Source organism: Acipenser ruthenus, chromosome 8 (assembly GCF_902713425.1).
Source record: "Acipenser ruthenus chromosome 8, fAciRut3.2 maternal haplotype, whole genome shotgun sequence".
NCBI classification, from domain to species: domain Eukaryota; kingdom Metazoa; phylum Chordata; class Actinopteri; order Acipenseriformes; family Acipenseridae; genus Acipenser; species Acipenser ruthenus.
Window position 1 is genome coordinate 1,011,591 of NC_081196.1, and position 63,741 is coordinate 1,075,331.

At 43.1% G+C, this 63,741-nt stretch overlaps 2 protein-coding genes across 2 annotated transcripts; one reads left to right on the forward strand and one right to left on the reverse strand.

The window, feature by feature from the left end:
• Positions 1-21,009: 21,009 nt before the first annotated feature.
• LOC117406839 (52 kDa repressor of the inhibitor of the protein kinase-like) lies at positions 21,010-27,290 on the reverse strand. Its single transcript, XM_034011180.3, has 5 exons — positions 26,965-27,290; positions 25,407-25,527; positions 24,261-24,368; positions 23,822-23,855; positions 21,010-23,678 (listed from the first exon to the last, which is right to left on the reverse strand). Exons 1-5 carry the CDS (start codon positions 27,051-27,053, stop codon positions 21,799-21,801), a joined length of 2,232 nt encoding a protein of 743 aa, XP_033867071.3. The 5' UTR covers positions 27,054-27,290; the 3' UTR covers positions 21,010-21,798.
• A 504-nt stretch (positions 27,291-27,794) lies between these two features.
• LOC117407219 (BRCA2-interacting transcriptional repressor EMSY-like) lies at positions 27,795-45,580 on the forward strand. The gene is made up of 20 exons (XM_059027955.1): positions 27,795-28,043; positions 29,240-29,348; positions 30,349-30,448; positions 31,000-31,074; positions 31,635-31,810; positions 32,354-32,506; positions 33,194-33,453; positions 34,057-34,324; positions 34,820-35,074; positions 35,424-35,579; positions 35,780-35,953; positions 36,188-36,324; positions 37,983-38,150; positions 38,433-38,637; positions 38,940-39,104; positions 39,847-40,002; positions 40,839-41,029; positions 41,697-42,191; positions 42,405-42,851; positions 43,434-45,580. The coding sequence occupies exons 1-20, from the start codon at positions 28,041-28,043 to the stop codon at positions 43,629-43,631; spliced, it is 3,891 nt and encodes a 1,296-aa protein (XP_058883938.1). The 5' UTR covers positions 27,795-28,040; the 3' UTR covers positions 43,632-45,580.
• Positions 45,581-63,741: the final 18,161 nt, after the last annotated feature.

Here is a 63,741-nt window from a genome sequence, read left to right on the forward strand (position 1 = left end):
CTCCTTAAAATTGAATTTTCTGAAGTGAGGTTGTTTTAACAAATGACCACTGGCTGTGTGCAACCATCTTCTCTGCAACTTGGGCAACTATGAGTTTGTAAATGGAAAGCTCTATACAAAATCACAGTTACAGGGCAGACAGAAATGACATCTACAATACACACCCCTAGTGGTCATAGTGATCTAAAGCAGAAACACCAAACGAGAATGAGAGGGAACCCAGCTCTCTATCCGGGTCAATGGCTATGGATAACAAAATACAATAATTCTATCTGCCTTCATGCATACTGCCCCTGTGAGTGTTGTGACGTGCCAGTAAAAAAGCAATCAAACCCACATCCAGAAAAGTGACTCTGTGTGGCATTAGCTGGCCGGCACAGTTGCAAAGTGCAGCTCAGTGTGTTTCTTTGCTGAGAAGGGGTGTGTTTTTCACACTCTCACCTGTATTGTACAGTCTGTCAGGTGGTATTAACTACAAGCCTAGGGGTTAATGACCCTGGAGGGAAGCGTTACTCACAACAATGACTCCAGTGTCACAACATTGAACTCTCTGCGGAGTGGCTCCCATTCTCCATCGCGCCTCAGCTTCTTCACAAAGGCACCCCTTTGATGTTGCTGATTTGCCTTTGTACGCAGGAACTATTGCAAACAGGAAATACTGACCTGCAGCATGGTTTGAACAAGGGAATTGCGAATTCTTCTGCATGAAAATACAACGTGCGTGACAATATTATTCGATAGAAATATGCATGCTTTAAATACCTGCTGGCTGTGCCATTGTATAGAACAGATAAGGTGTCTGCCATGCATTCTGGATTCTATACAACATAACACACTTAATCAATACAAGATATACACTTCTGTGTGTACATTAGTGTGCACATCTATTAGAACACCTCAATGTCATTTATATCCTTTATATACCTATCTGCATGAAAACCTTGGTCAGTAATCAGTGATATAGAAACAACACATGCACACGCACACACATGCACAAACACACACACACGCACAAATCACTTTGCATTGAATTGCCACTTGATGAAGTCCCGTAGTGACACAGCGGCTCTGTTTCAATGATCTAAGCAGCGTTGTATGTAAATATAGCTCCTTTTTAACTCCACATTATTGGAGTCTGGTGTTTACCACCAGGCTTGATATATTGTCCCTCTTATCACTTAATACAACAAACACAGGGCTGCAATGAGGCCCACAGCACGAGAGGAGCAGGGGTATTCCCCGTGCTCGGAATGCGCCCGTGCATGCGATTCTAGAATTAGAGGGTTCCTTTGTACAGGAAGGGCATGAACAGGGCATGTATGAGGAAGACTGGCTGCTGCTTTTGATGACAGTAGTTGCCCGGTTTAATGGCCTTCTTCAGAAGTAATGTTCTTACTCCAGGGCAGGACATACAGTTTAGTCAACTCAAAAGAGAATTATTAACAGATGATAATCTACCGAATGATGGGGCTAACAGGGGATGAAGCCTCTTGATCCAGGGTCACACAAACAGACGGTGGCTTAGACAGGATTTCAATCAAATCCTCCTTGTCACACAAGGCTATACAGGCACCTACAGCAGCTAGTATGCATATGTGTTTGCGTGTGTGTGTGTGCCTGTGTGTGTGCATGTGTGTGATTGCAAGAGTGTGTGTGTGTGTGTGTGTGCTGTAACAATCAAAGTGTGTGATGCAAGCAGGACATGGTTGGGGGATTTGAAGTTCTTAATTCAGAGTTTTCTCACGATTGTTCAAAGCCCGATCCAAGCCCAGCATATTGCAAGAATCTTTGTGGAGGTAGCATTAGTTAAACATATTTATTTATTGATTGATTTATTTTAGTTTTGAGGGTGGGATATCAGGCACTGAGACAGCAATGCTATTGGCTAATTCATTTCATGTGTGTGTTCCTGTTTTGGTGCAGTCCAGCTTGAGGGTGGATATGATAAGTGCTCCGATGGACGGGCCAACTGGTCTTGTTTAAGATCTTGTTATTGAAATAAGGTCTGAATCTGTTTTTATTTAGTCTCATTTAGGAATAAAGAGGGAAATGTTTTGGACGGCATGGAGACTAAACAATAGTCTGTATTTATTAATGACTTGTTTAATGGGTTTGGGCCTGTGTTGGAAAGTTGCATTTCTGAATATACAGTAATGAAAATAATTTGTATCTCTTGTAAATTAAAAGAATTTGAATCCCAGCTGCACACAGATTATTATTTTCCATTCATCTTGTAGTCCTAATTAATAAGAGAGGCTGCATTCCTGGTAACCCTGCTTGTGTTTGTCTTCCTCTACAATGAGTAGTTTGTTCTTCAGAGACGATGGGTCCTATAGCCTAACACCTAATAGTCAATGTCGATTTAAACAAGCTTCAAAATAAAAACCAGGATTGTCGGGCTGGAGAAGGGAACTCTTTTCCTTTAAATAGTCAAGCCACCTTCATAATTGCAAGCTTCCAGTAACCCAGAACACACTCTGACAGTGTTCTGGTTTTAAGAAAATGATGATAAGATCAGCAATTACACAGTTTTCTTAAAAAGTATGAACTCATACCCAAAGGATTAACAGCATGCTCCCGTGCTGCTTGGCACCGCGTTCTGTCGAAACCGTTCAGACAGGCGGCGCTGTCATCAGACTCCCCACTCAGGAGAGCAGGCTGCCCTTTGTATGGCTCCGAACAGCAGGGCTGGTGGAACATCACAAAACGGAAACTGAAATGGGGGTGGAATCCTTAAGGGGCTACTAAAGGAAAGCCTGCATCGAGGTATTCCCAGCAGAACTCTTATCAATCACACGTAGGCTTTAAAAACCTTCACAACAGTGTTGGAATGGTCTTTGAAAGTGATCACACCATTGCTTGCAGTACAGTCAGTACTGTGTGTGAATTATTCCTGGGATGAATGCGGCGATATTAAAATCGTCAGGCTGAGGAGCGAGAGATAAGGGCGCTCTCCTTCTACCCCCCCCCCCCCCCCCCCCAGGGATTGTGTGTTTAAATTCAACCCTGGTCACAGTGCCTGAAAGGCAATGCTCCCTGGCACCCAGTCAAAGCTTAAGTGAAATGAGTTCTTTCATCCCAGCCTGTATTCCTTATTGGCTGGGGTCCATGTCCAGAGCACCCCCACCCCCAACCATCCTGTAGAGCGAGAATGCTGAGTGAGGCCGGTAAGCTGGCTGAGAGAGTTAACTCATTCTCCCTGGAGCGGCTTGGCATCTCAGCCCACTGAACTGAACAGAGAAGCTGTAACCGCTAACCTTGAGGTTCAAAGACCAGCGCCTTACCATTCAACTCAAGAGCATGCTCTGCAGTGGAGAGGTCAGTACGGGTCTGATGCTGCTGATGTCAGTATTATTAACTCACCAGCCTCCTGGAGGAGATCCATTCCAGCCCTCACGGTGGAGGAGTCTTGAGGTATATGCAGATCAGTTTTGAAACTTTGTTTCTGGTCCAGGTGAAGAGACGTATGAGTCACTCATATACCTTCCTCTTGTCTGGACTTCCTCTACCCCTTGGTCTTAGTGTAAATTCTCAACCACACATGGCGTTTCCAATGGTTCACTTTGGTTCAGGCTACCTGCAAAATCAATTCAATAAATTCACTTCAGGACTGTAATATTGTCCTGATTTGTCATTTAAACCAGGAAAGTATTGTAGTCTCTGCTTTCTGAATATGAATTGGAAAAGTCCATTCCAAAGGCAGCTGCCCATTCCAAAGACACCACTCTATTCCAAAGAGAGTAATAATGAATTGAGTGAAACTCAATGAAGCTTTATTGAAAGTGTACAATGCTAAATATGCCCGCCTGTGTACCTTACCCTGCCTTCACTGCGCTTTACTACACCTTGTGAAGGCAAGCCATCACAAAGCAAGCATGAGAAGTGCATTAGCATGGCTTTGAAAATGAAAGGGATATGTGATCTTTGTAATGTAGTCAGTGATTTATGTGAGGTAATTGAAAAAGAAATGTGGCTTGTTTTCATTTCAAAGCGTTTTATTATAAAGACTCCGCTGGAGTGAAACTAATTGTCCAGGGCCTGTAATTACCTGCCGACTTACGAATAATAAAACAGAACAACGCAGAGAACAAAGGAAACAACACAGAACAACATCCGAAGCCTGGAGAGTACATTCGACTGTGCACTCCCAGTGCTAGGAACGCTTCTCTCTAGCCTGGAGAGTACATTTGACTGTGCACTCCCAGTGCTAGGAATGCTTCGCTCTAGCCTGGGGAGTACATTCGACTGTGCACTCCCAGTGCTAGGAATGCTTCTCTCTAGCCTGGAGAGTACATTTGACTGTGCACTCCCAGTGCTAGGAATGCTTCGCTCTAGCCTGGAGAGTACATTCGACTGTGCACTCCCAGTGCTAGGAATGCTTCGCTCTAGCCTGGAGAGTACATTCTACTGTGCACTCCCAGTGCTAGGAACGCTTCTCTCTAGCCTGGAGAGTACATTCGACTGTGCACTCCCAGTGCTAGGAACGCTTCTCTCTAGCCTGGAGAGTACATTCGACTGTGCACTCCCAGTGCTAGGAATGCTTCTCGCTAGCCTGGAGAGTACATTCTACTGCGCACTCCCAGTGCTAGGAATGCTTCTCTCTAGCCTGGAGAGTATATTCGACTGTGCACTCCCAGTGCTAGGAATGCTTCGCTCTAGCCTGGAGATTGCATTCTACTGTGCAGCGCTCTGCTGCGGTGTGGATTCATGTAAATCATTAGCTGGGATTGTGTGGGCTCCACTTCACTGTATGAGGCGCCCTGCCTTCACTATGTTAGGGGTTTCAGCAGAACACACATGACATCATCAGTTCTCTTTCATCTTACTTTGTTTTTTTTCTTTGTAATTTTTTTAATGGAATTCCACTTTTAGAGACAAGGAAAATGGATTATCTTTATATCCGACCTTCTGAAAAGACTTTTGAACATTTCTGTGGAAAAGGTATTGAAAAGACTTTCTAGATAGCTGCAGTAGCTGAGGGAGGGGGAGGTTTGTGTTCCTGCCTGGTGCAGAAGACAGATCTCATATCTGATCCTGCATTTGGGTTCCGCAGAAATTGATAGGGGTTGTAATAAGACCAGCCTGGGAACAAAAACGAGTCCGATGGAAGCTTGAAAGCAGCGTAGGGCACCTTTGGGAAGGTGCAATGAAGAGAAGCTGGGTTATGACTGCTGGTGATAAAACAAGCCGGCACGGAATAAGATCACACTGTATCGGGTGCAAGTAGAGTACCTGATGAGGACCAGAGAATACTCACTTCATACAGTGGTTTTATCAGCATGACACAGGCACAGAGAATACTCACTTCATACGATACAGTGGTTTTTTCAGCATTGACACAGGCACAGAGAATACTCACTTCATACGATACAGTGGTTTTTTCAGCATTGACACAGGAACAGAGAATACTCACTTCCCCCTCATTTGCTGGAATCTCCCCCACCCCCTTTTCTGGACTCCTCCTCTTGTTTTTGATAATATTGAAGTTGTGAATTCCATTACAAACTTATCTGCTGGAAATACAAGGGGTGCTGTTAGGAGCAAAGATGAAAGACACCAAATTCTCCAAAGCAAAGGAAACATTCTATTGCAATTTGCAATTTGTCACTTCTCCCATCCATGTTTAGTTCTTGCTTTATTCTTGCATTGTGGGGTGTTGCATGTCTTGCTGTCTGCTTTATGGTAAGGTAATGTAGATGATTTATATATAGAGAGACTGAGCTATCGAGAAGCAGTGCTGTACAGGATGAAGACTGAGCCATCGAGAAGCAGTGCTGTACAGGATGAAGACTGAGCCATCCAGAAGCAGTGCTGTACAGGATGAAGACTGAGCCATCGAGAAGCAGTGCTGTACAGGATGAAGACTGAGCCATCGAGAAGCAGTGCTGTACAGGATGAAGACTGAGCCATCCAGAAGCAGTGCTGTACAGGATGAAGACTGAGCCATCAAGAAGCAGTGCTGTACAGGATGAAGACTGAGCCATCGAGAAGCAGTGCTGTACAGGATGAAGACTGAGCCATCGAGAAGCAGTGCTGTACAGGATGAAGACTGAGCCATCCAAAAGCAGTGCTGTACAGGATGAAGACTGAGCCATCGAGAAGCAGTGCTGTACAGGATGAAGACTGAGCTATCGAGAAGCAGTGCTGTACAGGATGAAGACTGAGCTATCGAGAAGCAGTGCTGTACAGGATGAAGACTGAGCTATCGAGAAGCAGTGCTGTACAGGATGAAGACTGAGCTATCGAGAAGCAGTGCTGTACAGGATGAAGACTGAGCTATCGAGAAGCAGTGCTGTACAGGATGAAGACTGAGCCATCGAGAAGCAGTGCTGTACAGGATGAAGACTGAGCCATCGAGAAGCAGTGCTGTACAGGATGAAGACTGAGCCATTGAGAAGCAGTGCTGTACAGCAAGACATGCAACACCATACTATCCAAAAGTAAAGCAGGAACTATTATTATTATTATTATTATTATTATTATTATTATTAGTAGTAGCAGTAGTAGTAGTAGTAGTCCAGTATAGTGGAGAGTGGTGAGGCTTACAGATGCTGTCTGAACAGGTGTGTCTTGAGGAGGCAGCAGCAGGTGGTCAGGGACTGAGCAGTCCTGATATCCGTGGGTAGGTCGTTCCAGCACTGAGGGAGAGGGTGGAGACGAAGCTATGCAGGAGGCTGTGTGGTCCAGTGGTTAAAGAAAAGGGCTTGTAACCAGGAGGTCCCCGGTTCAAATGCCACCTCAGCCACTGACTCATTGTATGACCCTGAGCAAGTCACTTAACCTCCTTGTGCTCCGTCTTTCGGGTGAGACGTAATTGTAAGTGACTCTGCAGCTGATGCATAGTTCACACACCCTAGTCTCTGTAAGTCGCCTTGGATAAAGGCATCTGCTAAATAAATGATACAAGGGTTAGAAGGATTTCATGCATGCACTGCCCAAAACATGCACAATCCTTGCGGCCATTTTGTGTTTTTTAATCTTTGAGTGTTGGTTAGATATATTACATTTTTTGAGAGGCAGCTTTGAAGGCATATATTATACTGTTAACTGAAGTTTAGTTTATTTATTTTTTACCGATGTAAAGCTGAGGAAACTCAAAGACACTTCACCAGGAACAGTGTCTTGAAACCTGGTTCCAGGAGACCGGAAGACCTAGTCTGAGGTTGCTGTATCAAACCCCAAGTCTCCCCTGGTGTGCCATGCGGTGGCCTGAAACCAAGTCTCCTGAAACCAAGTTCCAAGCCACAAAGTGACTTTGTATTCCCTCAGCTTAAGTCAGACTAAAGAGCAGATAATTCCACTTTGTGTTGCAAAGAAAGGTCTATTTTCCTGGGTGGAAAAGGCGGAGGAAGGTTTTAAAAATGTTAAAAAACATTTACTGAAAGCTCTTTGATTTCAGCGTTGGTAACCAGCCCATTCTGGAAGTGTTTAACTTTGATGTTTATATTTTGTTTAATATAAGGTTACATACAGTAGGCTTATGTAACTTTAAAAACATGATGTTTTGAAAACAGCACCTAATGTCATATGGCTTCAGTTATTCTGCGGATCTTCTAAAATTATTGCATTTCCCATTTCGAATATGCTGATGCTAAAACAATATCCCTAATACCATGAATCAACTTGGCTTTCATAGAAAGAGCACCATAAAGGTTCTCCTGTCTGCCTTTTATTTTTTATTTTGTATTCTTTCTTTCTCAGCTCGATCCAGCAAGCTCAGGAGTCCCCTGACCTTCCTCGGTGCATTCAGGAGCCCCCTGACCCTCCTCAGTGCATTCAGGAGCCCCCTGACCCTCCTCGGTGCATTCATGAGTCCCCTGACCCTACCTGATGCATTCAGGAGTCCCCTGACCCTCCCTGATGCATTCAGGAGTCCCCTGACCCTCCTCGGTGCATTCAGGAGCCCCCTGACCCTCCCTGATGCATTCAGGAGTCCCCTGACCCTTCTTGGTGCATTCACAAGTCCCCTGACCCTTCTTGGAGCATTCTCAACACACAGGTTTTACACCCTCCTGACGCTGGTTTAACGCTAATCTGTTTGGACTGCTGTTTCTGCACAAGAGAATAAGTGAAACAGACAGAGGCAACAAGGGAAAGAAAGGTGGATTATCCAGTGGAACCCTGTGTGAAAACACCATCAAGCTATAAGAAGCTGGGGACAGCACAGAATGCAACCTATGCCGGGGGTTTTAAAAGCTTGTTTTCATTAAATCAATCTACTTTGAAAACCGCAATGCACTGTTTTAACCGAAGAGAATGTTAATAAGAAACAGTTTCAAGTTTTTTGAATAGGGCCCCGTTGTTTTCCTATGAGAAGAAACTACACCAGATTGGACCTGTTTGGATCAAGGTCTAAGGCTGGATTTCATGATTTTCCAAAAGGGAGAAATTTAGAACAAAATAAGTTTGCAACCCGATTCTGATTCCAATCGCTGTCTGTGCAGAGAGACTGGGCACATCTGGATGTCGTGTTTGCAGGGCTTAAGAAGAGCCGGCTCTGACACACTCTGCTAACACTTCTCCAGGCAGATCCAATAAGAAAAGAGTTATGACACAAAGCAATGATGTCACAATAGATCAACTGTGCTGAAACATCTGTTTTTCGCAGTTTCTCGAGCATGTATTGGTAAAGACAGAACTCTGGAACAGCCAGTGACCCCTGAGGAATGAGTGACACCTAATGAAGCTGTGGAAGCCCTGCTAATGCTCTTAGCCAGTTACCATTGGAACAGCGTGCAGTAGTTGAGTGAGGAGCATGCCTATTGTGAAGACCCCTCAAAGGGGTCCGAGCCCTAGCTAGCCTAGCTTGCTTATGAGGGAAAGTAAGTGTATCGTTCTGCAAAGACTGAATTTGTGAGATTTTCCTTTTACTCACAGTTTACAGTTGCACACCCCCCTTGTGGTCATATCTATAAATCCCACAATTCCGCCTTCAGGAGTCTTTTCAGAAGCAGGACAGTAGTTAGAAAACCTGGTAAGAAGTGGTCTAAGCATATACAGCACTAGAGCATTAGCTAAAACACACATATTAGGATACTAAACATTCTGAGAAAGTTGAGGACTTTAAGCGTTGATTGAATTGCATAGTTATCAAGCAAAGCATGTGTTATGCACTCCATTGCAAGCAGTCCCTTTTGCTTATATATATATAACACTGTGTGAAATGACAGTTGTCTAAACCACGGTATTTGACATTGCTCCAAACAAAAGCCGACGGGGTTGGTGGCTCTGATTCCAGGCTGTGGTTCCCTCGGCTGGGTTGGGAGTCTGAAATAAATCATCCAGGCTTCCTGCTTCCCTTGGGAGGATTGTTACATCCAACAAAAAGAAGACCGCAGGGTGTCATAGGTCCTGCTGGATTGGAAACAGCCACAGAAACCTCACCGGGGAGGCTGAGGAGTGTGAGTGTGATGTGCAGAGAGAGAGAGAGATACACAGAGACACAGGACTTACTGTGTAATCAATGCTTTTTGTGTGTTCAAGAATAGGGAACACTGGATACGGTTTCATAAAATATTGCGTACGGCTCCGTCTGTGAATATTTTCCTTTTTTTACATTTTAAAATCACTTCATAAAACGTGATGGAAATCTTTTTTTGCTTGCTTGCTGTTATTATCACACACCTCCCCATATGAATTCACTTGACACACAGCGAGGTCAAGGGAACAAACTGCTGAGCTTATAGTAGCTGGTGAAGGTATAGTCAGTGAAGACGAAAAATCAATAAAAGGGAAAGGGATACATGTTACCAGTCTAGACAGCCGCCCCGGTTTAGCCTGCAGTGTAGCCAAAGTGCATTGCAAAGACTGCAGATACTACAGAGAAATGAAATGCTAAAGGTGCTGCAAATACTTCACATGGAAACATAGGAGAGTAGCGTCTATATGGATACATCCCAACACGTATTTACAATAAAGAAACTGTGCAGGGGCTTGATTTTATAAAATGAAGATTTACTAAACTTCAGATGTATGCTTTATACACTGGCGAAAGCACTGCAGAAACGTGTGTATACTTCGTTCAGTTTGACCTTCGCTTCTCTACAAACCTCAGCTAATGCACCTCATTAACTGCGGAGGAAGCTGGGACAACTAATCAAGGTTCACTTGTGACCACCCAGACTTCTAGAAGAAAAGAAATATAGCATTAGCAGTCCCTTTTAATTTTGCAAACTGTTCTCTTAAAGAAACTAGAGCGCTCCCCTTGTGCCCTTGCTGTGCAGACTGCTCATGACTTCACCCTTATTACTTCTTTTAAAATCAGGTAACAAGTTGCTTCCTTTCTCGGGGAAGCCCTGTTCCTCTAGTGTTGCATGAGGGATCATTCTGAGCAAACACAAAGGAGTAAACGTCATGACCTCCCTGACTTTGAGTGGATGAAAATCAGCTTGTTAAACAGCACCTCCTAACATCATTTATAATAATAATAATAATAATAATAATAATAATAATAATAATAATAATAATAATGATTAAGTAGTATCGCTCATTTTAACATGACATCATTTCCATCTCATGATACAAAGAAATTCCAGATGGCTGGATCACATCAATATCAGGGTCTATTATATCTGCTTAACTCACCATTTTTTATTAACATTTTTAGAGACTTTGAAACAGTTTTTGTGAACTCTACTCAAGGAGGCTTGGTGGTTCAGTGGCTTGTTATCAGGACATTCCCAGTTGAATCCCGGTTCAGCCACTGACTCACTGTGTGTGACCCTGAGCAAGTCACTTAACCTCCTTGTGCTCTGTCCTTCGGATGAGATGTAAAACCGAGGTCCTATTGAAGTGACTCTGCAGCAGCACTTGTGATTCATAGTTCACCCCCTAGTCTCTGCTAAATGGATAAAAGCGACTGCTAAATGACTAATTCATTAATAATAACTCTATGGAGTTCGAGAAGTTGCCCTGCAATAACTTTGAAAAAAAAAAATATATAAAATAGATGCAGAGACAGGAAAGTTAACATGGTACCATTATGCACACGGTGACTGAAGAGGGCATAACAGAATGAATGACAAGTGGAATCCCCATTCACGATCATTGCAATAACAGGAAACGGTGCAGCTTCAATAAACACATTTCACAAAGGTTCCCATTCACAGCACAGCCTGACACTGACTACAACTGACTTTTGTCATTAAAATCCAGGATCTTAAAGGACACTCTGAAAACTCTTAATATATTTAACTTAAGGATGCATCAAGCGAGAGAGAGAGAGAGAGAGAGAGAGAGAGAGAGAGAGAGAGAGAGAGAGAGAGAGAGAGAGAGAGAGAGAGAGAGAGAGAGAGAGAGAGGTTTGCTGAATGTTTAAGAAGCAAAGCAAGAACAAGCAGCAGCAAAGACCTTCACTGAAAGCATGACCCCTAATCCACACCGCCTCCCCTTCTCCATGCCAGTAACAATACAAGATGCCCGCAGAGGGAGCTGCTGGTAATCCTATCCACAAACAAGATGCCCGCAGAGGGAGCTGCTGGTAATCCTATCCACAAACAAGGCTGCGCTGCTGGGCACTCACGCTGGAAGCAGGTCTGCTCAGCAGCTGTGAGGAAACGGAGAGGCTCTTTTCACATGGCTTAAGGCTTTAACAATCGCCCGTTGTTGGTAGCGTCTAGCTCCAGAGCACACAAACGTTTTGGGGTAGGTGGTGAGAAGGTGGAAAAATCAGTGAACACTTAAAAATGACACTTGTAGTCGACACCTCACAGGGTCAAGATACAAAGGCCTTAGGTCCGTACATTGGTTACCAGTGGCCTATCGAATTGATTTTGAAGTTGCTGAAATAACTTATAAGGTCCTTCATAGATTAAGGCCATCCTATCTCCAATAACTACTAACTCTGTATATTCCTAGTCGTTCTTTGAGATCAGAACATGCAAAACTTTTAATTGTTCCAATAAGTCCTCTTCAAACAGCTGGAGCCGGAGACTTTTGCTGTTGTGCTCCTCGGTTGTGGAATTCGATTCCGGTTAGGCAGGCTGAAACACTGGATTCTTTTAAATCGAAATTGAAAACATACCTTTTTGAATGTGCTTTTAAATAACTGGTTGTAACTGGAGTGTATTGTACACATGAGCTATTTTGTTTTGTTTTTAACTTTGTACAGCGCTGTGGGATGCCTTGGCGTGAAGGGAGCGCACTATTAAAAATACATTGGTATTGTATTTAATTGTATTGAATAGCAGACATCAGAGTGCGTATGGAGGTCAATGCAATGGACGTGCAAAAGGGACAAGGCAGCTGCCATAGGCTGACATGTTGTCATGGAGTCCATAACAGCCAGTGAAGATACCCTTTGCCCTGAGAAACAAAGAAGCTCCCTTTGAAATAACAGCTGCTTCCAGTTACACTGCAGCTAAGAGCTGTGAAAGCAGCCGCCATGCTTGTGGGGTTTCTTTGGTACAGCTTTCAGGTGTCCGGACGCTGCGAGCTGATTTGAGGGATAAGTTGTTCCTTGAACACTTCCTGGCGATGTCATGCGATATCTCCACTGACTCGGGCCCAGGGTCAGTTGTGCCGTGAGTGCGAGCTGGTTAGAGAGGGATATTATTTTCTATTTCTGTCAGTGTCAGAATATATGTAATGTGGAAAGTGTTAGTCTGGGCGTGTCATGGATCCCTGGCAGCTCGGGTCCTACAATAGCTGAGGCAGGTCCACTTCAGCTGGGCATCAAAACAAAATAGTATGCACACATGCTGAGCGTCCCACAATGTGCCCATAACTCTCCCTTATACAAAATTACACAAAGCTCAAAAAACCTGCTTCACTGGCTACAAGAACGGAAGTGCTGTATTTTACTGATCAGGGTTGGGGGCAAGCCGCTTTGCACATAAGCCAAATCGATTCATAAAGTAAGAGTACATTGCAACACATGTTTCTACTGTACCACCCCACTGTGTTCTTGGAGAAGGATGTTCTTTTCTTCCAGCTTGACACAAGCCGAAATGTTTTCCTGTCCTTTTTCTTTTTTTAAACAGGAACTTCAAAGGCAAGGACTGAAAGACATCTGGGGGATGTAGACCAGATGACAGTGCCATTTGCACAGTGGCTGCCTCACATGCATGAAATGGCGATACATCAAACACAACAATGTGACTCGGGGATGGTTCACGCACCCTGACTGGCACTCATTTTGCAGGTAAAGTTGTCCAAAAAGTGTGCTAATCTCTGAGAAACCAGTCATTACAAATAACACCAGCAAAATAAAAGCAGACTCATTCAGACAGTCTTGAGTCCAGGCTGGATCCTTCTGGCCCAAACAAAGCAGTAAAACACAGTGCATCCAAACAAGCCTGTAAACACTACAGCTGTGTAGCACACATCAGTGACTCGGCTGGCAGTGGAGCCACTCATACTGCATTGTGCATCTGCCTTTTAGTTTCCTATTTACATGGTTACAAATTTTAAGATCTTTTTACGGGTAAAAAAACCTCCTGGAGGCATCTTCTTGTTTATACAGGTTTCCTGTTGGTAATTGAAGTCCCAAACTGTGTTTAGATATCAACACACTCTACATGTATTTGCAATAACACAATGTCATTGCTGAGTATACAAGGAGATTCATCACACAAGACCGCAGGACATCTAGGTTACCGCTAAACCATGTCTGTACTCTGCACCACAAAGAGGGGACAAGTTTGCATCCTTTGGCTTTCATTGACGAATGATCTGGACCGAGCACAAAGTGCATGGAAATATTGCTTGATGCTATTGTAACACTACACAGAATCACCAGATACCTTCTCTTTATTATAGACATTTTCAAACACAACAGCAACCATCCACAACTTCTTCAGTGCACTGAATACACTGCAGAAGTCTTGAGACAAAACGTCTGTCTGCTTGACTTTCTTACCTTCGAACACAGCAGCAAAGAAACCAGCATTCTCCCCACTGCGTATTCAAAGAGTTGATGCTGTTAATCCTAACCATGTGGAGGCTCTGAATCAGCACACCTCTACTCATATGGGAGCACGTTCAACACTTGCTGAAAGTACATTTGTTTTCTTTTACACATGATATAGAGTCTTGAAATGAAGAACGGGGTTGATGTGCTGTTAAATTCTACTTGAACGTGTTTAGCATGTGCTAAAAAAACAAGAACATGCAGAAAGGACTGTGTTCCGATATAGATTGAGATAATAAAAGGGGATGTGGTTGGACATGCTTGGAAATATTTATTGTGTCTTTTAGGAGCGGCATGCCAAGTGCACTTTACAGTCCTTGTGTGTAGAAACGGTAGCTCCCACTGAGAGACACATGTTCAATAGGGAACAATAGGGGGCCTGTGTGTTTCTTTTATCAGGGATTAATCAAAACTCAAGCCTGTTCAAGAAGGACAAGATGCGAGACAGTGCTACAGGATCCTACAATTCCCAGATCATTCTGGAACAAATATTTTCCTTCATACCACTTTATGTTCCTATCTAACATAAGCAAGAGACGATGTGTGGGATATTAAGCAGCAGTAATTGGCTGTACGAGGGGGGGGGGGATGCTTTCTTCTCCTGCTCTTGGTGTGACGGGAGAGCACTTCTGCTGATGGTTTACTTGAGGGGTCTAATGCATGTTTTTAACAGCAGTAACTTTTAGGTAAAGTTTGACCTGAGGGGTCCCCAGGTGTGCAACTTTTTGTTTCAGTGCTGCCCCTGTTGGCTGGTGGTGGTAGTGCAGTAGGTGGTAGGGTCACTGGTGTGCCAGCTTCACTGCTGCTGCTGCAGGTTTGGATAGAGGGGAATGCATGGGGGCTGGTCATGTTAATCTGTCCAGAGCTCAGCTTTGTGGACCGCTGCCTAATGCTGCTTTTGGTGCTCTGGATAAATCTATTTCATTTTCAAACTCTGAATATTTCTTTTTAAAAGCCTTGTCAAGGTCCAGTACCCTGAGGTTCAGTTCTAGCTGTACACGGTGCAAGTTATGTTCTTTGATTCATTACAAACATGCAACACTTCTAATGCTGATACAATGTATTAACCCTAACCCTAACCCTAACACTAAACATGCAACACTTCTAATGCAGATACAATGTATTAACTAGGATTTCAAGGCAATTTATTTTTATTGGTCCCCTTTATGTCTGTGAAAAGAATCCCTGACTGTACATTAAGAATAAGTCAAATGATTTGCAAGGATACTACTGTAGCAGATTCCCATTAAATAGTAGCTTTTGTGACACACCACTGTAGAGTGCTGTTCATCTGGAATTAGCCATCATTGTGACAGAGAAGATAGAGGGGTTAACAGTTCATTTTCCAATACAAACTGCTTGAGTCTTGTAGTAAGACATTGGAAGAATCATCAGAAGTGAAGATTCTTCCTTTTCAAAGTGCAGCGTTAGAAAGAAGTGGCCAGGCAAATTACACTTCTGTCTCAGAGCGCAAAGATTCATGTTTGTCTTTTCAGATTCTTGTCCAATTTCCCTCATCTCCTGGGGAGCAAAAATCCTCAAACATGACCCCTTCACCCTTCTCCTACTGCCCACCGACTCTCTACATGCCCTCACAAAGGTAAAAGGTCATTTGGCTAAACCCAGGAGAGCTGCCGAAGGTCACGGATCACCCCTGATTGATTGCCTTTAACAATCTCCAATACCTCCCCAAGTCTCAGACACCGATGGACAAACTGTTCCGCACAGCGAGAGGCCAAAGACAGAAACTGTGGAGTCCTTTGTCAACCGTGACACAAGGACGGAGAAACCGCCTCAAGAAAGGTCAAGCAAGTGTTAACCCCTTTGGCAATAAATGAACACCTTTGGACAAAAAAACGATTAAACATTAACCTGAAAAAAAGGGCTGGAAATACAAATACTCCCAATAATCATGCTGTGTTCTGTAAAGGAGAGCACTGGCTAGTAAATAAAGGACTTGAAGGTACCCTGAAGAATGATGGGACCTGTTCCTTTCATCATTCCCCTGTGGTATGCAGGCATGGGGAGTCTGGGAGCACATGCTCTACTACAGCTACAGGGTAAGGACAGCTCCACAAACAGAAGGAAGACACAAATAAGATGCAGGCACAACAGCATTCTCCAGCTTTCATCTCCTAACAGCACTCTTCCAAGCCGTGGCAATACTGACCCGACAAGTTCCTTTCCACTGCCTGTTTTCTTCATCTCTTCATCTAGGTATTCTCAGTTTGGTCCATTTAATGCCCAAACGTCATCATTTTCCTGTGCCAGCGAACCCCAATTACCAAAGACTGTTGATGAAATTCCGATTGATGGTTCATGGTGATGGCTTTGATTTTCATCTCCAAAACCTCGAGACTACGACCTGTTCTGTTGCTCGTCTTTTTTGAATTTCAAATAATAAAAATTGATTGTCTATTTTGGCCACAGCTGTACTGTATATTACTTTATTATTTTACTACAGCCACCATGACAGCATGCTAAGAAGGACCTGTAAGCACAAGTCAAATAAATAAACAAATGAATAAATAAATAAATAAATACAACTACTCAAAAGCAGCAATGGATTGAAAGTGGAAGGGGTGGATAAATCTGTGTCAAATACACAAGGGTTACCAGCACACCTCACCTTCATGGTATAGCACCTCTCAACACATCCCACATGATTTCTCTTCCTTTTGGAATGGCTCACAATGGGACACGCCGTGGGTCAGCTCATATTGGTTTGGGGTTTGCTTCTCTTCCTTTTGGAGCAGCTCACAATGGGACACGCCGTGGGTCAGCTCATATTGGTTTGGGGTTTGCTTCTCTTCCTTTTGGAGCAGCTCACAATGGGACACGCCGTGGGTCAGCTCATATTGGTTTGGGGTTTGCTTCTCTTCCTTTTGGAGCAGCTCACAATGGGACACGCCGTGGGTCAAGTCATATTGGTTTGGGGTTTGCTTCTCTTCCTTTTGGAGCAGCTCACAATGGGACACGCCGTGGGTCAGGTCATATTGGTTTGGGGTTTGCTTCTCTTCCTTTTGGAGCAGCTCACAATAGGACACGCCGTGGGTCAGGTCATATTGGTTTGGGGTTTGCTTTTCCGTAATGAGAACACGTCCCTGATTACTCACAAGGAGGAAATCCACTGGGATATCAGGAGAGAACGCTTGTCTGCTAAAAAATAGGAAAGCTGCAGGGAATTGGGTCACCAGCATTTTGTGTGGGATAAACAACTCAAAGTGCTGAAGCCATGAATGATTATTTCAGCACCCAGTCAACATGTTCAGCCTTTTACACCACATTTCAAACTTAGCTGCACCGCATTCAAAATGGATGTTTATCCCTTTTTATTTGCAAAGTTTGCTATTTGGGGTAGTTGGCTACCATGGGTTTGTGGGCTGTGGTTTATTTGATAAATTTTGTGTTTATTGTGGTTTCTCTGACTAACCTTTTTTTTCCTTGAAGAATCCTGTTTTCAGTTGAATTGTACAAATAATCAAGCAGCAGATCAAACGGTGACGTCCCGCAAATGTTTTAAATATGGAGGAGACACGTTTACAGTGCAATGAGCATTAGGATGTTACAGATGTTCAAAAATGAGGGTCAAAGAAGCTGTGCATTTCTAACAAGGAAGGAAAAGGAACATTCACTTTGAATTGTTTTCCTTCCAAGAAATCTTGTATGACTTTTTCTTAGTGTGCACTTTGCAAGAAGCCACTTTCGATAGACCCAGATATGAGTAATAAGGCCTAGATGGCTTGCCTCTCCCTGTATCCGAACATCCAGAGTTTACAAAATATGTTAAAGTACAAAAATAAAATAAATAAAAAATCATTTTTTCCAAGCAGATTACTGTCAGTGGTCCCATTGTAGTTAGCTTTGTCAATCAGCCTGCTGTTCTCAAACTGCTGCAGGTATCTGATCACTTGATGGTCTGTTGCAGGGGCCTGTCAACCTTTTCACTGCAAAGGGCTGCACTGGCTGCTATTGAATTGCCTTGTAGTCTGCAAACCTCAAGTGGCTCACCAATTTACTAAATTAACATTGCGATCAATGTGCTTTCAATAACAAACTCCTAATTTTGCAGTATCCTTTATCTTGGCAAGTTTACAAGGTAAGAACATAAGAAAAGTTTGGGAACAAGAAAAGGCCATTCGGCTTGTCCTTATTAGCACACCATTCTCTACTTGGGGGGGGGGGGGGGGGGGGTGGGGGGGTCGAATTTAAAAGCACACAATCTAGTCGTTTTTTAAATGTTACCAGTTTTAGATCCTACTGCGTCACCTGGTAGGCTATTCCATGCATTTCTAACTCTCTGTGTAAAAACATACTTGTACTCGACTTCCATGCATGCCCTCTTGTTCTCTCTGTGCTGAATGTTATGTAGTTTGGGTTAACTTTATCTATCCAGCATGTCCCCCCTTTTCCTTTTGTCTAGGCTGAAGAGATTTCATTATTTTAACCTGTCTTCATAGCTCATTTCATCAAGTCCTCGGATCAGCCTAGTTTCCCTTCTCTGTGTCTTCTGGAGTACTCAAGTTTGAAATACAATTATACTACTTAGAATTAAAGAAGACAAGGGGCTCCCGAGTGGTGCATCCGGTTAAGGCAATCCGCGTGGAATGCAGGATGCGCCCTATAACCTGGACATCGTTTAGTTCAAGTCCAGGCTATTCCACTGCCGACCGTGGACAGGAGCTCCCAGAGGGAGATGAATAATTGGCTGAGCACCACCCGGGGGGAGGAGGGCTTAGGTCGGCCAGGATGTCCTCGGCTCACCGCGCACCAGTGACCCCTGTAGTCTGGCTGAGTGCCTGCAGGCTTGCCTGTAAGCTGTCCAGAGCTGTGTTGTCCCCCAACGCTGTGGCTCTCAGGTGGCTGCATGGTGGGTCTGCAGTGTGAAAAGAGGCGGTCAGCTGACACCACACGTTCTGAGGACAGCGTGTTTGTCTTCGCCCTCCCGAGTCAGCGCAGGGGTGGTAGCAGTGAGCGAAGCCTAATAATAATTGGCTATTTCTAAAATTGGGAGAAAAAGATAAAAAAAGAATTGGCGACTACTAAATTAAAAAAAAAAAGAATTAAACAAGACAATAATGATTTCAGTGGCTATGGCAAGTATCCCAGAAAACTAATAACCCACTTTTTAAAACTATGTTAAATCACCGCCACCCAATCTAATGGCCTAGATTAAATCACCTCTTAGTTCAAATCACTCAGTAATATACAAAGTGTTAATAAAAAGCATCAGTTCTACAACGTTTGCAATAGATTATAAGGCTTTTAAAAACAATCCTGGATTTAAAGTCACCAAAATAAAATGCAAAATAAATAAGCACTTACATGTTCATATTAAAATAGAAATTAAACCTCACACAAAAGCCAAAATGTTCTTCAGAATTGGAAACATCCCCCTACTAGGCTTGGCTTTATATACTGTATGAGCAACACAGTCTTCTAAACTAAATCTGATGTATGTAAATCAAGTCACCTGCAGCTTACTTTCATACTGAGGGTCTTGTGCTGTATGTACTCCTGGGAAGGAGACACACTCATCCAGGGGAAGGAGACACACTCATCCCGGGGAAGGAGACACACTCATCCAGGAGGAGACACACTCATCCCGGGGAAGGAGACACACTCATCCAGGAGAAGGAGACACACTCATCCAGGGGAAGGAGACACACTCATCCATGGGAAGGAGACACACTCATCCAGGGGAAGGAGACACACTCATCCAGGGGAAGGAGACACACTCATCCATGGGAAGGAGACACACTCATCCAGGGGAAGGAGACACACTCATCCAGGGGAAGGAGACACACTCATCCATGGGAAGGAGACACACTCATCCAGGGGAAGGAGACACACTCATCCCGGGGAAGGAGACACACTCATCCATGGGAAGGAGACACACTCATCCATGGGAAGGAGACACACTCATCCAGGGGAAGGAGACACACTCATCTCGGGGAAGGAGACACACTCATCTCGGGGAAGGAGACACACTCATCCAGGGGACGTTTCCCTTTCCCAAGTTTTAGTGCTCCCTCTGGTGGATTATTTTAGCAAAGCACCTTTTGCACAACTCTCAGATCAGTTACAAATAACAATGAACTGCTGTATGCTCGTCTTTCCAGTTGCCTATATGTTTTATGTGTCTACATAGTCTTGCATGACGTGAATAGTGCCACTGAAGTGAAGTGGAAACAATGCTCAGCATTAGAAAATACTTAAACAAAGACAATCAAAAGACAGAGAGGTGAAGATTTGCTAGTAGAGTAAGATTTTTTTTTCTTTACTCTGCCCGTCTTAATGAGCGATTTCGTAATGGATTTATTTTTGATTACGTAGACAGCTTGTAAATAGTATATTGTTCTCGTAATAACGATCCATTAAGATTCCAGAACTAATATTTAAAAAATTAATTTCAATGTGTTACTACAAACCAGAAGACATAAGACAGTCAGCATGGAAACTTCATCACAACAAGAGCTGCAGCACCCAACATGGCAACATGCCTCACACTCTCAACCTGGGTTTTTATTTACAACGTGCCTGCAATGCAAAATAAACCAGTCTCTCTTCAGTAATCTTCCATGGCGGGGTCATCTCTATCCTTGCTTGCAGTCTGCTCATGTGTAGATGTTTCTGTCTTCAGACCGCTTCGGTACAAGCTTGTGAATTGACCTCACTGCAGATAATTCTGTTCAAAGTTAAAATGCCCAGGTACATAAAGCACTGGGCAAAACAGACCTTTAACAAGTCCTGGAGTTGCAATCAGGCTTGGGCAATCTCCAAGGAGAACATTACAATAAGCAATCCAGAAACGAAAACAAACCATTATCTGCAGGAATGTATGGAATGACCATTGCAACAGAACAGATCCTTTTAAAAGTGTCTCTGCCAATAAACAAGCAGGAACAGTGTGGTGACGTTGCATTCATTTAAAAATTAAAAAGAACAGCTAAACAAAATGTATTTTTAAAACACAAATAATCAGCACAGTCCTCTGGCATCATTTCATTTGCTGTACCACACTTTCCTATCTGTGCTTTACTGCCTCCATAAAGCTACAAGACGCCAGCGCATGGCAGTTACGCACACAGAAAGACTGATTGAGCAGGTCCACATACTGTTTATTTTTGCTCATTTTAATGTTATTTTCTTTTTCAATTGAACAGCACTGATTGATGTGGCTCTGGCGCCTGTTTACACTGATGACAGTGGTACATATTTCAAGACAAAATAAATCAGTAAACAAACCAAGACTCCTAGCTACACCATGAAAAAATAAAGTTTTCTTAAAAAAAAAATAATATCACTTTCCAGCAGTTTTGTAACATCAATGTAATATCAATGTATATAAAAAAAAACGTGCCATTGTCCTCACTTCAGGACAGGCTGCTTTGTCATGTTGTGGAGCATTTGTAACTGGCATCTTATGGAGACACAAATGTAACGTATCAAATTACATAAATAAAGCTTGTATTCAGATTTTTTCAAAGAAAAATATATTTGGTACTTAATGGGTTGAGAATAAAGCAAGTAGGTGGCACTGTGTAATTTATCAGTTTTGTTAGACTGTTTTTACAATAGAGGAATACAAGATTCCACTGTATCAGCATCTATTGGTTAACCCTTCAAAGGCCAAGCCACAGCCGTGGACAACAAAGCCTACATTTAATTATTTATTTATCTCATTAAACGTTTCACAAAGACCAAGACAAGATTTCATATGAGGATCCAACTGTCATTTATTTGCACTCTTCCCACTTTGAAAATAAAAACACAGAAAGACCCAACCCAGGATATCAGAATATAAAACAAAAGAAAAACAAACACAGTCCAAATCCCCCCCCCCCCCCCCCCCAGCAAAAGGGAAAAGTGACGCCACCAAGTCTTTGTTACTGCTCATCCACTTTCTCTGGGTACATTTTTGAATAGGTATCAACCATCAAGTCCAGATCGTGCCGAACCTCATAGTTGATGTTGAGCAGAGCCAGGCTCTTGGACCTGTGATTGGCGGGCGTGTCGGAGAGGTAAGCCCTCAAGCGCTTCCTCCCGCAGTCATACTTGCTGCTCTCCACCTTGATGACCGGCAGAGTGCAGAGAACTCGCAGGAAGGAGTAGACATTGGGGAAGAACTTCACCTCTGATAGCTGAAGAGTCTGGTAGATGGTGGAGGGCAGGTCCACATCCTTGCCCCTGTGCTTCCACTTGATTCTCCAGCAGTGGAGCTCCGCAGGGAGTGTGTCCGGGTTCGGGAGGTCGTTCCTGTACAAGTCCGCGTTGCTTTCCTCCGACGTGTTGAACTTCATCTGCCCCATGACCGACGGGACCAGGGACAAGCACTTGAGAGCTTTCAGGTGGGTTTCCGAGAAGATCTCTTTCAGCTCCTGAATGACGCGGCTGACGAGAGGGATGCTTAGGGATTCCTTATAGTAGCTTTCTGGAAGCAGCTCGAAGCCGGGCTCTGGGCGATGCTGCCGAAGGTACAGCCGGGGCAGTTTTACTGGGATTTCTAGTTTGGCTGCTAAATTGGTAGCTTCCTCGAACCAGAACTCGTGGTACACCTCAATGTTTTCCATGACCTCGTTCAGCGAGTGCAAGACTGCCGTCAAGCTGCTGGCAGCGAAGAACACATCTAGGGTGTTCCCTTGCAGGTTCTTGCCAAACGCTCTGGTGAAGGAAAGCGCGTTTTTCAAGACCACTAGGGTCGCGATGAACTCAAACTCTTCCAAGTTCACAGAAATTGAGTAGGCCTCGAAGGCAACGTGGCGGCTGAAATTTGCGTTGCTGTTCACGCTGTCAACACACAGCAGCAGCGGCTCCAACAGGTCCACAGCCACTTCAAAAGCGTCATGTCTCTCTATCCACTGGGTACGGCAAATCTCTTTGAGCTCGTTGGCCCTCTCCTCGTTGGCCTGGTGGATGGTGGCGATAGCGTTCTCCAGCTCAGACAGCAGCTGCGGTGACTTGCTGAAAAAGGAGTCGATGATCTTCAGAGTGCCCAGCACCATCTGAACTCCTGCCAGGGGCAAGGCCTTCGCCAGCCAAATGTTCAGAGCGCACGTCGAGCAAGGAGTGCACACCGCCAAAGGGTACTTCTCCATCAGCTTGGAAGCCACTGCTTTTAACTTCAAGGCGTAGTCGCCGGAGTTCACGTGAGACTGGCCCCGGCAGTATTCCAGGTTCAGTCCCCATTTCTCCGTGATCTCTGTGTGGAGGCTCACAAACACAGCGTCCTCGTCCTCCTCGCAGGGTAGGAACCCGGCAAACTCCTCCCGGAGGTTGTTGGACTCATCCACGAAGCGCAGGAAGATGGGGAGGTGGTCCTCCCCTCTGATATCCACCGCCTCGTCGGTGACCAGGGAGAAGAAACGGCTCTCTCTCACCTCCCTGAGCAGCTCCTCCCGCAGGCAGCTCTCACACACCTCCAGCATCTGCCTCTGCTGGGTAACGGGGCAGTACTCCACGTTCACCGCCGTCATCTCAAACCTCCTGCGCAGGACCTCGTCTCCCGCAGTGATGCGGGACTCCAGCAGGGACTGGAAGTTGCTGGGGGTAAAAGCTCCGCTCTCCTCCACCCCCTCCTCACCGTGGCCGTCCAGGGGGATATTCTGCTTTCCCATCAGTACCAAGATGTCAAACAGCGACTTCAGGTAATCTTTGATTTCTTTCTCCTGCGGGGTGATTGGAGGAAGATCTTCCTCGATCTCTTCGAACTGAGCCTCGTTCTGTGTGTTGTCATTCTTTAGCTGTTCTTGCTCACCACAGTTTTCAACTAGAAGAGAGTAATAAAAAAATAAAAAGTACATTTTAAAAAAAGTATAGCGATTAGAAACTTAAAAGCGTACATAGGAGGGGGGGACGGGACGGCACAGGTCCTGTATAAAAAATATTGAAAATAAAAGCGATGCAACTTACTTCTCTCCGTCATTTTCCTTAATTCTTCTTCACTCTGTAAAATAAAAACAAACAAAATAAAATGTAGCCCTTATTATTCTTTTACTATAATAGTACAATACTCTTAAAGACATAACTTGTTGTAATCCTAGCTTGTTGCATCCTAGTCCATATTGTATTCTAGTAGTATTATTGCACTTACTGTAAACTATACTGTATTTAAATATGAATCTTGCACTGTAACCCTGTACTGCACTGTAACACCTGTAAGTCACCTTGGATAAAGGCGTCTGCCAAATAAATAAATAAGAATTATTATTATTGTTATTATTATAACTGTATTTGCAGGACCAGAATAACAGATACAAAGCTACTTTGAGTTTCACCTAGAAAAGCATGTGGAGGTGTAAGCAGCAGCTGCTCTCAACCCTTTCTATGCTGTGGAAGCGCTGTGACTTACCAGCACCTTGATTCTCTTCCGGTGCCGACTGTGTGGGTTGTTCAGGTGGCTGGTCAAGTCGAACACAGTTGGCACGGCATTGTCTTTTAGAACAGTCCTGTAAGGGCTCTGGAAAACAAACAATCACTATTTGCAGCCAACGTAATCAGAAGAAAAATCTTCATGAAAACGTCAAGCATTTAGGCTACATGCTCTTCTATTCTAAACTAATGTTTATTGTTAATATTGTGTAGTAATTGAAGTATATACTGTATGTCATGTGGTTGTACGTTGCGTTTTTTTCATACTTCACCTATTTAACCTCTTATTACATTTTGGGCTCATGAACAGAAAATGGTAATTCTGCAATGCAGTTTTGTATTTCCTGAGATTGATTACATACAGAAACAGGCTCAGACATTTCATGCAGGGATCAGACATTTCGTGCAGGGACGCAGGCATTTCGTGCAGGGACGCAGGCATTTCGTGCAGGGACGCTGGCACTTCGTGCAGGGACGCTGGCACTTCGTGCAGGGACGCTGGCATTTCGTGCAGGGACGCAGGCACTTCGTGCAGGGACGCAGGCACTTCGTGCAGGGACGCAGGCACTTCGTGCAGGGACGCAGGCACTTCGTGCAGGGACGCAGGCATTTCGTGCAGGGACGCAGGCATTTCGTGCAGGGACGCAGGCACTTCGTGCAGGGACGCAGGCATTTCGTGCAGGGACGCAGGCATTTCGTGCAGGGACGCAGGCATTTCGTGCAGGGACGCAGGCATTTCGTGCAGGGACGCAGGCATTTCATGCAGTATTACACTTTTTCTTCCTTGTTTTAGAATTGTAATGGGTGTTTTTTCCTTACTGAACAAAAATAAATAAATAAATCAGCTAATGTAACCAAATTCAACATTAGAAGGGTTTAACTCTGTCATGCCCATTTCTGAATTGCATGTGACAATGCACAGACACCCCTCATTATTATAACTTTTTAAATCTGGCTTCACAATTCTTCACATGCAGAACACTGTGTGCTGCCGGACAGGGTTTTGTACAAGAAACAGAATCGATTTGCATAAATAAAGACGCTTTTCTCATTTCAAACATGCCTGGGCATTACAGGGTTAAACTGTGCTTGCCAACACTTTGCATGGCCTATCTGGAACACTCACAGTTTTGCATATCATCGAAGGCTCAAAGTGTTTTGCACACAGCCTGTAGTGCTTATTCAGCTGGTCGGGCGTTTTATCTTCCAAATCTTCTCTTCGACAATTCTCCACCCAGAGACTGCATCTGTACACAAAAGACAAAAAGAGACAACATGTCAGTGCCCTGAGATTCAAAGATATGCTTCATATATCGAATTGTTCATTACACTGCATTTCTTACCAACTTTATCACAGATGTCTCTCTGCCCCCAAAGCGCCTTATGAACAACACCAGCTATAGCGGCTACACTCCTATCTGTCAGTGTTCACCCGCTGGAGAGTGTGAAGATGGACAAACTCAGTACAGACTGTACAGTAGTGTTTTGGGGACTTTGGTTTTGCATTGCCATTAGAAACCTTACCTCTACCTGGAGATCAATCACAGGTTTTTATCATATATTATTATTATTATTATTATTTATTTCTTAGCAGACGCCCTTATCCAGGGCGACTTACAATTGTTACAAGATATCACATTATTTTTAAATACAATTACCCATTTATACAGTTGGGTTTTTACTGGAGCAATTTAGGTAAAGTACCTCGCTCAAGGGTAACAGCAGCAGTGTCCCCTACCAGGGATTGAACCCACAACTCTCTGGTCAAGAGTCCAGATATATATATATATATATATATATATATATATATATATATAGTATTATGCATTGTTCCTCACTATCTTGTAAAGCGCTTTGTGATGGTGGTCCACTATGAAAGGCGCTATATAAAATAAATACTGATTGATATATTCTACAGGGACCACACATTGTGGTGACATTTTGCAGCACGGACACAGTTTATAGCGTACCGGCGTGTGCTCACATGCTAATCTTCCCACCCAGGTTTATAGTTCGTGTTCTTCGGCACTGTTAACACTTGAATGGACATGAGCAAACAGCACGCATGTCCTCTAAGAGCACGTCCAGAGATACGAAAAGCCGCACCACACAAAGGAGCGACAGAGATTACCATTGCATTGTGTGTTTGTGTGTGTGCATGCGCGCGGTTGACCACGCCTCCCTGTAGAAAAGGCCTAACATCACAATGCATCCTTTTTTTTGGGCTGTAGAGAATCCAACCTGCGAATTACCTGCAGGCAGTAAAATCATCCCAGCGAACACAACACCTCGAATCAAAATGCGCAACACACAGACAGACTGCACATTCAACATACCGGAATCCGTGCATTGAAACTGAGGGTACCATCACAGCAAGCTATGCTACATTATTTAGGCTGGCTGGTGGTGTGATCCTCGTGATCTCTGCGTAGAGAAATACTTGTTTTAAATGTAACGTTACTTTATCCAACATGTATACTTTAGAACAGATGGGCATTTTAATTAAGATTTTTATTTTTGACATGATCGACTACTTAACTAATGGTAAAAAGTGATAACAACATACTCCAGCGACACCGAGGATGTTCGTCTTTTTATTTTTAACCATCTCAACCCACTGCTGATTACACACTTACTAACATTAAAATGTGAAGTTATTTAAATAAATAAATAAATAAACTCACCTTCTTGGGTCTCGAGGAAACCTGAAGAAAGCCAGGTCGGACTGTGTGCTTTTCCTGGTGCAATTCGGGGCCGCGCAGAAATTCGGCATTCTTTCATTTAATGTGCAGTATGAACAACGAACTATTTAAAACAAACAATATATATGTTTGTAATGTTTCAAATGTATTGTCTTTCTGTATTATTTAAAACTGTTGACTATGTTCTAAAAGGTGAGCTACACTGCTGTGTGTGGCCTGGAGGATTTAGAGCGAACTGTGCAAGACACACAGACTGTCCCCCTGCATCCCACAATGCACTAGTGTTACCACTTATGCCTGGTGCAGAACCACAGGTATATAAAATAACACAGAATCATTAAAGTTGTACCTGTTTAATTTCAAAATCCCAAATATCCTACCTGCCCAAAACTTAAAGCTGAAATACCCATGCACGCACACAAACACTCAGTACACGCACACACACAAACACTCAGCACTAATAATAATAATAATAACAGTATTATTATTATTATTATTATTATTATTATTATTATTATTATTATTACACAAAATGTATCGTCAACTTTGATAGTTCATAAAGACAGCAATACGAATTACCTGTGAACTACAATACCCACAAATCGAAGCGGCAATGTACATACCCATGTCAAAATTAGAAAAATAGGCCCTGCAAATATAACCCTGTTTATTGTCCTGAAAACAAAAGAAGAAAAACATTATGTCATAGTAAACTAGAGCTTTTAATAACTAAATTAAATTTGTGGCATACCTAATTTATCAAACCACATGTTAGAAATGTACGAATTTAAATATGTAATACATGTCAAAGGCTTATCTCTTTACAGGAGATAAACGGGCAGGCCCGGACGGGGTCCTAGTGTTCGTGTGTCGATTAATCATGGCGGATTGGAGAGGATGTGAAGAATCTCAGCTGGAATTGCTGTAAAAATAAATAAATAATAATAAACACAAATATAAAAATCAAGAGAGAAAGGGTGTTTTGGTGAACGAAAGCGATTGCGGGAGGCTATGCGCCAGGATTATGACCAGAACCCTGCTTTCGTCGGCAGTATTTAATGGTAAGCGGTTCTGCTCGGATGACGTTCTTGTGTATGTTTGGTTGTTTATGTTTCGGGCATTGCTGTAGGTTATGTATTTATTTCCAGTTATGTATTGGCACTGCGATATGCAGCGAGTTCGGGAATCGCGATAGCGTTGCAGTCAGTCTTGAATCTGTAGCAAACAAAACTCGTTTCGGATTTGCTGATTTTAATCTTGGTGCCTCCGTTATATTCACATCATATATGTATGTTGATGCAGCTATAACGGTGCCAGGGATACTTGCACACACACACGGTCGTTGTTGCTAATGATTTAACCCAAACACACATTCTTTGGCGGTTATTATGGGCACTCTGATAACGTGTAGCGCAAGGATAGAATTAAGACTTATTGCAAAGCAGTTTCACCCATTCCAGGCGTTACGACCTCGAATTAACCACACTGTACATAGGTGAAGTAACAAGCACAGGGGTGGTCTTATTAAACTCCTAGTAAAGTCAGGAATGGACCAAACTGCTGTGCAATAGGAGTCTTATTTCCATCCTTATACGATATTAATTAGGAAGCAGACAGATGTTGTTAAAGCCTTTTAAGTTTGTCTTTGTTTTTCTCCCGTGATCGGTTATAGCGCGCAGTCTGAGAGAGTGTGCTTCGAAAATGTACGATTCTTAACGGGAGCGGTTCTAGAATTCTTTAGCTGACAAATCTGTCCTTAAAGGTAAAAAACAAACAAAAAAAAACACCTTACTGGAAAAAAGTCTTGATCGCACGAAAACTGTACAATGTAATTCACTTTACATAATATTTATGACTAATGTAATAGATCAAAAAAATTATTTAAAACTAACGAGTGAACAAATAAATGCATTTTGTATGATCCATTCACAAAACAAAACAAACCAAAAAAAAATTGTGACAATTGAATGTTTAATCGCGTATCAGCCCAGGTAACGTGGCTGTAGTGCAGATGTGTTTACCTGTTGCATGCGATCCTGAGAGAGCGCTAGTTAGGATAATCCTGAACACAACTGAGTATCAGAATCGAGGGATGCGGAGGAACCTTGCCTTGTGTCAGTCCATCTGTGGACACGTCACGCTTCCATTTCTTACACACAGTGGATGTAGGTCTGGTCTGCTTGTTCGGATAGGTTTTACTTTGTATGTATAGCTGTGGTGGAGGATGTGTGTTGCTAACATTGTTTTGTGTGTTCAGTTCATGATACATAAAGAGAAGCCCCAGCCCATTGCAAGAATGCCTGTGGTGTGGCCGACTCTCCTTGATCTCAACAGGGATGAGTGCAAGAGGATTCTGCGCAAACTGGGTAAACCTGATGGATGTATTCTTGTTCTATAATGCATAGCTTGCAAACAACTTTATGTGATATTAAAGAAATTGGGCAGTATAGGCTACGTGTAGCAAAGGATGTGTAAGACAAAACCTAGGGGCAAATCTGGTGTCTAAGTAAACCTTGTAGGACAGTTTTGTCATGTTGCATTGTTATAAATCCTGACAGTGTCTGTGGTTTCAAGGGAATTATAGTTACCTAAGATAAATCTGAAAAGCTGGTGAAGACTGAAAAATATTTTTCAAAACTAATCGCCTGGATTTTGACTACCAGGTGAAAAAAAACCCATCAACTGCACCAGTAGCCCAGGATTTGAAATGTACATGTGGCACAGGTGTCAAAAAACTATTGTAGCAGAACCATTGATAAGCATATATTATTCCTTGGGTTACACTGATTATAGTTGAAAGTATGTGGCTTTATTCCCAGATACTGTGCTAACAATCCAATACTATAAAATTTGCTAGATGTACTGTATTTATAAAAAGTAAACATTTCAGACAGGGGGGTTGATGACAAGTCTTTTAATATCAATGTTGATCATTTTATTAAATTCAGTTTTAAAAATGTAGGTTTGGGAAGAACAAACACGCATTGTGTCATCTACATTGAACCAATCAAGAAACATAAATAGCAAGTTACTCGACCCTCTTTGTGTTTGATGTATTCACATCCACTCCCTATTCTGCAGCTGTCCCTTGATCTGATCTATTCTGGGGGTCTACTGCCTTGTCCTGTTGGTCTGGCGGTGGACCCTCGAACCAGCAGGTCATGTTAATCCTTTACTTAATCATCAGTACATTCATTCCATTTCAAATCTCCATGGAGGGGCTGGTCCTGAACTACAGCAGCTTCTTTTTATATTACTTCAGTTCTTTATAAAAAGATCAAACAAGAGACACTGCTAGGAGCAGGCATGTGAGTGCAGCTGCTGCTGAGTGTATTTATTAAAGGGTGACTGCATGCTGTGTTTCAGAGCTGGAGGCGTATGCTGGTGTTATCAGTGCTCTGCGTGCCCAAGGAGATCTGACCAAGGAAAAGAAGGATCTCCTGGGAGAACTCAACAAGGTCCTTAGGTATCTGAGATTATACTGTATCTATTAACACAAGACCTGTGCAGGGATTGAAATGACCCCCATTGCATTGCGCTTTCATCCATTCCTGGTTTTACTATGAGCTTGCTACCTATACACTGGGGCTGGTCAGAGGGGTGAAACTGCTATGCTATAAGAATCTTGTTTCCATCCCTGCTACATCCTGATTTAGATGAATACATTATTACTGTTGGTTATCCTTGTTTTAATTATTTAATAATTGACAGTTTAATGTATTGCTTATAGCTACAAATGCAACGTATAGATCATGGTATTGAAGCAAATATCAGAAGCAGAGTTGAAACAATATCACATGATTTCTCAAGACCAGGAAGAAATAAATAAATAAATAAAGGCAAAGCCACATTCCTTCAAAATCATTGCAAACAATATTTGTGGACATTTGTATGGATTACTGCTTTAAAATTCTAAAGAAAATAAACAGTCCTGTCTCTTGCAGCACGTCTGCATGCATGGGTGGTCATTTACTAAAGCATTGCTTGAAGAACATTAACCAGTTTCTTTGTTTTTAGCATTTCAACTGAGCGCCACCGTGCTGAGGTCCGCAGAGCTGTGAATGATGAACGATTAACTACTATTGCTTATCAGTAAGTGATATTATTCTTCAGGGGGTTGTAAGAAAAGTTGGTTGGTAGCTGCCTAGTTTAACAGGGTTTACTTTGTCGGCACCTTGCTGGCATTAATGGAGACCTTACCTGTTCACATTATTTTTAACCTGAACAGAAATGCAAATATTTGCTCTTCAGCATCACCCTGAATGGAAAATTACACTGAATATCCTCCAGGTGTCAACACTTTAAATTAACGTGGAGAGCTGTCATTTTTAAATGATGAGAAAAATCTAAAGAATATTCAGCAGTTTTATTTTTAAATGTGGTCGTCATAAGAGCGAACTGTTGTAGTGGGGGGAGATTACAAAAATCGATACTGTACAGTAAATCTGTGTTTATAACAATATAAACAACAATATAAACAAAATAACAGTATAAACAAAGTGGTCACCTGCACACTTTGAATAAGCAGCCAGAAATTGTAATAATGAACTAAATCATTTAATCACATGGTTTAAAGATGGGTCCATAAAAAAACAAAATTATTCACATTTACTTTTGGTATATATGTACATAATATATGTTTTTTCCTCCAGCATGTCAGGACCTAACAGCTCTTCAGAATGGTCTATAGAGGGCCGCAGACTGGTCCCCCTAATGCCAAGGCTGGTTCCACAGACCGCATTCACAGTGACAGCTAATGCCGTGGCCAGCGCAACAGCCCAGCACAACACCTCCCTGCTGCTACCCGCAGAAACAGGCAATAAAGAAGGTGAGTGGCTCTGCTCAAGAAGATCTCTCTCACTGTACGGGACTTGCAGTAAAGTACAGTTAAGAACAATCGCATGATCATTTCAGAGGATGCATGGAAGATTACAGTGGGTTTTTAATGCAGCCGACTGGCTGTTTAAAAGGGCTTCATTATTGTAGCTTGTAAAGATATCTGCAGGCCAGAGTAGGAACTGGAAGGACAGGCCACACAGTCAGCTCACTAAACCCAAAGCACAGGTTTAATAGCAGGCAGACAGGCCGAGTAAGAGCACTGGCAGGTATACAGTCCCCTATAACTCAACAGTGGAGTACAGATAGACCCTGTGGAACAGCTGCTAATATAAGAGTGCAGGTACAGGCTCGTTCACAGCAACTGGAGAGAGAGGGTGCTGGAGACCAGCAAACAGAGTTTGTTCCATAGCCTGGGCTCTCTGTATGTAGACTAATATGGTTTAGCCTGGTCTCTCTGTATCACTAATACGGTTTAGCCTGGTCACTCTGTCTTGTGTTTGATCTAACAGTTTTCTTTTCCTCCTCTCCCCAGTTGTTGTTTGTTATTCGTACACAAGCACAACCTCCACCCCGGTGACAGCCACAGTTCCCAGTGGCAGCGCTGCCCCAGTGAAGTCCCCCAGACCCGCGAGCCCAGCCTCCAATGTGGTGGTGTTGCCCAGCGGGAGCACTGTCTACGTCAAGAGTAAGTCTTTTCACAATAGAATATAATGTGTCACGTTTAAAATCCTAGTATGTGTGTTCATTGACGTTGTGTGCACCTGGATCATAATTTACCATGCTCATTATTGAATTGGATTTTAGTGTATTTATTTTTCATGTACTAACTCAGAGGGTGGAAAAATTGATAGGCCCAGAAACTACACTGGAGAATCATGCAAAACACACATACATTTAAATCTTTTCTGATTTAGGGTGTTTCCTATTTTCACCACCAGGAGTCATTGCAGTACAGGTTGTAGCTGTTAATAAGAGCAGTGATTGCACCTTACATATATTGTTTTAATTTAATACATGCTGCAGATGCTTGTGTTTTTCCACAGAACGTAGCAGCAGGTTCACTGTGTATACAACCTGTTATTTAAACAAGCTTTATTGCAAACAAGCCAATTTAATGTAATTTCTGTCTTTAAGAGAACATCTGTTTTCCTTTGATTTTCACTTGAACCTGCTTGTAACTGCTCTGTGAATCGTTCATTGTGACCGTTCTGAAAGCTTGGTTTAACTATAGTTTAACTAATGAAGGAATCACCATAGTTGTCAGTCACTATAGACAGATGTACTGTACTGCATGGACCTATATCACGATATTGCTCTTTCCTTGTACATTTGAAATAAGCATTCCAAAAAAAAAAGCCTCTTCCTTTTGTAGGTGTGAGCTGCTCGGATGAAGATGAAAAGCCACGCAAACGGAGACGCACAAATTCGTCAAGCTCGTCCCCCGTGGTGCTGAAGGAGATCCCGAAAGCAGCCACGCCCATTCCCAAAACCATCACGGTGCCAGTGAGTGGCAGCCCCAAGATGAGCAACATCATGCAGAGCATCGCCAACTCCCTCCCGCCCCACATGTCCCCGGTGAAGATCACCTTCACTAAGCCCTCCACCCAGAGCACCAGCAGCAGCACACAGAAGGTACACAAACAGAACCATGCAGGGAGCTCCCTGTGCTCCCCTGTGAGCGAGGCTCCACACAAACAGAACCATGCAGGGAGCTCCCTGTGCTCCCCTGTGAGCGAGGCTCCGCACAAACAGAACCATGCAGGGAGATCCCTGTGTTCCCCTGTGAGCGAGGCTCCACACAAACAGAACCATGCAGGGAGCTCCCTGTGCTCCCCTGTGAGCGAGGCTCCACACAAACAGAACCATGCAGGGAGATCCCTGTGTTCCCCTGTGAGCGAGGCTCCACACAAACAGAACCATGCAGGGAGATCCCTGTTCTCCCCTGTGAGAGCTGCTGTTTTCTTACCCAGTACACTTTGTGTACGGGTGAAATGTCCTGCTCTTTATATCAGATTGTGTCTATTGATGATTAATTAAATGTAAAAGTGAAATCTAGTTTGCAAACGATGGAGGCTGTATTTAGTAGAATTCAGTCAATGCAATTTATTTTCCTCAAACCAGTAAGTCATTTTTGGATGTAAAATTGCATTGGAATGTGGTTATGGTGGTTATGATTATGGAAAAAGACACTATGTTTTTATGACTTTGCACTGCATAATTTGATTTTGGTTCCAGGTTATAATAGTGACCACTTCTCCAAGTTCGACGTTTATGCCCAACATTCTGTCGAAGTCACACAACTATGCGGCCGTCACGAAGCTGGTCTCCACTTCAATGCTTACAGCGGCTTCCCAGAAGCAGCCCATAGTCATTACAGCCTCCCAGTCCTCCCTAGCCACCAGCAGCAGTGGCAGCGCAACACTGTCTCCAGCTCCCACCTGTGTTGCCGTGACAACAGTAATTTCATCATCCCCTTCTGTTGTCATGTCAACAATAGCCCAAGGTGAGCCCTTTGAAAGAGGACCGAGCATTATGTTGTGCAGGTTATGTGTTTGTCCACAGGGTCTGTGTTCACCTGTACTGCACCTGTACCTAAAGAGTCTTGTAGGACTAGCTTTCCCATTTATTGTAAAAGGTACGGCAATACACTGTTGCAGACACTTGCCAGGGACTGACACTATTTTGGATATAACATTTTTTTTTTAGATCTGAAATATGATTTCATATGTGCATATTGAATATGAAAACAGGGAATAGGACTCCCATTCCATAGCACTTTGAGCCGTTATTGTAGATTACCTGTAAAAAAAGATGCATGCAAAGTCTAATTAAGCTCAGGTGTGTCTAAGAAAAATGTTTAGAATGTAATAAACACAACAGTATTGTATCATCTGCAAATCAGACAGTATGGGTCTTAATGAGATGCGGCATGTTTTTTTCAGTGGAGATCAATAGACATTGTGATGCAGTGTTAAGCAGCACCCTCTCCTCTTTCTAGGTGCTTCCTCTGCAGCAGTTAAAGTTGCATCTGCAAGGCTTCCTTCCCCTAAGAGTCTGATGGGCTCTCCCACGCAGATCCTTGCCCAGTTTCCTAAACACCAGCACCAGCACTCCCCCAAGCAGCTGGCACAGCCCTCCATGGGTGCTGTGCAGCAGCAATGCCAGACTGCCCCGGGCATCAAGCCCACCATTCAGATTAAACAGGAGTCGGGTGAGAAGATGCAGGACTGGAGGGATGTGCACATGTACAGAGGTTTGAACATTTGTACTCATTTTCTTTTTTTTTTTTAAACAGAAGTATTGAGAAATATAATGTTGGGGAAAAATGAAAGGTTAGAATTCTCATTGTGGAGCAAGAGATTTATTTTATTTAGTTATTGTCCAGATTGCAGGTGATGTTGGCAGGGATTTCAGTGTTCCTCTTTCTAGCTGATTTCAGACTTCATGTTTGAATGTGAAGTTTCCCTCTAATCTGTCGCTCCTAATCTTTCACTTGTCCCAACTACACACGTGTGCATTTAGAAACAAACATGTGCATGTGTATTAAAAGTGCTTTTCAAGAGATGCTAGCTGAGTTCTGTCGCTTGTGTGGTTGTTTTCAGGTGTCAAGATCATCACACAGCAGATGCAGCCCAGTAAAATTCTCCCCAAGCCCTCCACTTCCACCTTGCCCAGCAGCAGCAGCAGCAGCTCTCCCATCATGGTTGTCAGCAGCAATGGCACGATCATGACCACCAAGCTCGTCTCCACTCCTACAGGTAGGGATTCACTTTCAATGGCTTGTATGAATGAATTCAACAACGTCGCTCTTCAGATCTTTCACCGTTTAGATCAATTTGATAGAGCCCAGTGTTTAAAAACCTGGGTGTTTTATTTCAGGAATCTTTATTCACAAGACTGTTCATTTTGGGACAACAGTAGCTATGGAATAACCCAGTGATTTACTGTTTAAACGCAGGAACACAGGCCACCTACTCCCGCCCGACAGTGACCCCGACTATCGGGGCTCGCGTGGCTGCGGCCCCTGGAGGGGCCACGTACGTGAAGACAACCAGCGGGAGCATCATCACCGTGGTGCCCAAATCACTGGCCACCCTGGGGGGCAAAATCATCAGCAGCAACATCGTGTCTGGTAAGAACCCGATTCCTTCAAGTAACTGTGAATTGAATAAAAGGGCATGGGAATTTGAATTGGGAATTGATTTTAAAAAGCAATTGGAATTGGAAAAACAGGAATTGACCAGAATTGACCCTAACCCTGGTACTGGAACATACCTCCTTTTGGGTGGGGGGGGGGGGGGGGTCATTTTATTTTTAAATACAATTGCATATTATTATTATTATTATCAATTCTGCTTTGCCACAGGCACGACAACAAAAATAACCACCATTCCCATGACATCCAAGCCCAATGTTATAGTGGTGCAAAAGACCACCGGAAAAGGAACTACCATTCAAGGGCTCCCTGGCAAAAATGTTGTGACAACGTTGTTAAATGCAGGGGTAAGTAAAGCACGGGGCTCTTCAGTAAGCGTGGAGCCCGACACTGTGAGGCACTTTGGAGTGGACAGCACACACGTGCTTTACAGCACTCTCCAGAAGTGTCATTGAGGTAAGGCAGGGGACAAGCGTTCATCTGTTCTAGTCACGCTTGCAGGGCTGTGGTATAGGGGCCGGTATGTATGTGACATTCCTTAGCACACGTCATGCAATCCAGGTCACCAGACCACCTTCACAGTATATACAGCTGGTTGGCTGAGCTGTTGAAAGAAAAAGGCTAGCAGCACAGTGTAAAGGAATTATTGACATGAATGTAAGAAGCTTAATGCAGGCTGAACTGAAAGTGATGCTTTGTGTAATGGTGTTAGATCTGTAACCTGTTGTAAATATCGATGCTTAAAGGTGCCCCATACGGCTTACAAGTCATTTCACACAGGCTGTCCATGTTGAAAATATTCATAGCCCTCTGCTGCAGTTCAGAATGGCCAGAAAGCTTCAAGGAGGAACGGAGCTTTTGTGCCTGTAGCCAAGACTACAACCTTAGATAACGTAAACAAACCGGCCAGACAACAACGTGTGGTTTGTGATGATGCACAGCCGGGTGAACTGCAGAAGAATGCCAGTAAAGCGTTCATCCAGGAATGCCAGTTTAAAGGACAAGTGACTGTGGCTGTGGGATGCTGCAGCTTTAAGCTATGCCACTAAACCCCCATTGTGTATCCGCAGATCAGGTATAACACAGAGAAGACTCGCCTGCAGACTTCTTTACCAGCTTGCCTCAGTTTTGACTTATTGAGGGACAGCCATCTGCAGGAGAGCAAGGAAAGTGCGGTCACCAGGCTTATTGTACCCAGGCTTAGTGGAAGAGGACAGTGTTACTGAATTGTGTGGTCCTATCTATATCTATATAGCTTTTACCACAGAGCCTCGGCTTGGAGCTCCAGACGTGAGACACAGTGCACTTGTTTTAAATCCTAGTCAATCTGGCCCATATCCGTAGATTGAAACCATATTTTTTTAATAGCTGAATAGAGTTCCATCAAATGAGTCCCTTACATTTGGTAGCACTCTATAGCAACAGATCACTCAAACATATAGATAAGTATATATGAGATCAAATGCTGGTGTACTTGTTTAATTGTTCATGTTTTAAACATTGTGTTCATAAAGTAAATTAGCTGTGCAGAATCCTGCTCCCAGAACTGGAGTGTTGGTACTGATGAGGGTGAAGCGGGGTGGGTGGCAGTGCACTGGGTGTGTGTAGTGCTGGTACTGGTGAGGGTGAAGCGGGGGGGTGGCAGTGCACTGGGTGTGTGTAGTGCTGGTACTGGTGAGGGTGAAGCGGGGGGGGGGGGGGGTGGCAGTGCACTGGGTGTGTGTAGTGTTGGTACTGGTGAGGGTGAAGCGGGCAGGGGGGCGGATGGGTTGGCAGCGCCCTGGGTGTGTGTAGTGTTGGTACTGGTGAGGGTGAAGCGGTGAGGGGGTTGGCAGTGCACTGGGTGTGTGTAGTGCTGGTACTGGTGAGGGTGAAGCGGGGAGGTGTTGGCAGTGCACTGGGTGTGTGTGTAGTGCTGGTACTGGTGAGGGTGAAGCGGGGAGGTGTTGGCAGTGCACTGGGTGTGTGTAGTGTTTGGAGTTTAATTCTTGCTTTTCATTTACAGGGTGAAAAGACGCTTCAGGCAGTCCCATCGAAACCAGCCATCATTACAGCCACCAGACCCATCACCAAAATGATCGTGACGCAGCCCAAGGGAATGGGATCGGGAGTGCAGCCAGCCACTAAGATCATACCCACCAAAATAGTGTATGGACAGCAAGGGAAAACACAGGTAAGGGATCAGTCCATCTGTATATCTGAAGTACAGAAACAAAAGAGCATCAGAGCGCTCACCCCAGTCTTTAATGAACTCCCAGGACCAACACTAGCTATTCTAATATAAGGTCTGGTAAGCACTCTCGAGTTGTTGGTTTCTGGTTTTGTAACGTTAACACTTTGAAAATGTGGACCTAAAGTCACAAACAAAATCTGAATTCCTGGCTCTCAATCCTCCAGGCTTGCAGGCGTCCGGCTGATGTTCAGTGTGATTAGTAGTGTGTCCCTGCCCCCCCAGGTGCTGATCAAGCCCAAGCCCATGGCGTTCCAGGCGACGGTGGTGAGTGAGCAGACCCGGCAGCTGGTGAGCGAGACCCTGCAGCAGGTCTCCCGGGCCAGCGAGACAGGGGGAGCGGCCAACCAGGAGGGGGCGCTCAAGGAGGAGCTGCAGACCTTTCCAGAGAGCAGCTCATCCTCAACAGAGTCCTCCCACAGCTCGCAAGGTGAAGTCTTCCGCTCGCTGACCGTGCCCATTGGAGGTGCTCTGTGTTATATGGGACAGCCTCGCCCTGTTAACTATCTGCACCTCACATCAGTGTTATCTGAATGCGTTCCTCTGTGCTTGAAGACGTTTCACACCTGAAAGAAATGGAGAGACAACCAATATTAACAACTACCCCCAATACAACCAAGTATCTTATTAAGGTTGATTTACAGATTACATCTAAGTACAGCGGGGACCATATTGTTTGTTGTGTGTGTGTGTATATATTTTGAAGTTCACAAACTTGTCTTGTGTTTCCAGACTCTCAACCTGTAGTTCATGTAATCACCTCTAGAGGTCAGGAGTGGGCGGAACACGAGGTTTCTGTGGAATCCAGTCCCACTATAATCTACCAGGACGTGCCTGGGGAGTCCCAGTCTGCAACCTCCACTATAAAGGCCCTGCTGGAGCTCCAGCAGACAACAGGTGGGTCTCGCCATTGAGGGCAGGGGGATATATCCCTTTACATTGGAGCATAGCTGCATCACTGCAATGCACTGCTCTACCTGAAGACATTGCCAAGCATGTATCCACTACCAGCACATCCAGGACATTTGGGCAATCAATACCCTTTTTATTTATTTATTTTTAATTCAGTAGTTGCCAATTGATTTTACCCCATTTTTCTCCCAATTTGAAATGCCCAATTGTTTTTTTAGGCTCAGCTCACCGCTACCACCCCCGCGCTGACTCTGGAGTGGCGAAGACGAACACACGCTATCCTCCGAAGCGTGTGCCGTCAGCCGACTGCTTCTTTTCACTCTGCAGGCCCGTCATGCAGCCAACCCAGAGCTACAGCGTCGGAGGACAACGCAGCTCTGGGCAGCTTACAGGCAAACCCGCAGGCGCCCGGCCAGTCTACAGGGGTCGCTGGTGCACTGTGAGCCAAAGACACACTGGCTGACCTAAGCCCTTCCCATCTGGGCAGTGCTCGGCCAATTGTGGAATAGCATCCTGCACCATGCAGAGCGCCTTTACCAGATGCGCCACTCGGGAACCCCCCAATACCCTTTTTAAAGCTGTGCAGTTTGAGGATTTGACATTATATTTAAGAATAAAGGTGTTTATGGATCAGGCACTTTTATTACACAATGAAGCGTGCTGAATGACTGAAAGGTTGTGCAATTCCTGTGCTGCACAGTCACTTCAGGTTCTTCTCTCTGCACAGTTAAGGAGAAGGGGGAGTGTAAACCAAGGCAGCACACCATTGATCTGAGCCAGATGGCAGTGCCTATCCAGATGGCCCAAGAGAAGAGGCAGTCCCCAGAAAGCCCAGTCATCACTGCTGTGGAATCTGATCTCATCACAGAGTATATCACCACGGGTATGCAGCCAAACCAAAATCAAAAATCTCATTTGCAGTGCGCTGCTATAGGCAATCTAAGCCCTGGTACTGGCGGATTGGCAGACAGTATAACAGAGAGTCCCCCAGATTAAACCACAATCGTGGAGAAAGGGTGGGGTTCACAGAACATTAACATTTGTTCGGTGGTGTTGCCACATTATGTGGCCTGTGGGGGGTGCTGTGTGTCCCTAATATGCAGTGATAAATGATGGGCAGCCCATACAAGCCACAGTGGAAGTTATTCCAATACACAGCACATTCACTGGTGACTCTACCTCCCAAAGGATGTCTGCCAACAGTGGTCCATCTGACGAACGGCAATGGATTTCACTTTGTAAAGAGTAGTATCTGTGCCTCATGAGAATGAAGAACAGTTGAAAGAAATAAGCCACCATGATAGCAGGGGTGCATCATTCATACCTTTCAGCCTATGACTCCCATCATGGATGTATGAAGTACATGCCAGCAGTAGTTAAGGAAAGATATTTGAAATGGGTCGTGTGTAGACTGTCACTAATATACCTTTTCTCCACCATTGCTGTTTAAGTAATTTTAACCCTTTAAGGTACAAGGGACGTGTCCCACAAATAAAATGATGCTAACTTTCTTATTTGTGCAATGAGGTGCCCGAAACGGTTTAGAATTTACTGACAGGCTGCATCTGTTCGTCCACACTGTCAATTTCCTCCTCGTGATACTTGTATTGTATTTTAAGAAGAAACTCATTGAACACTAGTTCAATTCCTTGTGTACCTTAAGCGGTTAACCAATTTAATATGTGTTTTTTTTTTTTTTTTTCCTCCCTGTTCTTTAAGGCAAATCTGTGAAGCCTGCCATGTCCTCAGCCAGCATCAGCAGTGGTGAGATAGCTTTGACGTCCCTACTGTCTGCCAGTCAGTCTACGTCATTACAGAGAGCCCCACAGCAGGCAGCGCCACAGACCCCAGTGATGGTGAAGTCAATCCCAGCATCCTCTGCACTCGCAGTCACCCGCTTCGTGAAACAGGTAGCGTGGGGTCAGGAGACGCGTGCGTGGGCTCAGCTGCTTGTCTTTAATTTCACTGTGGGTTTCCTCTGCAGAATTCCACACGCTGAACATTTAGAATTGCTGGAATATCCCAGGGTTTGAAATGGAAAGAACACACACAGCTTGCTTTTGTCATTCACTTTTTAAGTGGTTTGTTTTTTTGATGCAGAATATTTTATTTGCCAGTGGTTTTGTGTTTAAGTTCAGTCCTTGAGATTTTCAGCTTGCCAGTTTTAATAAGTCTGCAGTCGACGCTATTTCTAGTGTCTCATAAAACATTTCAGTTGACAAATTCATATTTTCACTGTTATGGAAACATGGGCAAAATCTTTCAGCACCCGTCGCATTGACCTGTGACTTCAAGATGCCATATTGCGGCCATGTGACCTTTTGGTTTCTGGATAATGAAAACGCTTTGAGATATTGGCCTCATACTTGGTACTCAACTGTGATTCGATCGTTCATGTTCACAGGGGTCATACAAGAAACACCCATTTGAAGCAGCAATTCTATTTATATATTGTGAACTAAACAATGTGGGGGAGTGAAAAGGGTACTGTTGCCAATTTCAAAAATTGATTATGTAAAAAAAACTTAAGTGAACCTTTATTAATCCCACTGTGTTTCTTCATATTGCCTGTCCTAGGCCGTGACTAGCCAGGTGGTGCACAGCAAGCAAGCTGAGGATCTAGGAAGGGAGGAGGGGGAGGTCGAGGGAGATACCTTGGACCCTCAGACAGGCCTGTTCTACAGGTCAGCACAGCAGCTGAAACAAGCGTCCCAGCAGCAAGACACGCCGAAACTCCTGCCTCCCGCCAAGCCAGCTACTGTGCTGAACCAAGGAGCTGCTCAGCAGCCTGCCCTGTACCACCAGCAGCAGCAGCAGCAGCAGCAGCTCAAGCCTGTCCTGCAGCACCACCTGGTGGTGAAAGAGAGGCAGGTGTCCGGAGCCGGGGCCCAGGCCCAGTCCCAGCAGACTGTGGTGCAGGTGATCGCAGTGAAGCCGCCCCACACCCCACAGCTTCCCAAGCTGCAACAGGCACCGAGCAGCCAGAACCGGCCCATTCACACCGTGCTCTCCCAGCCACCCCCACTGCAGGCACACCACCCTGTGTCTTCAGATAAACCCACAATGAGTCAGGTAAACAAAATAATATGCATATACATACAGTAATGTGCAAACCTCAAGATTTGTCGTTGTATACCCTTTATATATACCCACCTGCATCAAAGTTGGCCATGACAGGCTATATATACCACAAATTATTGCTTAAATTATGCATTTGCAGGCGTGATGTTGTAAGTGGGGGTGTATGTCTCTAATGAACTTGTTGAAATGAATTCATATTTCCAGGTGCAGCAGCCAATCATCACTCAAGGAGCCACTGTAACAAAGATAACATTTGGGAGCCACCAGCCTGCCACCATATCCAAACCAGCCAGCGGGGAAGCAGCTGCTAAACTGTCCCCCGTCTCCAGCACCAGCCCTGCTCCGTCCTCGGAGAAGTCATCCGTATCGGACATCCTTAAGATCTCCATGCTGGAGGCCCAGATCGACCCCAGCGTGGAGCCCATGGTGGTGGACTCTTCCAGCGACTGTACCTTCAGCAAAGGGGCTGCTGCTTCTCAAATAGTGGCATCAGGTCAGCTGATCAGCAGCACAGCCAGTCCCGTGGTTCAGTCAAGTCAGTCTAAGCAGCTGCAACAGAGTCTAGGAGGAGCCGGGACCTCCCTCCACGGCCAATTCACCCGCATCCAGAACCTGCCTGCACAGAATAACAAGGAAGTCGACATAATACAGGTGAATGAGCAGCTCCTTCAGCCTGTGGTAGGGGAGCAACAATGCACTACTGTCACGATACCACAGGCAGCACCATACATGGGATGGGGCTGATGGGCTGCTTGTATGATGAATAATCGTATATGATCATTTATTGACGTTTTTTGAAACGTGCATGTGAAATAGAGATGTCGTCCATCGTGTGTATACAGTTGGAACTGTGCAGTGTAAGGGTGTTTAATATTCCGTATTTATTCATAGTCTATTCCATGTGCACATGTAGTCTTAAACACAATCATATTTTAGTCAGTTTTTTTTAACTCTGTGCTGCTGGTTATGGTTTATCTGAGTAGTTCCCACCATTCCCAGTATAGCAGGGATGTAAATAAGACCCCATTGCGTAGCAGTTTGATCCATTCCTGGAATGGGTGAAGCTGCTCTGCAATGCGACACATTTCGGTCCCTGTATAGTTAGACTGTAAACATGTTTAATCTCAATGCTTTAAGCTGAAATCTAACTCGCGCTGGGATCATTTCCTGCTACGTTAATAGTAAACGAAACACAAGTGCCTGGTTTAACCCCGCCCCCTTTTCTTCCCTTAGGTGATCCCGCAGTATTCCATCACCCCCGACTCGAGTCAGTCCAATGTGGTTGTGGAACCCAGTGGATTCCTGGAGATCACCAGCTTCACCAGCCAGAGCCTGGAGGAGGAGACTGTGATGGAGCAGGAAGTGGACGGCAGCAACGACCAAGGAATGGAGGCCAGTCCGTCACAGAGCTCCATTGACCAGTCGCAGTAGAAGAGGCATGGCTAACACTGCTGCACAACACAGCGCAACAAGCAGTAAAATGAAGAGACTGTGTTTCAAATCCTTCCTCCAGTGAGCGGAGGTCAAGATGACTGGTTTGCAGAGCCATGTGATGCAGCCACGTTCTTAGAGACTGGTTTACAGAGCCACGTGATGCAGCCACGTTCTTAGACTGCATGGAACCGTGGTTCTGTGTCAGCGGCTTCTTTTATAAAGAAGAAAAAACAAACTGATAAAAGATAAAAGAAAAAAGGGAATCTGAATTAGAGACCAAACAGAACTCTTACCACCTGATATTCTGAAAAACAGAACAAACAGACAACGTGCTAGTTTTTATTGCAACGAACTGTCATCATGGTAAAAAAAGAAGTGGTGAATGGCATTTTCCCTAGGTGTTTTTTAATATTTGTAAATAGTACGATTTTAAGTCTTGGTAAAAACAGAAAAAAAAAGATAAACTTTTTAACAATGCAAGTCTAGGATGTTTCTATGAAGCTTTACGTTCAAGCACAACGTTTTGTGTTTCGTTGCTTACTTTTGCAAAAAGGTGCTGTATTTCAAATGCATCTCTGTGATACTCGGTAATTCATTGCTGAAACCTCCTTCCCCCTGTGTCTGCTTTATATGTGTATATATATATATATAATGATTATTATGATGATGATGTAACTTTTTAGGGGGATCCCAGAATGAAGGTCAGAGGAGTTTTTCAGCCTGTACTGTGCAACACTGTCATCAGTTCAGTCGCTCTCTCCTTGTGCGCACCTACAGTCGTGTGCAAATGTATTAGAACACCAAGATGTGTCATTTACATCCTTTATATACCTGCCTGCAGGAAACCCTCTGGGGTGAGAGTTTCAGTTTCCACTCAGTAATCCGTGATATAGAAACAACAGGCACTCGTGTGTGAAAGTGTTAGATCGCGTTGTGCATTTAATTAGGCATCTTCAACCACTGCATTTTATCATTTGCAGCTGTGTGTTCCTTTTCTCTTACTATTTTAAAATAATTGCATATGTGCCCTGTTAAAGTCATCAGTTCAATTAGACCATCACTAATTTGCGTATTTTGACACTTTTCCCTTCCAGTGGTTTGATTTCATGTGCACAACAAATCAAAGCTACAGAAGCCGTGGGGAGTTGTGATAGATTGGCACGCTGCTGTATACTGTGGGATGAAGTTCCTCATTAAATCCTGTGGATGCAGGGTGTGAATTTTCTTGAGTGCTATCAAAGCTGTGTATCATTGCAATACTGATAAAACTCATGTTTAAAATTACATTTTAAACTTTTGGACTCCTTGCTTTGTTAGCTGACATACAGGTTTTTTTAATTTATTCAGTGACGCATACAAAATGTATCATAATAACCTCTACTGTATATGCATACAGTATTTTGGTGCAAAATTCTTCTTTTTTTAACATTGTAGTCGGACATTAAGTGGAAAAGTTGGTCATTGCTGTCTCACGGTCTGTTCTCATGTGTTAAATATTATTGTTTAAATAATAATTGAGCTCAATAATACAGAGAAATGCTAGATTAGACTGGTCTACATTTTTGGATTTATTTTGCACTTTCAGAAAACTGAATTATTTGATACTGTATTGGATTTTGATCTCCCAGGAGAAAGGAGAGGGTTGGGAGTCAAATCTTCATACATACCAGCATCAGCGAAATCCTATTAAGTATTAAACATTTTTAATTTTAAAGCATTGGTACTTTGTTATCGATAGCAGTGTGGTGCAGTGATAGTGCTGGTAAACACGCACACACACACACACATATTATATATATATATATATATATATATATATATATATATATATATATATATATATATATGTGTATATTTTTATTTTTGTTTATAAGATTGACCTATGTTATGTTTTATTTTGTTTAGTAGAATTCAAATAAATTCTTATTATTTCAGAGAATTTCAAATGGCATGTTTTGTTGATGTTGTCATGTCCAAATATAAATTTGAGATTGCAGAATAATTTTGAGGATGTTTTCAGAAAGAAGATACTAACAGACTTGCAAGTTGTGATGCATATATAAGATTATACAAGAGTACAAGGCTTGTTAAATGAGTCTCCTACAAGCAGCATTTTATTTCTTTGGAATATTTAGATTCCCTTAAAATGCATTAGTGTTCGTGTTTTAGAGGACTTCGAATTGTAAATCTTATCAGATCTGAAAGCACTAGCCACTGGTTTCACAGATCCCCGGTCTTGAAGATGTGAAGCCAGCTGTACATGATGTCTCAACACCAGATACTAACCTTAATAATGGATTAATCATGGATTGCTCCAGCAGCGTGCACGCACTGTCCCATCATTCCTGAAAGTTATCAAGTTAGGAAGTGCATAACCGGTCGCAGGACTGTATTGTAAGTTAATCATGGATTGCTCCAGCAGTGTGCATGCACTGTCCCATCATTCCTGAAAGTTATCAAGTTAGGAAGTGCATAACCGGTCGCAGGACTGTATTGTAAGTTGTTTGCAAAACATCGTACCGCGTTTGCGCTAGAATGTGTGTAGGTAGGTTTGACAGGAAGTATAACATCGGTGTACAAAAAATGAAGGGTTTTGTTTTTTGGATGTACACAAAAGGTTTATTTCATGTATTTATTCTTAATCATTTAAACCTTCCCTGTAGATTAAAAAAAAACTTTTATTTGTTCTACACGCACTTCTATATACACATTTCTTTAGGATAGAAAAGCAAAGAGAATCGGTCACTGCTGATCTGTAAGCAAGCAGCCATACTGACCCATGTGAGCGAGCACGTACGTGTTTGTGTTTGATTGAGCAGGTATAGAAACAATAATAACGATCATACACTTGAGATGTGGTGGTTTAGTGAAGACCCACATTGTAAGAGCTCCTGATCTAGATGAAACACTTTGGGGGTCTATTCAATTCATCGCAATGCTGCAGAGTGTGGCCCCACTGCTTAGATCATTTTGACGTGACTCTTTCTCTGATGTATTTCTGTCTTTAAAAAAAACAACAAAAAACACACTTTCGGTTTGCAATCGTTTTGATGAATTGTCTGACCCACTTAGATCAAGGGCCTATTTATGCAGCGCTCAGCCAATCTAGCACCTGTGATAATAACCCAGTCATTCTTAACCTTTTTAAATACTATTCAATGGTTGCCAAGCCACAGGATTCTCCATAGAGTTTATTTTATAGCCGTGTACACTTGTTTTATGTAAGCACAGTTATGAGGTCATACCCATATTCTGGAAAACTGCCTTTTGAATTGCACTTGTCTTTGTGTCTTTAAGGTAATGTGTTATAACGTGATGTGATCTCATAGGAATATGTGTGTGTGTGTGTGTGTGTGTATTATTGCCAGTGATCTCTGGATATCTAATACCTGGTAGAACGAGGTGTGGGTTTCTGTTTAACCTGATTATTAGCTCCTGAAATACCTCGCCTACTCATACAGGAAGTTTTCAGCTTTGCTGTACGGAGTTCACTGTGTGTACTGAGATTGCATATTCTGAGAGTAAACTGTTACACTTGTTCATGATTTATACGCAAAGCAAAATGAAAAACATGCCCGTTTTAATGGTTTTTTTTCTCAGTAATGCATAGTAACTAACACCTAATACATTGCTAAAAGCATTTGCTGACGGCTGTAATGTGATATTGTAGTGAAACTATATCGTGCCTCGAATTAGGTGAAATGCATATTTCATTATATATTATATTTTATATATATATATATATATATAATGTATATGTGTATAATTTGTGTATTTTGCATCTACATGCCACTTTTGTACCAGAGCTCAAGACATTTAGATTTCTCTTTTCTTTTTTTTTTCAGGCTAAGTGTTGTAATAAACTTTCCAAAGCGGTAAAACAAACAAATCCCAGTGTTTGGGTTCTAGTGTTACTGCAATAAGAACAGCTCTCAATACAGTAATTGCAAGCATATAAAGGAAAAGGAGAGGGAGAATAAGTTGAGAATGTAATGTGAAGCCCTTTCTCTCCATGACAACAAATACTTCTATCCCCTAGAGTTTTATAAAACATGGTATTCAGTTTCTTTAATAATTCCTAAAGCTGAAGAAACACAAAGACACTTCATCAGGAACAGTGGCTTGAAACCTGCTTCCAGGAGACCGGGAGACCTAGTTTGAGATTGTTGTATCAAACCCAAAGTCTCCCCTGGTGTGCCATGCGGTGGCCTGAAACCTAGTCTCCTGATACCAGGTTCCAAGCCACAAAGTGACTTTGTGTTCCCCAAGCTTTAGACCAATAGCTGGATTCACAGATCCCAGTTCTCTCTAATCTTGGATTACTTTACCTTTCCATTCCTCACGGGGACCCTGTAGTGTTTTGTAACTCTTTACAAGAAGTAATTCCCTGTATTGAGAATGAAGCCAGTAACTGTAGCACACAGGGTCACCCGTTAATACATACTGATCAATGCAAAGTCCTTATACAAAGAAACCCCCCAGATTTAAAAGAACAAAAACACAACCGAGGAAAGCAATGTGGACGCGTAATTGAACTGCTCCTACGCTAGGATTGTGTTTTGAAATGATGGGGCCGATATTCTTAGGGCCGGGTTTGTTTTGTTATTAAAGCCCCTAAACAGAAAGTGTGCTTGTTTTATCAATGTCAATGCTTTTCATAATGATGTAGCATCCCCCTGACAGACACTCTGTCATTAAATGCCTGCTTTTGTTTCACGATCGTGCAAACCAAGGGAGACTCAGGCCATCATGAAAGGAAGCGAGGGCTCTGTTTTCCTGAGTGCAAAGGGAGTTTCCCAGGCAAATATCAGCTAATCTACCTAATTAGATACTGAGCACACAATAGAGAGCTCTCTGTGCTGTACGTGCTTCCCATTACAGCAACCTGATTCCTCTGTCACACAGCATCACCTGAGGCTCCTGCACAGGGGATTTCAGGACAAAGCAGATTCAATTGTCATGTGATAAGAACTCACAACTTGGAGAGGTGCAATGTGTGAATTGAAATATCCCATGCGTTTCTGAGATCCTTGTAAGACCTGTACTCCAAAGTGCTCTTGTTAATGTAACATAACTAGTAACAATCAACACATTTTGAGGTTTGAGACAGTGTTTCACAAATGGCCTTTTTGATACAAACAAAACTGATCCAAGACTGTTGTATGCTGTAGTTCAGTGTCATTATTCATTTATTTACTTATCTAGTGAAGCATTCATAACCATATGATGTCATTATTTTGCAGTGTATACTGTATGTGAATACTATTTAAATATAGGATATTGTTAATATCTGCAAATCCTACAGGTTTTTATTATAACACTGTAGCGGTAGTACAGTACATTCAGCATCTTGAATGAAAGCGATCCCTTCCATAATACTGAGGTTGTTCTGGACAGGAGCCCCATGAGTTTTCAAAAGCAATTCCGGCTGTACCTCTTGCTCTTCGGAGATCTCCTCCCATGAAAGGACTCCTCGTTTCCCAGCCATGCTTCTCTTCTGCTGAGGTCAATGTCAGAGTGATAATGCTGTCCTTGCAAGCACAGACCCAGGCATGTACACACAGTCGTCAGATAAGACGGCCTTGCCTGGGCTTTTGAAAAACTCCCCTCCTTCCATTGCTTGACAAGCTTTCTCCGGTGGCTGCTGTAAATTGTCAGGGACTTTCCATTGGATAATTCATGCCCCTCTGTGCATGGAGACATGCAGGCCAAGCATCTGAAACACAACTCCTTCATTCACACAAATATCTCATTACAGTACTGAGGTGTGCCACGCTTTCTCTATGGACAGGTACAGCACAAGAAAAGTCAGATGTGACAAAAATCAGACGTGTTTCTTGTCTTTCTAGTGAATTCATGGTTTATGAAGTGAGAGGGATGATGACACACAGCGGGTGTCTTGAGATCCTCCCCTCATAGATTGAGCATTGCTTCTCAGTCCTGACCAGCCATCCAGTCTAGTGTCTCCCCTGAACTGTGTAAAACTCGTTTCACTTGTGACCAGCCCAGGCCTCTAGGGGTGAAAGGCATGAAGGACTGGCCCTTCTAATGTTTACCATAGGAAACGCATCATAGCAAAGTGTAATGAAGCATAATGAAAGCATGGTAAAGTATTGAACAGGGCTCGCCTGCATCCGTGGTTTTAGAGTTTTTAACCTCCTGTCATCTCACCGACAGGAGACAGAATCTGTAAAGGCAATGCATCACACAACACTGCCTGTTACAGTATTGCGAGGTATCGTAAAGCATATTAGATAACAAGCAAACCAGGTTAAACTACGGGAAAAGCATGGTAAAGCTGCCAAAATAATGTGGAGGTGTATTAGTGTGCATTAGCATGCTCCACCTAATCCCCTATGCAACATGCCTTTACCAGGAAGATGAAGCAGTGGACATGTTTGCACTGGTGTTGAAGTAAAACAAGCTGATTTGTGTGCACTTTCGAGCTGCAATCAGGCTGGGCTTCAATGTGATTGAAGTGGTTCAGAAGCACTGGGTTTGAGATTGCGTTTGATTTCAGATTCAAAATAGTAACGTGTGGGCCAGTGAGCAACTTATTTAAATAGGAAGCACCCGGTGTTCAACTAATGCACAACTCCTGCTATAAGAAACAACAACAACAACTACTACGCTGCATTACTTTCTATTGCTTTGTCCTCACTGGGAGTCGTGGTTATTCCTACAAATGCAAAACGAATGTGATTCACCTGCCCCTCTCCGGGTCATGCTTTTCCTATGAAGAAAGCCGATTCCCACGATATCCAAGATGTCCTGGAAGAGGACAGCACTGGTAACATCCCCTTATTGTGAAGGAGTCTCTTCCAGTAAATGGGGGGTTCGCATGCCTCAGGTCTTGTCTGCAGTGAAACACTCATCTCATATTTATGATTAGGCTCCACTTATGTTTTTCACAGTACTAGTGATCCAGAGCGCCGTCATGTGAAATGAAAGCAGTTTCCAGCTCCCCCCTCCCCCCCTCGGTGTACTGCGAGTCATTTTTTATCTCCAAGCTGTGGGAGGCGGAGGTTCACATACCATTCTCCTAAAGGCTGGAAGAAAATGGGCTTTTACTGCAGCTCTGGGACGTTTAATTTCCTTTCCTTTCCATATCAGAGACTGGATTCTAAATCATGTATTCCTTTTATCCTGCAGAGGAATATGTCTCACTCTATCTTTGGCTACAGTGACAGTCTGATTCAGGTTTTTACATATGGATCTGTTTAGATGTGTACTGGCTGATCAGCTTCCCTAGCCTTGCTGCACGCTCCCATGTCCATGATTAATGCCACTAACTCACAGCTTATGACATTACTTTCCTCTGATCAGTCGCTCATAGTGGAGCAGTACAATAAACTCCATCTGGTTTTTATTAGTATTATTATTTTTTCTTAATATTAAGTTGGAGCTGTAATAAAAATACATTCCAGACTCACACTGGCGTGAATACACATGGTACTGTTTCTAGCTGTGTAAGTTGAGCGGCTCATGCCTAGAGGCGAACAATCATATTCTCTGTTGAGCTGAGCAGATACGGCCCTCAGCTGTGGTGCGTATATTCAGTGTTGATTATTAGCTCCTGCAGATCCTGGGGTTATATGGGGGCATCTGTCGTCCTCCATTTACTCTCTGGGGGAGAAAGAAACAGCATGTTAATGTAACAGAACCTGTAACAATCAACACATTTTGAGGTTTGGTACAGTATTTCACAAACACTGCTTCTGAACCAAACAAAACTCCCATGCTGTACAGGACTATTGTATACTGTAGCTTTCCTAGGATACCATCTGTAATCTAGTAAGTCCAATGAAATGCATGAGCATTAGTGATCAAAGTGCTTGTTGAGTTTGAGCAGGGTTAAACATCATGCTTGTTCCAGTCCTCCAGAGGCCCTCCCTATGGAGTTTGACTCATTCACAGCGAATTCATAGCAAGCCTCCTCTTCCCAATGCTAGCGGATATCATAGAGGCTGCAACAAAAATAGTGCAGCATGCTGTTCCAATAAAGTCACTAACACTTTCCCTGCAGTCCTCATGTTCGTGGTATTTGGTGAGTAATGGGTTCCTTATCGGAGTGTGTTGTTGACCACGGTGGCTGGTTTTCAGTGTCCTGCCTGAGGCATTCTCTAAACATTAATCGACAGGAGGGCTGAGACCGCAAACCTCACGGCACGCACATGGGGGGAAGGAAAGGACCATGTGCACACGTAACAACTAGGAAGCAAAGGCACCTTCAAGCTTCAGAAGTTCTCTTATAATAAGAGACACACCCTACACACCATGCTTTTACTTAGTTTAAATAACCTACCTCTGTGTTGCTTTTGTAGACCCTAGGAATAACCATCAGCCCCGCATCCTGTGATCTCAGAGTGCGGTTTGGAAGATACAGGGTCAGTAACCTGCAAATAACTGGTGCTTATCCATTCAGGGCCTAGTAAGTTAACAGCAAAATATTAAAATCAGTTCTATACTACACAGGGAGCCAGTGTAGAGAGGCCAAAACAGGGGTAATATGTTCACTTTTCCTGGTTTTATTCAGAATTCTAGCGGCGGTATTCTGAACAAGCTGCAAGTGGGATACCAGAAAAAAGTGCATTTCAATAATCAATTCTAGATGAAACAAAGGCATCATTAGTCTCTCAGCATCAGATACGGAAATAATTAGTCTAAGTTTGGCTATATTTCTCAAATGGTAAAAAGATACTTTAGTAACTTCCCAAATATGAGTCTCAAATGATAGATCAGGATCAAAGATGACCCCAAAACTCTTAATTTCTAGTTTAAGTTTTGATAACAGACTGCAAGGGTCAGTTGTTCTGTGATCCCACTAGCACAACCTTGGTTTTATCTGAATTCAACATTAGAAGATTTTGTGACATTCAATGCTTGATGTCTGAAAGGCAAGTAGCTAATAACACCCAAGCAGAAGAAATTCCTGGCTTTAGGGACAGATATAGCTGGGTATCATCAGCACAGCAATGGAAGTTCACTCCGTGTCTGCGGATAATGTCACCTAACGGTAGCATATATAATGAAAACAGCAAGGGACCTGGAATGGAGCCCAGTGGAACACCACAGACAACTTCCGATAATGCAGATTTTACCACCCCAGTACAGACAAACTGAAACCTATCAGAAAGATAAGATTTGAACCAAGATAGGACAAGGTCAGACAGTCCTACTGTGCTTTCAAGATGATTCAGTCTGATGGAATGGTCTACAGTATCAAAGGCAGCACTTAGATCAGGAAGAATTAATACTGATGTGCAGCACAAAAAACAGACTGGAACGTCTCATATATTTTGGTAATTGAATTGCAACAACTCTCTCTAGAACCTTATCTAAGAATGGTAGGTTGGAGATTGGCCTATAGATATTGAGGACTTTAGGGTCCAAATTGTGTTTCTTAAACATAGGCTTTATCACAGCTGCCTTAAGTGCTGAGGGAACTATATCAGAGGAAAGTGAACCATTTATAATTTTTAAAATGTGGGTATTAATAACACCAAGAACATCTTTTAATAGTTTTGTAGGAATAGGATCAAGAGAGCATGTAGTAGCTCTCATATGTTGAACTAGCTCTGTCAGTTCCTGTAAGGTAATCACAGGAAAAGGCCCCATAGAGGCCTTAATAGGTGTAGTTGGTAAAATTGTGCTGGAGTCCTCCTTAATAGAAGGTTTCTGTGGAATCTCATTTCTGATGTCTAGTATTTTATTTTTAAAGAAATGTAAGAAGTCATTGCAGCTGTGAGAGGAGCCAATGTCAAGGGTAGGACTATTAGGGGAAGGATTAATTAATTTATCTAGGGTAGCAAAAAGAAATCTAGGATTATTTGCATTTGTTTCAATTAAATTAGAATAATATGATCTAGCCAACGCCAGAGCCTTCCTATATTTAACCAGGTGGCCCTTCCACGCGATGTAATGAACATGCAAATTATTTTACGACCCTCATATTTCATCTTACGAGTTGTATCACTGAACCACAGTGAGCTTTTTTTAAAAGACACTCTCCGAGTTTTGATTGGCGCTACAGTATCTAAGATACCAGTCAAGGTGGCATTGTAGGTATTAACCAGCTCATCTACTAATGAGGACTCAGAGAGTGGTAATGAGCTCAATACATCACAAAGCTTAGCAGCAGCTGGAGAATTAATTACCTGGGATTTAAATGTAGGGTCCACAGTCTTTGTAGATACTGACAGATTCACCTCAAAAAGAATGGCAAGATGATCAGAAATAGTAAGATCTAGGGTTATGATGTTCTTAACAGCCAAACCACGAGAAATTACCAGATCTAAAGTATGGCCATGATTATGCGTAGAACCTTTGACATGCAGGATATAATCTAAAGATTCCAGTCGCCTCAAAAATTCCAAGGAGTTGACAAATCCAGTGATTGGTTGATTTTTCATAATAACGATATGAGTGGAAAGCAACGGCTAGCTATGCAGTATTATTACAAATACATGAGTAATACAATTGGGCACATGATTCTTAGGGCACAGCTCTCAATACACCAGGCTGTGCTGCTAATAGATGCTATATGCTCAGTTTATTCCCAGGCTATTTAAACATGCAACCTTGTAGCCCAGGAGAGACAATGATGCCTAGTGTGTCAAACACCTTCTACATGGGGCTCAGCATCAGCGAACTTCATATGGGCTGAATTACATTCCTTTTATACTGCCTTATGTTATCAACCCCCTCCTAATAACCACTGCACTTGAGGCCGGTCCAGCTTTGGTTTATTTTAATAAAGTCTGAGGTGTCACTTCTCAGGCTTGCTCTTTAGTTATATCGGGTCTGGATCCCATTAGACGTGACCCCTCATAAAACACAGTGCAGAATTCTAAACAGCGCTGTGCATGATTCAATGGGTTCTGTAAATACTGGGAACAGACGTCTGGGATCATTTACTGACCTCCCTATTATTTTTACTGTCAGCATGTCATCGTGTTGGTAATTGATATGGTTGCTATGTAAACAGTACCCTTGTTGTCTTGGATTATTTGTATGTTGTTTACTGTTCTTTCGCTGCTGTCTGTTCTGTGTTTACTGCCTTTGTCTTCTCTGAGGCAAAGCTGCACTGCAGAGAATGGAATGTTCCAAAATGTTTTTTCAAACAGGGTTCATCTATGTAGCAAACCCGACCAAATTAGAATCCCTGTGTTTAAAGAGGAAACTCCAGGGATTTACAAGGTCCTTCTACATGAACTGAAAAACAAAAATTACTATCCATCGCTACTCTGAGCATTAAGCTGAGGGAACACGAAGACACTTTGAGGCTCAGAACTTTGTTTCAGGAAACTAGATTTCAGGCCACTGCATGGCGCACCAGGGGAGACAGGGTTTGATACAGCAAACTAGGTCTCCCGGTCTCAAACTAGGTCTCCCGGTCTCCTAGAACCAGGTTTCAAGCCACTGTTCCTGAAAAACAGTGGCTTTATGTTCCCTCAGCTTTAGTTTCTCTCTCAAATCGAATGTTGCCCACGATGTGCAATGCAGATGTACAATACTTCTGTAGCACGTGGTGGTGCGTATTACACATAAATGAATTGTTTTGGTAACTAATGAATAAGGCCATTATTGTATGTGGATGCCTGCAAAGCAGCTGCTTGGTTAAGAGCAGGAAAGAAGGCTGTGAAAGGATGAGGGCATGAATTTCACTTGGCAAGCATAGATCTCTTTACCCTGGTGTAGTACCAGATATTTCAGTTTGTTCTATCAGAACGGCACAATCGAGACCCATGTAGTGAATGACAATGAAGACGGATTAGGAAGATGTATACTGATTCCAGGCTCATGTGACACGCTTGTGGGCAGCATGGATTTGTCCAGGGTCTCAGGTGTAATCAAGCACTTCTTTTCTTAGTGTGCGTATCTTCAATGTGCCACTCAATGCCTGTGCAACATGCCATGTGATCAGAGCAGGGAGAACGGCCCACCACAGTAGCGCGTGATCCGTGGAGGTGGGGTCGGGGAGCTCAGTTTAATTAATTGAACAAGAGGTTCTGAATAGCTACCATTCATTGTCTGTTCAGCTAGAGTTTAAATCTGATGTCTGCTCACTGTCAAAGCCAGCTGCCTAGTGGAGTAAACGCTAACTGAGTGTGGATTGTGACCAAACCAGGCCTGACTACATTATTTATTGAGCTGTGGGCCCCCCAGTCCCGAGACTCTCACAGTCACCGCTAGACTATTCTCACTAGACACGATGCCAAGAAGATGTCCCTGTTGAGTAAACCAATGCATGGGGAGGGTGCAATTTACTAGAGGAAAAAATAAACTAAGTCCATGAATAACGGAGTTCTTGTGTTATCTGCTGTCTGTTGCCTCCCTTCGGAGACTGTGAAGTTTATTTGGATGTTTTATAAGAAATCCTGATGTTTTGTCTGGCTATGAAGTAGGGCAGCTTGCAGGGCGGATGCAGGGCTGGGCTTCTCAGACACACTCTTGTAAATACAATCAACGGGACAAGTAATCTGCCACAGTGACATCTGCCCTCGGGGCTGCTGGAAGCCTAACCCTAACCCTAACCCTAACCCTAACCCTAACCTCATTCAACACCATAACATTTCATGAAGATGATAAACCCGTTTGGAGTGCCCCATTATTAACCCTAACCCTTTTCTTATACAATTGTCTACTTACATATGTGGTGCAAAAAAATGTACACATTTGTTACATTGTAACTATGTATAACAACACTGCCATTATGTGTAAGTACACATGCATTTACTAAGTAACTGCTCTGTAAATACACAGTAACTAGAGACACTTCATCTCAAGTGTTACCCGAAAGCTATCCCAGCAGGTATCCAGATGCCTGGCGGTGAGGTAACGCAGTCCCTGGTGATTTCACCTCCACAAAGACCGATACGACACCTCCCGTCAAATCCCTAGCCGAGAACGCCAACCTGGCACAGCCAGGATGCAAACCTGCGCTCTCCTGACTGTATGACTCACCCGCACACCACATGTGCCTTTACCAGGTGAGTCCCAAAATACCTTTTAGTGAAGGAATGTCCTAAACGTCTGGATATCTCTGTGCCACTTGTTTTTGGAAGGCACATGTAAGGGGGTAGTGTGAAAAAAATCTATTATATATATATATAAACCATTTACCATATTACATAATACATATTTCAGCATGTTTGTGTTTGGGTTAGTGGCTCAAATTCTTAGCAGTTTATAGACCTTGTTAAATTGATAATTGTTTCAAGAGGCTGGGGGTGCATATCTCACCAATAAAATTAATTTCCGATTGTTGGTTATTTTATGGTAAAAAAATGCGATCTCCAGTCTTTACTAAAAATAAACACAAAAACAAAACCAGACCAACTTGGGCACTGATTTTCTTTATTGGGTGGAAACTCCCTTTTCCCTTTCCTGCTTCCTCACAAATGATCGCATTTATTGTTGAACTGATGTTACTCCTTGGTACACAAGGAGATCCACACAGATAAGCTTGCTGAACAAATGGGGGCTACATATCTCTTCACTTCAGTTCTGTTTAAGCAATACCTGTCAAAAGAATCTTACCAAAACAAGCCACCCACCTAGACTGAAAAAACCTGTTCCTCTGGCAGGCCTTTGTGAGCATGAGGCCTGCTAACTCAGCTGCCCAGTCATCCAATGATACATTTAATGATGAGCTTGGACTCTGCTTCAGGAAATATGACGTTGACACTCAGTGTAAAACCCTATGATGAATGTAACTTGTCTGACCTTCACTGTGAGGTCTCCGGTGAGCCAGTTCAGAGACAGTTTATATGAACAAGTTCTTCAGAATCTAAGACTGCCCATGTGGTCGACCGCCCCCAGCAAACCATGACGTCAGGCAGTTTGTTATTGGAAGGGAGTGCGCGGACCGACTCCTGTGCCAAGCACTCCAATGCTGTTCCTCCACCCAGAGACTGATAAGAAAAATCACATGCCCTCTGACCTTTGTGACATCACCGGGAGCAAGCCCCTGGAGTCTGGGGTGAGCTGGAAGCAGCATTTCTGAAGGGAAAGTAACAGGAAGTATGAGTAACAGCAGAGCCCTCGACCTGTTCTGAGCATGCATTTCACAAGCTCTCCTTGTGACTATTCCTTTTAGGGTTTTAAACTCTTTTGTACATTTTAAAACCGTATAGGCCTGTAATAACAGGACCCACATGTTTACTTTAATCTCTGGCTCTTGTTTAAAGTTGACCCCATTGCTTCTGACACTAGTGTTTAAAACACTCCTGAACTCTGACATCAAATCAGCACAATCAGGGGTTCCTTTGTAAACACAAAGGCACTGGATCTTATCATTCAGGAAGAGGGAATGCATTTTCCTGTCTGGATCTAATGCCCTGCCCTTGATTGACAGCAGCTCCCATATATGCTTCAAGTCCTCATCTGCTTGTGGATTAGCACATGTTGTGGCAGTTTGGGGTGTAAGAGAACGAGTCATTTTCTTACTCTTAGACGTCGCATTCTAAATACTTGCAGTGCACATTTGTCATTCAAATCATGGAACAGGAAAGGGTTTTTTGTCTCTCACATGCCTTTTTTTTAAGATTCAGGAAGAAGCTAGGTTTGGAAATCTCCCCTGGCTTAGCTTCACTAGCCCTGGTTTTGTCCCTTCGTTGCATGAGCATGACAGGGGACTTCACCATGAATTAACTCTCTTTCAAGTTAGGACAGGTTGCAATTCATGAGAGGGACTTTGTGCTTGTTATTAGTCCAATGTAAATCATCCTGGGTTATGTTGTGTTTGCATTGCAAATCACTAATGGTAGCTGACAGGGGGAAGGCTGCTGGGGGGGGGTCAGCTCGGGGAAAATGTAAAAATTCCCCTTCGTGAATCTTGTTGTTATCCCATAATGTGAATTCCCTTTTTCCCTCAGCTAATTCAATCCATTTAGTGTTAGTACTGCACATACACCCCCTGTGTAACAGAGTATTTAACTCTGGAGGAATACTGAATAACCCAGCAGAGCCACAGCAATGGAGTGCATCAGACATTGCTCTGCTCCATGGACCTGGTGCTCTGAGGCATTTTTCAAACCCAAAAGCACATTTCAAGCAATAGGGTTTGATCTCCAGCTTCAAATATACAGGCACCCTATGTGTATATTTCCATGTTATTTAATTACATCGGCAGGTTTATTGGAATGGGAAGCGGTTGAGTTCATTTAATGCCCGGGTTCTACGCTCGCTTGACGTTTGCGGTACAGCATCGTGACAGAGCACATGCAGTCTAACATCTCAGGAAATCTGATGACATTACACATGCCATGACTGGCTGACTGAGAGAGGCTCGGTACCCACAGAATTGGAAGACTGTAAGCCTCTCCTATAGTTACCTGTTTGTTTCAGATTTCCCCTCCTACAGTCACCCTTAGACACCACAGCAGGACAGGACTATACAAGAACAAGGACTTTCCCAGAGTTCCCATGCCTTGTGATTTGACAATGGAGAGACAAACAGCTTCCAGACATGTGGGTTTTAGTAACAGTGATATGATTAAGAAGGTGATGAAATCTTACAGGTACAGTAAATGTTTGTACTGACCACTAAACCCTACTGCCTGAGAATCAATTAGTCGTTTTTCAATCCATGCGTAGACACTATACAGTCCTTGTGCGGGATAGGGTTCATTTGACCTAGTGTTTTTCTAATTGATGGTAGGGTACTGCATACATCATCTATTCTAAGTAAGGAGATAATATGGGCCCATTTAAACTTCTATTCTGAATCTTCTGAATCCCATAGTAAGGCAGTGCAGGGATGGAAATAAGACTCCCATTGCACAGCAGGATCCATTCTTGGTTTTACTATGAGTTTAATAAAACACACCTGAGCTTGTTAGCTATAAAGTGGGGCTGATGAAGCTTGTAATAAAACCTGGAATGGGTGAAACTGCTATGCAGTAGGAGTCTTTTTTTCCATCTCTGCTGTGTTACAGGCATCTTAGTGTAAGTTCTTGTGCAAGTGTTCAATAGATATTTTTAAAGTGGTATGAAATATATTAAACAACATAGTTCTGCATTTACATTGTTTTTCTTTTCCCTAAAACTGACTTGCATGACAAAATAGGCCTGATGTCTTACCACTAATTGTAAGTAATTTCCTTAATTACCACCTCCACATTCAACATTTTTCCTTTTACTTTCATCCTTACTGTTGTTTACCTGATCGTAATACTCATGGGCTGAGTCACGCTTGATCACGCCTGGAGTTTCATCAACACCATGTAATCATGCGCTTCAGAGAAATGGGAGGGCTTGCAGCAGCTTTGAACAACGGTGCCATTACAATGGCAATTTAATTCAATTGAACCATTTAGACATGTATTGAGCAGAGATTAAGTACATATTATTAATGATACAATTAGAGCCCTTAAGCACCTGGAAAAACCCATTCATTATCCATCATGTTACAAGAACAAACTACCCAGTCATTTAAGCTGAATAGCTCATCAGCGACTTACTGACTATTAATCTAAGACTACATTACCAACACGCGATTGGGAAATTCTTACAGTTAGAAGATATGAACTAATATTAACAACAGGAAAGCTGATGAATCACAATGAGGGTTTAGCACCAGTGAAGGGAAATAGCATGCTGAAATTAGTTTTATAATTTGGTAATGCGATACCAGCAGGGCTGTATTTCAAGACATGAAAAATACCAGTTATGTGTTTAGTTCAGATAAGTCTTATCTTTAATCCCATGAAGCATTTAGCCTCAAAAGGGGGGGGGGGGGGGGTCAGTCACATCTGTTTGTTAAGACAGACGGTTTGGGTTTTGCATACAGCAGTCTTTTTTCTTTGATCCCACTTTTCAGACCAGCCTTCCTCCCTTGGGAATCCTTGGGAACATTCTAAACAAATATAACACTCAGCCTGTGCCAGTTAAAGCAGGCAGCCGACAACAAACAAACAACAACAAACAACTAACAACTAACAACAACAACAACAACAACAACAACAACAACAACCCTCACTCACTGCCGGGGGCGTTTCCTTTTATTTACATAACTTTTAAAAATAGATGCAGGAAACGGTAGTGTTGAAAATAAGGAGCATCCACAGAAATGGTCGTGGGATTCTAAGGCTCAATCCGAATCCTAATAAACCGTAGACCAGGGTTGGCCACAGCTGGCTCTTCCAGTCCTGGTCTTTGTTCCAACCCTGTCCTAAATTGTTTAACTGAACTAATTAAACCTCCATCCAGACCCTGAAGTAGCTAACTATCTAATTTGACCTGTTAAACCTGGTGTGGAATGGCCCTCCAGGACTGTGATTGGACAGCCCTGCTGTCGATGGCAGAAGGAATGAGATATGAAGTATGAGGACAGTAACTGAATCTATTTAGCACAGAACATGGAAGGATTAGGGAGTGCTTGATTGAAGATGACAAAGTTGACCCTAGTCAATACTTTAAGTGGTGTGTTTGTCTGCCTGGCAGAGTTGAAAGGCTGTATTGTCACCTGATTTCAATGCAACAAAGAAGTGATTTCAATGCAATGAGGAGGTCTGTTCAGTCTGATTTCAATGCAATGAGGAGGTCTGTTCAGTTTGATTTCAATGCAACGAGGAGGTCTGATTTCAATGCAATGAGGAGGTCCGATTTCAATGCAATGAGGAGGTCTGATTTCAATGCAATGAGGTGGTCTATTCAGTCTGATTTCAATGCAATGAGGAGGTCTGATTTCAATGCAATGGGAGGTCTGTTCAGTCTGATTTCAATGCAATGAGGAGGTCTGATTTCAATGCAATGAGGAGGTCTGATTTCAATGCAATGAGGAGGTCTATTCTGTCTGATTTCAATGCAATGAGGAGGTCTGATTTCAATGCAATGAGGTGGTCTATTCAGTCTGATTTCAATGCAATGAGGAGGTCTGATTTCAATGCAATGGGAGGTCTGTTCAGTCTGATTTCAGTGCAATGAGGAGGTCTGATTTCAATGCAATGAGGAGGTCTGATTTCATTGCAATGAGGTGGTCTATTCAGTCTGATTTCAATGCAATGAGGAGGTCTGTTCAGTCTGATTTCAATGCAATGAGGAGGTCTGTTAAGTCTGATATCAATGCAATGAGGAGGTCTGATTTCAATGCAATGAGGAGGTCTGTTCAGTCTGATTTCAATGCAATGAGGAGATCTGATTTCAATGCAATGAGGAGGTCTATTCTGTTTGATTTCAATGCAATGAGGAGGTCTGATTTCAATGCAATGAGGAGGTCTGATTTCAATGCAATGAGGAGGTCTATTCTGTCTGATTTCAATGCAATGAGGAGGTCTGATTTCAATGCAATGAGGAGGTCTATTCTGTCTGATTTCAATCCAATGAGGAGGTCTATTCTGTCTGATTTCAATGCAATGAGGAGGTCTGATTTCAATGCAATGAGGAGATCTGATTTCAATGCAATGAGGAGGTCTGATTTCAATGCAATGAGGAGGTCTATTCTGTCTGATTTCAATGCAATGAGGAGGTCTGATTTCAATGCAATGAGGAGGTCTGATTTCAATGTAATGAGGAGGTCTGATTTCAATGCAATGAGGAGGTCTATTCTGTCGCAGGTAGTGTTAATAACTCAGCATTGGAGCAGTAGAACACCCAGGGAAAGAGAAATGGAAAAAGACATGACATTACATTGGGAGCTACTTGTCTTGTTGGATCTATGTATATTATTTGAGTTGCTGACCTTCTATTAATAGTTCATTTTCAGCTTATTTGTTTTATCATTTGGTTCATTGTTTTTCCTACCCTTGCAAGCTCCCAGTATGGTTTGATTGTGTCTGTCTCAAACACCCACGGAGCAGATGGGGAACGCTGTGTTGTGCATAACCACAAACAGCCTGCCTCCTTCTCACTCCAGACACTTTTAGCAAGCCATCCTTTATTTATTTAATTTTGTATATGTCTTTCATATCGTAATATCCTGACTTTGAAGAGGCCGCTGCAAAACATTCACATAGACGCTTTTTTCTTTTTCTCAGGAGAGAGTGGAATCAAAGACGGAGCTGCTATCTACTCTATCTCGCGCTGATAAAGTTGAAGGCTGCGTTTATATGGTCTGCTGACCCTGCTGTTTGAAATACAGCCCTGGTCCATTAGTCACAGTATGTTTGTGTCTTACATTTGAAATCCTGCTTACCACAGGGACCTGCTTTGTTTTCTAATGACGGTTGCACACTGTGGCACACACTGCTGACCGAAGGTGCAGTCAGAGAAGGGGGCGGGGGGGGTCTTTGTGGTGTGTGGCTTGGTTTCACATCATCCACTTTCACTGTTCAGCTCTACGCATTAGGAAGGGGCTTCCAATAGTGCTGTTCCAGGACTGTAACCCTGCGGTCTTTAGGGCAGGGGTGGACAAAGCTGGCCCTTCCATTCCAAGCCTTTGATCCAGCCGTGTTCTATCCAGGTTATAAAGTAGCAGATAAGACAAGCCATGAGGTTATCTGACTGCGATTGTCATTGAGCATGTGCCTGTTGTAAACTACGCGCCTAAACTCTGGATCAAATCCATCAAATTCTGTATCCTCCTTCAAAATTTACTTTAAAACTCATTTTTATAGTTTGCAACAGTTTAGGCCTGTATGCTTCAATCGTATTAATGTAAGTTTGCCTTTATTATTATTTTTTTTAATGGTACAAGTTTTTTATAACTCATAATTGTATTTTTTTTTAAATATATTCTTCTACCCAGTTTGAAATGTTCAACTCAAATAGTGCCTCACCTCTTACTGAAGTGTTTGTTTCTATGTTTAAAATGTACTCTGAATTGTTTACAATCTAAAGCCTTCATTATTTATTGCCCACGGCTGCACTTTCACCATGAATACCTTCCATGTATAAATTCTTCTCTAGTTTCTTTAGAAACCATGCAGCCTGTAATTGAGGCTCTCATCTGGTCCCACTTTTTAGCTTTCCTACTGTGTTATGGGAAGCAGAGGGAGCCAGTAACTTTCTCCAGTGTGGTAAGTGCAATATTCCTTCTGCTGTCTGATCAACAACCTATTTAAGAATAGAAATAATTATAATTCCCATCACTGAGCCGAAGGGACAGACATGGAATCATAGTGTTGTTTTTATTTCAATTATAATTCATGGAAATATAAAAGTT

Bases quoted from the DNA above. Each gene is read 5' to 3' on its own strand.
- LOC117406839 (XM_034011180.3), bottom strand. From the start codon at position 27,053: ATGCCGAATTTCTGCGCGGCCCCGAATTGCACCAGGAAAAGCACACAG. The intron at 25,528-26,964 runs GTGAGTTTATTT...TTTTGTGTACAG, and splicing joins TTTCCTCGAGACCCAAGAAG to ATGCAGTCTCTGGGTGGAGA. The intron at 23,679-23,821 runs GTAAGTTGCATC...ACTCTCTTCTAG, and splicing joins AAGGAAAATGACGGAGAGAA to TTGAAAACTGTGGTGAGCAA.
- LOC117407219 (XM_059027955.1), top strand. The intron at 31,811-32,353 runs GTGAGTGGCTCT...TCCTCTCCCCAG, and splicing joins AGAAACAGGCAATAAAGAAG to TTGTTGTTTGTTATTCGTAC. The intron at 40,003-40,838 runs GTATGCAGCCAA...CTGTTCTTTAAG, and splicing joins CACAGAGTATATCACCACGG to GCAAATCTGTGAAGCCTGCC.